This window comes from Pomacea canaliculata, linkage group LG14 (assembly GCF_003073045.1).
Source record: "Pomacea canaliculata isolate SZHN2017 linkage group LG14, ASM307304v1, whole genome shotgun sequence".
Taxonomy (NCBI): Eukaryota; Metazoa; Mollusca; class Gastropoda; order Architaenioglossa; family Ampullariidae; genus Pomacea; species Pomacea canaliculata.
In genome coordinates this window covers 10,983,698-11,055,040 of record NC_037603.1, presented here as the reverse complement: position 1 = coordinate 11,055,040, position 71,343 = coordinate 10,983,698, and the positions used below count along the sequence as shown (strand labels likewise).

The following is a 71,343-nucleotide window of genomic DNA, read 5'->3' as shown; positions in this document are numbered from 1 at the left end:
TCGGTCGCAGGTTTATGGAAGTTTAATTTTATTTCCACTTTTAAAAAATGTTTACGTAAAAAAAAACACACACACACAAATGGAAGATTTTCATTCTGAACATTACGGCTTACTTAAGCAAAACGATAGCTTATTTACCCTTGATATCTTTTGGATTCTTTTGTAACAAAGAAAACATTTGATTTAGTTAGAATAGTTGCAGACTTTTAGGCTTGGGGTTGTTGAGGTTTAGTTTTACGTTCTGCAGCAGGAACTTTGTAAAGTTGGTTAGGGTTAGTTAGAGGACAGACGTCGATGTAAAAGTGGCCACCCGAGTTCCTAAACAACCGGCGTTTGAGCCGTTCTATGGAATCTCACCTCCCTAAATAATTGGAGGACTGGGTGATTACGTTAACCATTGGTACCCGTTCTCCTCTTGTTCTAAGGCACACGCACGCAATTGGCGCAATATAACATATGCCATACGCTTCAGAATCATCACACCTCTATGTCGACCTGGGGGAAAGTGACGACGGTCTTCCAGGTCTACGTTAAAGGAAGCCGAAGTCATGGGAAGTGGAAGGAAGAATAGTGACTGACGTGAAGAAATCGACCTGCTGTTTACGGGTACGCAGACCCTCTCTTTAAGTGAGTTCACCTGTGCTAGGCTCGTACTAGTTAAGGTAGGAAAATGAAGGAATGAATGAAAGCGATTTTGATACACTATGAAACAAAGAGACTCACTGAGTTCCATGATGATTTTAGCTCTGAAAACCAAAGTCTCGTCGGTGATTCTAACAGGTAGTACACATACACCTGGTCAGGAAAAGCTCGAGGTGGCACAGGTATATCTGATAGATCCCCGTAATACACCACAGCGTCGGCAGCTGCTCTATCCACATCATAGTTTGTGGAAAAGTTGCACGCGCTGACTGGACAGTGGCCAAACACCTCAGCATACGACTTTCTATTCATCCAGCCAGGCATGTTGTACAATAAAATCAACATTTTGTTAACAGCAGAGGCTCTACTGTCAGTCCTTACGTCAGAGGAGGATATACTAAGGGGCTTCCCTTGACGATCAAGCGCCAGGTCATGATTTGCAACATCAAGTATAAATATCGAGCGGAAGTTACGTAAGTAATGCGTTGTTGATGAACTGTGGCTGTGTTGTGGCGCGATTATCATGGGCATTGGACCAAATGTCAGGATGCTTAGATTCACCATGTACAACACAATCAGGAGTACCAGAAGAACCAAACACATCTTGAGTCCCCGAGTTCTGGTGAACTGCCGAAGATTCGCCCTGTAAGCACATTTTTTAGACAAAATATGTTAATGTTTAATCAGAGATAATTGATCACACACATGAATAGCTAATTATTTTGCTATGGATAAAGTTGCGGTTCTCATCACTACTGGTATCAGCATTCATGGTTTGTGATGGTTATCCAGCTGTCGTGTCGTCTCTCTTCTATTCTTTCATCGTATTCTGCAGGTAGACTCTCAAGTCCTCCTGTATGGTAAACTGCATGTGAAACGGAACTAGGTACTTGTGTATGTATCTACCAGAGGTGATGGGCTGATATAAATGTTTTTAGCAACAACAAGCAAGTAAGTAGAGAATAATCAGTAACGGGAATATTTCTCACTGTGTTTGCCATAACAAACGCACAGGAAATCAAAGTTAACTGACATGTAATAGTAATGTTTGGTGATACCTGGATATCTACTGATACTTTTAAACTTTCACAAAGAAAAGTCGCTCGGTAAAGATGTAGTTAAGCTCCACACAATACAATCAAACAATGTTTCTATACATAATCGCTGTTGTTTGGTAAACAATTTTTTTTCAAACCCTTCGCAGATCGTGCTTGTGATGAAATCAAGTTGCTGGCGCAGACCTCTCCCTCTTTCTCCCTCTCTTGCTGCACATCGACTGATCTTTCGAGAACTTTCTGTTTCCTTTGCCTATTATTGTACCCATCTGTCGTCATTCAAGTTTTAGGCATGAGTAAAATGGCGTCGGAGGGTTCAGCTTCGTTATTGCTTGTGTACCAACAGTTACTTTGTTTGGCAAATGCTCTAATTCAACGTTTGTCCTGCGCCTAGCGACATTAGAAGTGAAGACAGTTGCACTGTTTATCAACACAGTAACTAACCAGCCGGTGACCATGTGTGGTTGTCATGGTGACAGGAATAAAGAGCGTACGGCCATCAGACGAGGAGTGGAGTAGTCTGCCTTTGATGTAAGGGAAGAGCAATTCAGAGAAACACTCAGGGCAGGAGCCTGCAAAGATATTAAACACATCTCCCGCCTCATTTTTCGTAATAAAGTTCCTAGTAGTGTGTAGGAATATAAAAGTATTTAAAAGGCCGACTTCATTCTTTCTTACTTTGATTGTTTTATTACTAGTGAACTTTTTAGCCTGTTAATTGGTGGCTGTGTGTGTGTGTGCGCGCTTTAAGCCTAACCCTAATAGTTTTTTCTTTGTTGTTGTTGTTTTGTTTTTTTTTTTGTTTTTTTTTTGTTTTTTTTTTTGTTTTAGGTTTTTTGTTTTTCTTTTTGTTTTTTTTGTTTTTTTTTTTTGTTTTTTTGGATATCGGGTAGATATAGGCGATATCAATCTAACATGTAAATTGCAGCTTCCAAAACCAATCCGTTAATAGATTATCCTTTAGCAAAGTACCCGCGATCAATGAGAGCCGCTAACAGCGTACTACGTCACGTTAAGAGTGTACTACGTCACATTGGTACACTATTCACAACATTGCCTGCCGTCAACACCAATCAGAGTGACAGTTCGCGATATTTGGACGTTGAAAGTCTGCATTTCTCATGCTCAAGTAGAGATTTGTCAGAACCACGAGAAATGCACACTGTCACCGTCCGAACAATCCCACGTGTCACTCATTTTCTCTCATTCTCTCTCTCATTCTCTCTCTCTCTGATGTTGACTGCAAGCAATGGTGTGAGTGGTGCACTAGCGTGACGTAGTACACTATTGGTAGTACACTATGAAGCACCACCCATCTTCCTGTGAAGAATGATGGTCGGTACAGGTGGGTGTGGTCGCAGTCATGTATGGGTCGGCGTGACTTCCCTTTCAGGCTTAATTGGTCCTCTTAAGTGTCATAGCATGCTATGGTTAACTAGTGTTTTAATGTCATTACTTTTATTACTGTTTGTCAGCGTAGAGTGTGCAATCTGTTTTTGATGTGAGGCTGCGCGAGGAGAATGCTCAATTACAGTAAATCAGAACTTCTCAAACTGCATCTGCAAACACAAAAACTGCTTTTTGAGTTGTTCTGTCATACAGCTTCCTCACATTGGTGACACTTCAATTTATTTTATTTTATATACTTTCTTGTCATCTTCAAGAGAAGTGTATCAATGATTCCTAATTTCGACAGCCCTAAAGCAAGTACAAGTACTTCGTTCTAACAGTTTGAGGCCACAAATGGAAATTCGTTGAAATAAACAAATAGAAAAATGGTTTCAGACCAAAAGATGTTACTAAGCGAAGTAGAAGACAATACTCGCTTCATATTCCAAGGGAAGTAAACTGGCCATTGTCACGATGAATCGTTATTTCTAGAGTTTTCTCCCTTTGAATAATGCCCACATCATTTTCCCCATGTAAAACTACACTAATGAGTGTAGTTTAAAAGAAATAGAAATAAGATCATGCGCCATCCTTTTACCAATTTTTTATTAATAGTTTAAAATGTAAAACATTTTCTGTGAAATTCGTACTTCAAAACTCTTTCACTCAAACTTTTTGACCAGGTTTAGTTAAGCCATGCATTGCATGATACAATGGGAAAAAAAGGAACAAAATTCAATAAATTTAGGTAATTACCTCTAGATCTTACTTTTAAATACTGAGATACTGATAAATTTTTTATAACATATGAACTATAAAAGAATAAACAACCGTACTAAACGAAGAATAACATCAAAAAGAGAAAACACAAAGAGGAACCAATAACAAGAACAAGAGCAGAGAGTAACTGCAAAAGGCAGTGTGTGAAAAAGGACAAAGGAGTGAAGTTTATGATGATGATGATGATGTAGTTTTATAGCGCGCCAGTATCCGCATCACAAAGATGCGCTCAATGCGCGGTGATCCCAGCAAATATATACACAAGCGTGAAAAACAGCTGGGGGAATTCTCTCGGGAGGTAAAATGGGCGAAGCGAAATTGTGAGAAGTTCAAGGTCACAAGTACACATCTTTTCACGAAGAATAACCGTTGTACAGTACCTGTTGTTGACATAGAAACACACTCCGCCGCCACGCGCCTTGCCAGTAACTGCAGCAGATCTATCAGATCTAAACGGGCCAGAGAAGCCAGCGATGTCTAGATCAGCGTCACCGTCGTGTAGCCATGTTTCCGTAAACGCCAACAAACAAGTATCCCTGTGCAATCGAAAGTTGTGTATCCACACCTCAAGCTCATCAATCTTGCCACGAATCGACTGGACATTGGAGAGCAGGATAGAAGGAAGAGGTGGAGATCTGCGTCGATCGTCCAGACAAAACTTCTTGAGTCTCCGCTTCACACCGCCTCTGCGTCCTCTCCTTCTTGATCTGCGAAGTGGAGGGAGCCATGCGATGTCGACTTGCAGCACCCGAAAACTCCGGGTAACAGAGGGAGATGAACGAAGACGGAGCAAGAGCTCGCGGGAGTAGAGAAGCCGTGGACCAGCATGAAATAAGCTGACCGCCATCTTAATAATGTCGGCTAGTGGTAACGGCCACAGCCATCCAAAATGATAAACGCATGCCTAACACAATGAACGTAAAAATCATCATCACTAGACACAGACGCAACACCCTAAGTCTATAACTTGACAACTAACCTACACAGGGTGAGACGAAAGCGATGAAAAATTGAAATAAATTTGAATCAGAAGTGAGAGCTGCAGACGTCGCACAGCTAGGAGCGGCCATCTTAGTTCTCACTGATTCTCACAGTTTACAAAGATGTGTGTTTTCATTGCACGTTTAAAGGAGAGGTACACGGAGGAAAACACAGAGGTCAAAGTCGACACGTCATACGATTTGTAATTAAGATGTATCTATGCATTATCCACACGTTTGTACGCTTGCGCGTTTACGGACCTTGCATCGAGTTTGACACAACCATAATTAACAAAATTGTGCGCTTAATTGGACCTTTGAAATTACTCTTTTTATACTCTCTCTCAATCTCTCTCTCATTCAAGTAGTTCATGGTGTAAGCAAGCAACAGAAGTTTACAACCGTATAATCTTGCACTTAACATTCACGATCATATTGTTCGCTTTGTTTTATTCCACATTTGTCGACGATAGATGCGTCACCTGTTTACTGTGATCGGGACGTCACTTGACAATCAAAAGGTCGACTTGTCCAGCTGCCTGTTGATTCTGAGCAGCCGTCTGAACAAAAAACAAAAAGAAAAATGTTCTGCCAAAATGGCACGATCATCCGTGTATGCCACGAACTGTACCAAGCTCTAGAATTCCCTTGGCGGTCGGCATGTCCCATCGTGGTACCATCCAAAGACGTCTGGATACGTCTTGGCATTGTCCCGCAGCCTGTGTAGCTTGTCACACAGATGGCACCACGAGTAGTAGTATGGGTTTTTGTAAGAGTCCAAGTCGACAAAGTGAGCGATTCGCCACAACATGTCAATGTAGGCGTCTTCGTCGTTTATCAGCTTTTTCAGATACATCCCCAGTTCTTCTGGGCTGCTAAAGTCATCAGCGTTGATAAAAATTCCTTCAGGAAAGTGGTGAGAGTAGTTCAGCCCACCGCGCGCTACAGGAACCACGTACACATCCTTCAAGAAGGCTCGTGAAAACTTCTCTGTCACGTAATCCTGGCAAAAAGAGTTCTCGAATGAAAGATAGAAAAAGTACTTGGTAAGCATGGTGTCGCATTCTGTGGCCCAGGTTGTGCAGTGCAGAGTCCCACACGCTCCATATACGTCCACAGGGAGAACTTCCTTCAGTCTCTCAACGTAACGTAGTCGTTGGGCTTGTTCGTCGCAGTTAGAAACAAACCATGCCGCAGCCTTTTCTTTGTTTCGAACTAAATCTCTGAGGAAACTAATATTTGGCAACTGCTTGGAATGTTCCAGATAAAAGTATGTCGTTCTTATATCTGCGTCATGCCTGTAGCCCCATGTCCAGTTAAAAGCCTGCAACAAATATTTTCACAAACATCTTAGCTGTACAATGATTTATAGCTCTTTAGAAAACAAAGCCAAGAAATCATCGAGGCATACACCAGGATTGTTAGAAAAGCAATGAGAATTGTTATTTTTTACTTGTTGACATAAAAAGTTGTAGTTAAATATTATCAACTTTAAAAAACTGATCATTTTGATCTCGTGAACGCACACAACCCTTCTGACGACTCGCCATTGTTGATAGCAGTACACGAAATCGTCAACTTCGAGGAGGTTCAGAGGCTCGGACGCGGGTTTATGGAAGTTTAATTTTATTTCCACTTTTAAAAAATAAAAAAAAAACAAATTAAGATTTTCATTGCTGAACATTACGGCTTACTTAAGCAAAACGATAGCTTCTTTACCTTTGATATCTTTTGGATTCTTTTGTAACAAAGAAAACATTTTTGTTAGCTACTTGTGAAGTTAGAATAGTTGCAGAGTTTTAGGCTTGGGGTTGTTGTTCTTTGTTTTTACGTTCTGCAGCAGGAACTTTTTAAAGCTGGTTAGGGTTAGAGGACAGACCTCGATGTAAAAGCGGAAACCCGAGTTCCTAAACAACCGACGTTTGAGCCGTTCTATGGAATCACGATCCCCAGTAATTGGAGGACTGGGTGATTACGTTAACCATTGGTATCCGTTCTCCTCTTGTTCTAATAGGCGCAATTGTCAGTGGGGTAGAAAAAGAAAAAATGTGAAATTTAACTAATTCTTGCATTTATGTGAAAAAACGATTGTAATAATAACGGAGAATATTATATGCCATACGCTTCAGACTCATCACACCTCTATGTCGACCTGGGGGAAAGCGACGACGGTCCTCCAGGGCTACGTTAAGGGAGACCGAAGCCGTGGGAAGGGGAAGGAAGAATAGTGACTGACGTGAAGAAGTCGACCTGCTGTCTACTGGGTGGACCTTCTTACGGGTGCGCAAAGCCTCTCCTTAGTGTGAGTTCACCTGTGCTAGGCTCGTACCAGTTACGGTAGGAAAATAAATGAAAGCGATTTTAATACACTATGAAACAAAGAGACTCACTGAGTTCCATGAAAAATTTTTTTGCTCTCCAAACCCCAGCTTCGGCGGCGGTTCTAACATGAAGAAGACGTACACCTGGTCAGGAAAAGCTCGAGGTGGCACTGGTATCTCTAATGGAGCGCCGTCAAACACCACAGCGTCGCCAGCTGCTCTATCCGCACTATAGTTTGTGGACAAGTTGCACGCGCTGACTGGACAGTGGCCAAACAACTCAGCATCCGACCTTTTCCTAATCCAGAAAGGCATGTTGTACCATACAATCAACTTATTGTTAACAACAGAGGCTCTACTGTCAGTCCTTACGTCAGAGGAGGATATACTAAGGCGGTTCCCTTGACGATCAAGTGCCAGGTCATGATTTGCAACATCAAGTATAAATATCGAGCGGAAGTGACGTAAGTAATGCGTTGTCGATGAACTGTAGCTGTGTTGTGGTGCGATTATCATGGGCATTGGACCAAATGTCAGGATGCTTAGAGTCACCATGTACAACAAAATCAGGAGTACCAGAAGAACCAAACACATCTTGATTCTCCGAGTTCTGGTGAACTTGCGAAGATTCACCCTGTGAGGAAATTATTTTTACACATGAAGTGTTAATGTTCATTAAGAGACAATTGATCACACAAGCAAGTAAACAGTATAATTAGTAACGGGAATATTTCACACTGGGTTTGCCATAACAAATGCGCGGGAAATCAAAGTTAACTGAGATGTGGTAGTATCATTTTTGTGATACCTGGATATCTGCTGATATTTTTAGACTTTCACAAAGAAATGTCACTCTGTAAAGATGTAGTTAAACTCCACACAATAAGGTAAAACAATGTTTCTATACATACATCGTTGTTGTTTGGTAAACAATTTTTTCAATCCCGTCGCAGGCGTTCTTGTGATGAAATGTTGTCCGTAAAGATGTTTCCAAGGAATTTAAACTTTAAACTATCTTTGAAAGACAGAAGCATTATGAAATACCGCAGTTGTTGTTACTGTAAAGAGAACAATAAAGTTAAAACCGATTGGTCTAAACACTAAATAGACTTTGCAAACAGCAGGATGTACTTCTAAAGAAACAATAAACCTTACATACTATAGAACCACGCTTCAAAGACGTTTGTTTTTGACATGTTTGTTTATTGAAAATTATTAATTTAGTAGAATTATCTCTAACTACTATGCACATACTCCTTTTGTTGATTATCATTATCCAACAAAAGGTTTTAATAGCAGAGTGAATACATGGTGATTGCCTAGAGCAGGGGTGGGCAATTAAGCATCAGCTTTATATATATATATCTATCTTGCTGTCCATCGACTTATCTTTCTAGAACTTTCTATTTTAATCTCTCTGCAGTTTTACTTTGTTAAAGTCAAAGTGAAATGAAGCATGAATGACGCAACTGCGAATATGACGACAATGATGACGCGCAGCGCAGAATTTTCTAGATTTGTACTAGAGAAGGAAAATAGTAGTAGAAGAGTAGAAGAAAAGAAAATACTAATATTAATACTGCAGTGAATTTATATTACGCCATATCCCGGTTTTATATACAGGCTGCAAAAAGTTCTTGCCCACAGATCAAATCCTGTAGGTTAAGCGAAAATCTACATGATGACGTAGACAATGTCTGTAGTTGTAGATCAAACAGTCGATCTTGAAACAAGGAAAGGAGTTGGAGAGATGCAGTGAAACCAGAATAATTGTCGTGTACAACAAAGACAGTCATGATTAAAATAATTACTCTCTTGAAAGGTATTCCAACGAGAAGTTAATGTGGTTTCCGTATGTACGTCAAAACTGATAAAGTAATGGCTGACACTGGCAACGCCCTGAAGAATTGTTGAAGAAGAAAACTCTACATGATTCCTAATGACGCTTACAAAAACACAGCAGAAAGTAAAACCCAGTCAATGATGAATATACAGGACAAACTGCACATAAAGTGCAGAAATAACAAAATATGTAAAGAAATAGTTGTGGAGTCATAGAGCTGTCATCCCAGTTAGGAGCAGCCTCGTTTTTCTTAAGAAAAGGAGCAGGAGAGGGACAACAGCGACAGCAACTTCACGGCTAACATACTACACCCCCAAATCTTTAATGCACATCGATACTAATCAGTACTAATCATATTAAAATGTATCGAATTCCACACCGTTCATTGGAACACGTACAAACCACAACAAACCTGACAAGTTGCTGGCGCAGATCTCTCCCTCTTTCTCTCTCTCTTGCTGCACATCCACCGATCTTTCGAGAACTTTCTGTTTCCTTTGTCCGCTTTTGTATCCATCTGTCGTCATTCACGTTTTACGTCATGAGTAAAATGGCGTCGGAGCGTTCGGCAAGCAAAGCCGTTGAACGGCCTGTACTCACGACACAACACATCGTCATCGCTTGTGTACCAACAGTTACTTTGTCTGGCGAATGCACGACTTCAACGTTTGTCCTGCGCCTAGAGACATTAGAAGTGAAGACTATGACTGTATGAGTCTGTTACGTGTATATGAATATATTGTGATATATCGAGCTTCCTTCAATTGCCGTCTGGAATAAATAGTCATTTTGTCTTATCTTTCCATATGTCGCTTAGGCTATAAGTATAATTTTTTTTAATGCTAGCAAGCATCATATGTACGTGGCAGTGACAAATGTCTAGAACAGTGGTTCTCAAAGCTTTTCGGACCGCGGACCACTTTACTTAAGTAAAAGCTATGGCGGACCACCAAGGCCTAAAAGTCAGTCTGTACTATGAATTTCAAATTTAAATTCCCGCCTTTGTTTCATTTTAATTCAAAACTAAATGTCCTTTTGTGACAGTAGCATAGTAAAAAGTTGACATAAAACTACGTTTACGTTCTTTGTAATTAAAATGTTAATACGAGGAATGCATCACTTTAAACATCACTTTGCTGACATATGACGACTGTCAGCAGCAGACCACCTGACTTATGCCCGCGGACCACACTTTGAGAACCACTGGTCTAGAACATGTCCTGTTGTTGTTACTTGTTAGTGCAATAGTCAGGTTTTGAATGTCTTTTCCCAGTGATGATTTAACAAGTCAATGTGTTGTCCAGTTAGAGAAGCACCTTCACAAGCCTATTTAGATGATCTAGCTAAGCGTCTCTCTCTCTCTATTATATATATACTGGGTGTGAATGATGCTTCATTGTGTGGTAATACTCACATCTCGGGTGGAACTGCGCGACCATCTCTATCTGTTATCGTTTGTGTGAAAAACTAAAGCCTGTTCGCTGTCCCTAGTGTCATTTGTCTGTCGCGCGTGTGTGGATATAATAAATATTAATTACAGCTCTTTATGAAATTATGATATCTTCACATTTGTACAGCTTTAACTGAAATTTCTGGCATCCTCTATGTGAATACCTTCCTTTAAACCTATAAACCCTGTCTATACGTTAATACTGTGTAACCCCAGAAAACTTTGCATTGCCAGATTTCTAGTATTCTTTAATTATGCAATAACACCAGAACCTGTATGTTTATTGGATTCATCATAAAACTTTTTTTTTATTTCTGTCGTTAACCATTATTTGAGCTATCAAATACATAAATAAAAGCAATATTATGATCTCGATCGAAATACGATGATCGACTGGAAGCCGATGCAGTACTTTATACACAGAGGGAAGAATTGTTCACAACTTCTCTATTTTCGTATAAATTGTCTATCTGGTAGAGAGAAAAAAAAAAAGAAGAAAAATTTAGGTCGGTGTGAAACAAGCTAACATCTCAAAGCACATTCAATGTCCTCGAAAATATAAAATGAGAATTAACATCACCGACAAACCAAATCTTATTGTTGTGTCGAGTTTCAGAAAAATCTTTAAAAAAAAACTTAGGAAATCATAACGAAACACGTAAGTCAAGGATTATTTGTTCAAGGTAAGAAAAGTTAAACCGCTTCAGTCCTGCCAGAAGCTGCTAAAACTTACAAACTTACAGATTGTCCGTCTGATAGGTTTGCATTTCTAAGAAACATATTTTCACTTTTAGCCAGAAAAGCAGATCGTCTGCTTAGTAATGTTTGTTAGGTTTCGTAGTTGGAGGATTCTTCTCTCTTAACTGTTTCAATCATCGCAATTGCTTTTCTTAGAATAAAAAGCCGCGAAATTAGTTTTATGGTAGCGGTCGAGGTGGATAATGGTTGTCACAGGCGTTCACCAGGTGTGTGAATACAAAGTACATCACGCATTCTGTTAATTCTTGATACCTAGGGAAATATTATGCGAAATGCACGGGAAACTATCTGCACAACACTTTCGTGTCCGTGTATTTTTCATGCTGACCAGCACTCGGACAGTGTGACACCTACGAGAATAAACATTCATAGTTTTGAATGCCAGTGTCATTTTACAATATCTGAAAACAGTTGCCCCTTTAGATTTTTGGGGTTTTGTTTTGTTTTCCTTTCTCTTAAATGCAATAATTCAAGGGAAGAAGCTATTGCATGTTTGACATTTTTAATCGCTTTTATCGTTTACTTTGTGACTGTTCTCCGCGTAGAAGTGAATTAGGGGAGATAACCCTTAGTTTTAAGTCCTAGAGAAGTAGTTGATTCTCTCCCCTAATTCGGTCGACACGTTGTCATAAAAAAATTAATGATTTAAAAGTATTTTAAATAATAATAGCACTACTTGGGGACTGCTGGAAATAATATAATTCTGAATACTGAGAGCTTAAGGACGATGGAAAGTGAGTAAAAAAAATCCACTACAAAATATGCAGACAAACAATAGCAGACTGAGATAAAAATTATAGTGTGTAAAAAATGTACACATGCTCATTTCATATTTATAATTGACGGATACTTTGTCTTCAATATTTCCAACCATCTCATAAAACTTTATTGAGAACTGATTATGAATGGTAAGTTGTATTGTAAAAAAGTGCATTTATCGTGATTTCTTTTGTTTGTTTGTTTGTTTGTTTATTTGTTTATGTTGGTTATCTTCTATTTTAACATTTAAAGTCGTTTAATAATAAATAATAATAAATGCAAAATTTGTAAAGAGTATACAAACACTCCTAAGGAGCATCCTTAGTGCCTAAGAACAAGATCGAAACATGGACAGTATACGAGAGACAGGAAAACAAGCAAATAACATATAAACTATAAAAGAATAAGCAACCGTACTAAACAAAAAATAAAATCAAATACAAAAAACACAAAGAGGAACCAAATAACAAGAACAAGAGCTGAGAGTTACAGGATATTGCAAAAGGAAGGGTGTTACAACGGACTAGAAACAACAAACGTTTTTCACCAAACAATGAATTGTTTATTTCCCTCAAATAAAGTTAGCATGCATCAAAGAAAAATACAATTTCCTTCTGCACCATATGCTCAAACAATCAACAGGAATTCACAGGCATCTAATCTTACACAAGATACTCACTATCATATTTACCCAGTCCATTTTAAAATGTATTAAGCTTCTTTATGTAAAAGCTATATGAGTCTGAAGTGGTTACAAGTAATTTCCTTCAGCAGCACGTTCCACGAATTGTTCATCGTGTTTGTCATAATCCTCTTTTTTTTCCTTCTCTCTTACTCTGTCGTACTGATTCTTTCTTTATCAAACATAAGGCTTGTCTTTACTCTTCTGTTATATCTGTGTGCAGCTTTCGTTTGATTGTTCTTGTATTTCCAAAACTGCAGTCTTGAATATAGAAAATATCACCAAACCACTAACAAACTCGAAAGGACATTAACAACGTCCGATGTGAAGACCAGTTAAGTAAAAGTAAAAATAAGGATACTAGCGACTAATTTATTAGCATTGATATCTGTTAACGATGGCATTTATGTCAGTCATCTGTTTGCTGTGGTCGAGACGTCACTTGACGATGAAAAGGTCGAGTTGTCCAGCTGACTGTTGACTCTGATCAGTTGTCTAAACGAATGAAAGAAAGAGTAGAGTCCACGTCGCTAGTTCATTCTCACATGCCACAAACTGTTCGATCATGTAAGTCTAAAATTCTTCTTGGTGGTCGGCATTTCCCACTGTTGGTACCATTCAAAGAGGTCTGGATAGGTCTGGCATTGTCCTGCAGCCTGTGTGTAGCTTGTCACACAGCTGGCACCACGAGAACTGGAAGGACATCGTAAGATTCGATGGTAAAATGAGCGATTCGCCACAACATGTCAATGTAGGCGTCTTGTCGTTTCATCAGCTTTTTCAGATAGCATCCCCAGTTCTTCTGCGTTTGCTAAAGTCATGGCTTGATAAAAATTCCTTGAGGAAGTGGTGAGAGTAGTTCAGGCCACGCGCGCGCAACAGGAACCACGTACAAACATCTCAAGAAGGCTCGAGAAAACTTCTCTGTCACGTAATCCTGGCCAAAAAGATTTCTCGAAGGAAAGATAGAAAAAGTACTTGGTAAGCATGGGTCGCATGGCCCTGGTTGTGCAGTGCAGAGTCCCACATCGTCCATATACGTCCACAGGGAGAACTTCCTTCAGTTCTCTCAACGTAGCGTTAGGTTTGGGCTGGTCCCTATCGAGTTAGAAACAAACATGCGCAGGCTTTTCTTCAACTAAATCTTTTAGGAAACTAAATTTGGCAACTGTCGAGAACGCTCCAGAAGAAGTATGTCTTCTTTTATATCGGCATCCTGCCTGTAGGTCCATGTCCAATTTTTGAAAAACCTACCACAAGAAATATTTCACAAACAATCTTAGCTGTACATACGACTTGGTTGTTCTTTAGAAAATAAAGTGTGTGTTTAATTCATCTTGCATATTTGGAATAGTAATTCAGTGTTGTGTCAACCGGCACTACGCACAGGCACACGCACAGGACACCACAGAGGTGGCACGGTCTATGGTTTTATTTTTATTTTTATTTTCAAATCTTGGTAGATGATAAAATAGCAAGCTTTCAAATGTCTTAATCTGAGGGAACAAAAAGATAAAATAACTTGTCAAAAACCTTCTTCAACTTTTGCGTGTACCCTTACCAATTTTCACCCCAGACTTTGATAGCACACTGCTGCTATCAACTCCTTGAGATTGTTGATTGTTGTGAGGAGGCACTTCGTCAGGGTTTGTAAAAAAACAAGCGTCTGGACACAGTCAAGAGTAGACCTGAACTAAGAAAAAATATCTCTTCTATTATCGGATATATCTCTCTGATTGACCTTAACAAACAACCTCGTGCGTAAGCCTTGCGGAAGGTTGGTTGTTCATTCTCACTTACCTTACGGACAGACATGAAATTATCTGTAAACATCTGTATAAATATCAAGCTTTTCCACGTTTCTCTTCAAAGAAGGAAGACAGCCTAAGCTTGGCTCTCCAGAGTTTTAGTTACACTGAAGCACTTCAGGATCGCTTCCTTCAGCGCGGACTATAAATTTCACATTTTACTTGACCCCCTGTCGTTGTTGTTTTCACCCCTTTCGCTCTCCTCCAAGTGAATGCATATCAAGAGTGTTAAATCCGCAATTGAGTCGGGCTCTGACAACTCCTCCTCAACAATTGAAAGATTGGGAAATTAATTTACCTTGGTATCCGTTCCCTCCAAATGAGGAGAGAAGAAAATGGAAGAGATAAATAAAGAAAAATGCACACAAATACGTCCCTTATGTGATTGTAAATGCTATTTCCCACATTATGAAATGAGAAAATATGCGGATACATTCCAAGACTTCGTGTTCTAGCGGAGTGAGGAGGGAGCCACTCAGTAACTTCCGCTTTGCACCACAAAGATGTGGAGAGCAGAACAGTGTTACACTAACAGACAAGCTCCCTGCCAGTGCGTGTGGGATGGACGGACAGGAGCAGGTAGGTCGCTACACCACCTCGCACGGCAAAGATGCTGGAACAAGAAGCACAGCTGAAGGAGGTGCAGACCTGTCTCCTGCACTCATCACATTTCACTACCATTGGGTGCCTCCAGGTACCTTCGCAGTACCCGTTACGGGAATGAAATGATATGATGATGAATGAAAGCGACTTAAATACACTATGAAAGAGAGACTCATGGTTCGCACGGTGTTTCGATAGGTCAGATCCAGAATCGGGTGGTTAATGAGAAAGACATAACCCTTGGTCAGGAAAATGCTCGGAGTCATATGGCTTGTGATGAGCATCGTCAAACAACAGCGTCGGAGCTGTCTATCGCACTTGTTTGTTACACTTGAGTGCATGGACATGCAAAAATCAGCATTCGACTTTTTGATCACAGGCATGTATACCAACAATCAATATGTAACGCAGAGGTATGTCAGTTTACTAGAGAAGGATAATAGGGAGGTTCCTTTGATAAGCGTCAGTGAGGGAGGTTATAACTATAAATCGATCGGAAGTGACGAGGTAATATGTTGTTGAAGAAGTTCGCGCAACACGGTTTTGAGTAGCTGTCCCATGTATAAACGTGGAGTTAGTGTAGAATGTTTTGTAGAATTTGACTGCCACTGAAGTAAGTAAAAGCTGTTTGAAACGATTGGTCTGAACTGCGTTGTCAACCAGACTGTTGAGATAGTTGACGAAACTTCAAGAGTTTGTGAGCGTAAGTCAGTAGCGTTACAACGCAGTCGAGGAGTCCATAGAAAACCGAAAAGGCATCGTGAATCCGCAATTCCGATTGAAGACTGTCGAAATTCTTCTGAAAGCAAATATTTTGAAACAATATAGTCTCATTACTTTTTCTTACGAAGTGTATAAAATGTATTTCAGAGACAATTAAGCACACACATGTACAGGATAATTATTTTGTTAAGGATGAAGGTTGTGCCGTCCTTAATGACTTCCAATATCAAGCAATCTCCTCTGTTCTACGGTGTTGATCGTTATTAGCTTATGTTCTCACAGTTTTCTTTTTGTTATATTCTGCGGGTGACTCTCACATACCTTTCTCCATTGTAAACTTCTTGTATAAATTGTCGTAGGGACTTGTCTTGCACCTGCAGAGGTGATGGCTGACGTGAAGGTTTTTGACACAAACGTTTCACAAGGATATCGCTCTGTTGTGATACGACGGCAATGTTTATATTTTACACATACATTTAACCCTGCGTTTCTTATACATACATGTTTGTTTGGTAATGTTTGGTTAGTTTCAATCCGTCACATGCCTTTTGTGTGAAATGTTGTCCGTAAAGATGTTTTCCAAGGGATTTTAACGTTTCGGGGCTTTTTGAGGAAAGGAAGTGGGGAGCCCCCAGTTTCTGCGTTCTCATGTAGGTAATCTGTTAAAGCCGAGTAAGTCTGAACGATACGCACTTCCGCAGCAGGGACGTGTTTCTATTGTAAGTAAGAATAAATCTTAATGTCGCACCATAGTCTATTACGCTCACTTTAATAGTCACAGCAAAATAATGATTATGTCTCTCTTAATCTCCATACTATCTCTTACCCAACTTTACACATACTCCATTTGCTGCGTTATCATTACCCAACACAATTTTAATTGCAACTGAAGTTACTATGTTCATTCTTCCTACAGGGTCATGTCTTTAGAGCACGGTACATGGCCTAGCACTTCCATTTCCGTCGGTGGGTTTGATTTGAGCCTCTGCTTTGCAACCACTGCATTCGCATAACCATGCAAACACCTTTCGATTACTGATGACAGTTCCAACACATGGAACAGAGGATCAGTCCTTGAACAAGTGATAATCACTGGCGGGGCACAGTGTTCATGAACGAATTATGCCGCGGGGGTAAGGAGCTTTAGTGCGGGGAAGCCATTCTTCCAAGGCTACATCTACAAGAGTCCCCCATAAAGTAACAACTACACAAGCACTGTCGAGTGACGGGAGTCATACATTCAGCTTCTGAGAGTACATCCCTCCTTTAGCTCGCAGTTTCGTACTGCTTTACGGATGTGAAACTGTGGATGTTGATTGCCAGGCGGAGATTCAAGCATCAGAGAGCAAGTGCAGAGGAGGACTGCTCCGTATCTTCGTAGCAGCAATTCAACAACGTATTTTGTTACGAAGCACGACGCTACACTCGATACGTGTAGACACCAGAACTACTGTTCAACAGTGAACTGGTCTGGTTTGGCCATTCATTCGGGAGCGACACGACTTTTGTCAATATTATTCTTCAAGTTTTCGTATGGTGTTTCAACGCATGGGTTGAGCCTCTTCAATCACATGCACTTTGTTCCAAGGACGTCTTTTACTTTTGAACCCGATTTTCTACAATAGATCTTTACCCGTGATGCATGCTTTTCGATGAGAACGTCGTTGAAGGTCGGTTATAGTGACTAGATCTCATGGACTGGTTTGAAGGAAGACAAAACAAATCTATTCATCGCTGTGCGGTCGCCCTATGGTGGGCGCTCCCGGGCATCTACTCGCAACCTCAAGCGTTCGAAGGGGGTTTGGTCGGCACGCGCTCGGGCATGACTTTATTGAGACGGTATTACAGGAGTACGTGGAAGGGACGTAGGATAGTAGGAAAGGAAAAAATTGGAGGGGACAGTATTGATGACAGATGGGTGACCACTTAAGAGGTTGCTCAGATGCGACTTCCACGGTCGTAGTTAGTACAATATACTATGGTAGCTAGGGAGGAAGTGGACGCTTAGTGACGTATGTGGGGTGGTACTACAGGTTTATGGGACAGGGTACACGGGAAAGGAGAGATGCACACCGACTGAGCTAAAGGTGACCTGCATGGATAAACAGTCTTTCACGACCACCTCCCTCCTCTTACCACCGTCAGGTCCGGGGTTACCTTGCTTTTCGCTCTGCTTTTTCTTGTCGAGTTTTCGACTGTTGAACGCTAACTACGCACTGTATGTAGCCGCAGAGTTTTTAGAATGTGGCCCCTGATTTTAACTGTTTGCACACTGAAGGTCACAGCGCGTTAACAAGCGTGTAAATAGATTGACTGTTTAGCCTTGCGTCGTACAGGGCCAATTGTGCTATGTTTTAGTCAGTTGCAGGTTTAAACATCGAGCAGTAATTTTAAAACTTTTCTTCAGAAGCCAGTTTGTACAGCTTGTTAATCTGGGTATCTTTGCTACCCGCAGTAGCGGCTAACGCTTATTGTATACGTATCCTCCGGGTAGCGGACCCAAATTCGCTTTTTTTTCACTTTTGTAGGGGCATTCAGATAGCTTTCTCCAGGTCTAGGGTGCGTATGGGGGCAGGCTTGTTGACTTGGCTCGGCAGAATTTTTAAGACCCTTACTAACTGGAAATCTAATGGCACAGAACAGCGGTGGTGATACATATTGAAAGTTATACTCAGAGCAAAAAGGTAAACACTCTTACACACGGTTTCGGCTCAATGCATTTGAGAGTGAGATACAAAATAACTAAAGTGAGAGAACCATATGCGATTGTACGTGGCTTGTTGTTGTCTTATAAGGCAAAAGTTATGTTATTTACTGTTGGTAAAATTCTGAGCATGGACTAGATATTTCTATGTTTGTATTCGACGCGGCATGTCTGTGGTAGATCATCATAAATATTTGAGAACAGATTCCTAAATTGAAGTAGGTTAAAACCGTGTAAGGATTTACATGGATTCTCTTGAAGGAGTTAAGTTGTTTGCTTTCTGTGTTTAGAAAATATAGTTTGTAATATCTGTATAGAGCTGAAGGTGGCCCGCATTTGATTCAGTGTCGGCTGTTGCTTTATTTAAAATGAATCTGAACACTGTTATGAAAGCGAGGACACGTTTTCACTGCTTTTGTTGCGAAGATTTCTGTAATCTAGAAAAAATGGTCTTCACATTTTGTGACAGAATTTTCAACTGTTTCTCGGCCGTTTGCGGCTGGCGGTTGATTGAAGTTTGATATTACCTCCACTACCCGGATGACTTACATGCTTGACACCATCGATTTGTCTGTTAGCCCTCGAGTCGCTATGGATTCCACCTCCTTTAGATTAAAATAGAATCTTCGGTTAGGAGTGGTGTTAATGTAGGCTTTTATCATTTCGATATGTTCTTACGTAGAAACATTGTAGCACAGACTTTGTGCAGGTATGTGATCGGAATCTCTCATGTTTCCGGCCGGGTCTTTGTTTTTAGGTTTTTTTTTCTTATAGTTTTGTTTTGTTTGTTCACGTTTGTTCATTTTGTGTGGTAGTTATTGTTTTGTTGCGGTGTCTTTTGTTATACTGTTTAGCTGAATCGTGACTTCTGTTTCCTTTCTTCTTCTACCGTTGGGTGTTCGTCGTTCTGGACAAGAAGATTACTTGTATACCTTATGCTCTGGTGTTGTTCACTTCAGATTTTGTGGAATTGTTGTTGGATCTTCATACCTCAGTTTCGCTTGGCAGATTATAGATTATATTATTTCATTTAGTGAAGCCAAGCGACTTTCCGTGCTGCCTCGGCGCACATCACTTACAAGAGTACACATTCTCCTTTATTCTACGTTTTTGTCTTTGTCAGTACATTTCACGCGGCTGACAGAAAAAATAATGGGGTTGCCAGGAGGATTATTCATTTTACTGCTTTACGTTGGGTTGTGCTGCTTTTTGATGTTACTGTGTGCGAGTGATGGCAGAGCTGGGGCATTGGATGTCTGGAGTAGTGTTTGGTGGACGGGGGTGTTGGTGTTAACTTTGTTGGTGTTGTTGTGTTTTTTGTGAGCTGTTTCCCTTACCTGCATCTTGGTTAAATAAAGTTTATCTCATTTCCTCTAGCAGTATGTGTGTATATTGTGTGGGTGTGTGTGTGTGTGTGTGTCTGTCCTGTGTGTGTTCGTGTGTGTGTGTGCGTGCTCTACTACATTCGCCACTTAGAACCTTTAATCACTATGCCGCCTATTCAAAGGTGGGTTTTCATTTTGTCATGTGCTCTTTTCTGATTTCAAATTTTTCAAACGGCCGGTGTATCAGATTCCTAATTCGATAGCATTACAGCAGTAAGTTTGAGGCCACAGTAGGCCAATTCATTGAAATAAAAACTGAACAATGGTTTCTAGCAAATTATGTGACTAAGGCATAGAAGCATACTCGCTCATATTACAGGGGAGTAAATGCGCGGTTGTCCGATGAGTATTTCTTGGTTTTTTCCTTTGTCTGGGGAATCTTTTTTTCCCTATTTCAATTTCGTTATGAGTGGTTGTAAGGAGATCTTGAGCCTCTTTTGCCTTGGTCTTCTTTATACTGTGAATGTCGGTATCAGCTGCCTTCCTTCGAGCAGGCGTCTAACGAAAAAAAGACAAAGGTTCTGCAAAAATGGCACCGTCACATGACTTGGATGAGTTGTCCAGCTCTAGATTCTTGGCAGGTCCCATCGTGTCACCAAATCCAAAGAAGATCGATAGTCTGGAACTACTGTACTAACTTCTTGCATTGTCTGGCAGCCTGTGTAGTCTCGTCCAAGCTGCACCCGAGTGTGTGTGAGGTTTTTTCGGCCAAGTTGACAAAGTGAGCGGATTCGCACAAATGTTCATGTTAGGCGTCTTCGTTCGTTTATCAGGTTGTTCGATCCAATCCCTGTTTTCTGTGCTGGCTAGTCCATCGGCGTTGATTAATTCCTTCAGAAAGTGGTGAGAGTCGTTCAGCCCACGCGGCCCAGGACACGTTACACATCCTTTCAGGCTCGAGAACTTTCTGTACGTATCTGGCAAAGGAGCTCGAATGAAAGATAGATAAAAGTACTTGGGTATAAGGAGCATGGTGTCCAATTCTTGGCCAACAAGAGGTTGTGCAGCGTGTCACTGCAAGAGTCCACCAATCTCCGTCGAGATCCTATCTTCACAGGGAAACTGTTGCTCTTTCAGTTCTTCTCAACGTAACGTAGTCGTTGGGCTTGGTCTATCGCGTTAGAAACAAACCATGCCGCAGCCGTTTTTCTTCCTTCGATACTATAAATCTTTTAGGAAACTAATTATTTTGGGCAACTGTCGAGAACGCTCCAGAAGGAGTATGTTTCTTTAATCTGCATCCTGCCTGTAGGTCATGTCCCAATTGAAACCTACAAGAAATATTTTCACCAAACATCTTAGCTGTACATACGACTTGGTTGTTCTTTAGAAACTAAAGTTGTGTTTATTCATCTTGTATATTTTGAGATAGTAATTCAGGTTGTGTGACGGACACGTACACGCACAGGCACACGCACAGCAGGTGGCAGGTCTATGGGGTTTTTATTTTTTATTTTTATTTTCAAATCTTGTACGATGATAAATATAGCAAGGCTTTCAAATGTCTTAATCTTGGGGAACAAGAAGAGATAAAATAACTTGTCAAAAACCTTCTTCAACTTTCTGCTATACCCTTACCAATTTTCACCCAGACTTTGATAGCACACTGCTGCTATCAACTCCTTGAGATTGTTGCATTGTTGTGACTAGGCACTTCGTCAGGGGTTTGTAAAAAAACAAGCGTCTGGACACAGTCAAGAGTAGACCTGAACTAGAAAATATTTCTTCTGTTATCGGATATATCTCTCTGATTGACCTTAAACAACCAACCTCGTGCGTAAGCCTTGCGGAAGTTTGGAGTTTCATTCTCACTACCTTACGGACAGGCATTGAATATATCTGTAAACATCTGTATAAATATCAAGCTTTTCCACGTTTCTCTTCAAAGAAGGAAGACAGCCTTAAGCTTGACTCTCCACAGTTTTAGTTACACTGAACCACTCAGGATCGCTGTCCTCAGCGCGGACTATAAATTTACATTTTACTTCGCCCCTGTTGTTGTTTTTTCCACCCCTTCCTGCTCTCCTCCAAGTGATTGCACTATCAGAGTGTTTAAATCACCTGCAATTGAGTCGGGCTTCTGACAAATTCCTCCTTAACAATTGAAAGATTGGGAAATTAAATTTACCTTGGTATCCGTTCCCTCAAATGAGGAGAAGAAGAAATGGAAGAGATAAAAAATGCACAAATACGTCCCTTATGTGATTGTAAAGCTTTTCCACATTATGAAACTGAAGAAAATCATGCGCGATCATTCCAAGACTTCGGGTCTAGCGGGGTGAGGAGGGAGGCCACTCAGTAACTTCCGCTTTGCCAACCACAAAGATGATGGGGAGAGCAGTAACAGTGTTACACTAACAGACAAGCTCCCTGCCAGTGCGTGTGGGATGGACGGACAGGAGCAGGTCCGGTCTACACCACTCGCAAGGCAAAGATGTGGAACAAGAAGCACAGCTAAGGAGGTTCAGACCTATCTCCTGCACTCATCACATATCTTAACTACCATTGGTGCCTCCAGTACCTTCGAGTACCCGTTACGGGATGAAATGAATGAATGATTGAATGAAAGCGACTTATATGAAACAGAGAGACTCACTGAGTTCCACGGTGTGTTTCGATACGCAGATCCAGCAATCGGCGGTGGTTCTAACATGTGGAAGACGTACACCTGGTCAGGAAAAGCTCGAGGTGGCACTGGTATATCTAATAGAGCGCCGTGAAACACCACAGCGTCGCCAGCTGCTCTATCCGCACCATAGTTTGTGGACAAGTTGCACGTGCTGACTGGACAGTGGCCAAACACCTCAGCATACGACCTTTTCTCAATCCAGTAAGGCATGTTGTACCATACAATCAACTTATTGTTAACAGCAGAGGCTCTACTCTCAGTCCTTACGTCAGAGGAGGATATACTAAGGGGCTTCTCTTGACGATCAAGTGCCAGGTCATGATTTGCAACATCAAGTATAAATATCGAGCGGAAGTTGACGTAAGTAATGCGTTGTTGAATAACTGTGACTGTGTTGTGGCGCGATTATCATGGGCATTGAACCAAATGTCAGGATGCTTAGAGTCACCACGCACAACGCAATCAGGAGTACCAGAAAAACCAAACACATCTTGAGTCTCTGAGTTCTGGTGAACTTGCGAAGATTCGCCCTGTAAGCACATTTTTTGACAAAATATGTTAATGTTTAATCAGAGATAATTGATCACACACATGAATAGCTAATTATTTTGTTATGGATACAGTTGTGGTTCTCATCATTCCTGGTATCAGCAGGTCATCGCATTCATGGTTTCTGATGGTTATCCATAACAACGCACGGGAAATCAAAGTTACTGAGATGTGGTAGAATATTTGGTGGATACCTGGATATCTACTGATATTTTTAACTTTTTACAAAGGATGTCGCTCCGTAGATATGTAGTTATACTCCACACAATACACTAAAACACTATTTTTTATACATACATCGTTGTTGTTAGGTAAACAATTTTTTTCAATCCCGTCGCAGGCCGTGCTTGTGATGAAATGTTGTCCGTAAAGATGTTTCCAAGGAATGTAAACTTTAAACTATCTTTGAAAGACAGAAGCATTATTAAATCCAGCAGTTGTTGTTACTGTAAAGAGAACAATATCGTTAAAACTGATTGGTCTAAACACTAACTAGACTTCGCAAACAGCAGGATGTACTTAAGAAACATTAAACCTTACATACTATAGAACCACGCTTCAAAGACGTTTGTTTTTGACTTGTTCTGTTTATTAAAAATTATTAATTTAGTATTATTATCTCTAACTACTATAAACATACTCCTTTTGTTGATTATCATTATCCAACAAAAGGTTTTAATAGCAGAGTGAATACATGGTGATTGCCTAGTGCAGGGGTGGGCAATTAATTTTCAAAAGGGGCCGCATGAGAAACTGGGATGGTTTTAGAGGGCCGGACTAATATAGTTAACTCAGTTTTACCCAATACTGTATATATACTGACGGGCGGGCCAGCGGGCGGGCCGATCAGAGACAGGAGGCGGGCCGGATGCGGCCCAAGGGCCGCCCCTTGTCCAGGTCTGGCCTAGAGGGTCAAGATATTTACTCTTTAAATAAATTTATCTCTCCATTCACCAATACACTGATCATCCAGTGTGGGTGTCTGTCCTCATCTCCAGGTCTTGAGCTAAAAGGCTTCCTGCAAATGCTTCACAATTTGTTCACTGTTGTTACCAGACCACTGTACAACAATGTGAACAAACTGGATTCAGACCAGATAGGATGCCGGTTACTCAGATCTTTAAATGTTGCATCCTGATAGATAAGAATCTTCAGCATCAGCTTCATATATATATATCTTGCTGTCCATCGACTTATCTTTCTAGAACTTTCTGTTTTAATTCTTCTGCAGTTTTACTTTCAGTTAAAGTCAAAGCGAAATGAAATATGAATGACGCAACTGCGAATATGACGACAATGATGACGCGCAGTGCAGAATTTTCTAGATTTGTACTAGAGAAGGAAAATAATGTCTACGGGACACCTAAGTCAAACACAGCTTAAGGATCCGTATTCAATTTCTCCTAACTATAATCTAGTAGAGAGAAGCAAACAAGAGGAGGAAAAGAAGAAAGAAGGATAAGATCAGCAGGGGAATGTGAGTGGAATGCGAGGTGGGTGAGAGTTAGCATCTCCACCAGGCCGTCCTCTTTTTTTAGAAAGACCGGGCTGTGCCATGATTACCTGAAAGAGGTAGAGTTGAGAGACGAGAGTAGAAGAAAAGAAAATACTAATATTAATACTGCAGTGAATTTATATTACGCCATATCCCGGTTTTATGGACAGGCTGCAAAAAGTTCTTGCCCACAGATCAAGTCCTGTAGGTTAAGCGAAAATCTACATGATGACGTAGACAATGTCTGCAGTTGTAGATCACACAATCAATCTTGAAACAAGGAATGGAGTTGGAGAGATGCAGTGAAACCAGAATAATTGTTGTGTACAACAAAGTCAGTCATGATTAAAATAATTACTCTCTTGAAAGATATTCCAACGAGAAGTTAATGTGGTTTCCGTATGTACGTTAAAACTGATAAAGTAATGGCTGACACTGGACACGCGCTGAAGAATTGTTGAAGAAGAAAACTCTACATGATTCCTAATGACGCTTACAAAAACACAGCAGAAAGTAAAACCCAGTCAATGATGAACATACAGGACAAACTGCATATCAAGTGCAGAAATAATCAAATATGTAAAGAAATAGTTGTGGAGCCATAGAGCTGCCATCCGACTTAGGTGCAGCCTCGTTTTCGTTCTTAATAAAAGGAGCAGGAGAAGGACAACACCGACAGCAACTTCACGGCTAACATACAACACCCCCAAATACTTTAATGCACATCGATACTAATCAGTACTAATCATATTAAAATGTATCGAATTCCACACCGTTCATTGGAACACGTACAAACCACAACAAACCTGACAAGTTGCTGGCGCAGATCTCTCCCTCTTTCTCCCTCTCTTGCTGCACATCCACCGATCTTTCGAGAACTTTCTGTTTCCTTTGTCCGTCATTGTACCCATATGTCGTCATTCAAGTTTTACGTCATGAGTAAAATGGCGTCGGAGCGTTCAGCAAGCAAAGCCGTTAAGCGGCCTGTACTCACGACACAACACATCGTCATCGCTTGTGTACCAACAGTTACTTTGTCTGGCGAATGCACGACTTCAACGTTTGTCCTGTGCCTAGCGACATTAGAAGTGGAGACCATGATCTCGCTAAGCGTCTCTCTCTCTCTATTATATATATACCGGGTGTGAATGATGCTTCATTATGTAGTAATATTCACATCTCGGGTGGGACTGCGCGACCATCTCCATCTGTTATCGTTTGTGTGAAAACCCAAAGACTGTTCCCTGTCCCTAGTGTCATTTGTCTGTCGCGCGTGTCTGGACCCAATCAATGTGTGAAAGAAACTTCCTTTAAACCTATAAACCATGTCTATACGTTTATTATGTAACCCCTGAAAACTTTGTATTGCCAGATTTCTGGTATTCTTTAATAATGCAATAACACCAGAACCTGTATGTTTATTGGATGCATCATGAAACTCTTTTTATTTCTGTCGTGAACCATTATTTGAGCTATCAAACACATAAATAAAAGCAATATTAGATCTCGATCCAAATACGATGATCGACTGGAAGCCGATGCAGTACTTTATACACGTAGGAAAGAATTGTTCACAACTTCTCTATTTTCGTATAGATTGTCTATCTGGTAGAAAAACAAAAGAAGAAAAATTTAGGTCGGTGTGAAACAAGGTAATATCTTGAAGCATATTCAAGGTCCTCGAAAAAATAGAATGAGAATTAATATCACCGACAAACCACAATCTTATTGTTGTGTCGAGTTTCAGAAAAATATTTTTAAAAAACTTAGGAAATTATAACTAAACACGTAAGTCAAGGATTATTTGTTCAAGGTAAGAAAAGTTAAACCGCTTCAGTCCTGCGAGAAGCTGCTAAAATTACAGATTATCCGTCTGATAGGTTTGCATGTCACATGGTGTGTGAATACAAAGTACCGCACACAACACGTGTGTCTGTACCTACAAAGTTGTTATCGCCACAGAGAGGCTATAACTTCTTGGGTGGCCAACATCTCCCCTCGTGGTACCACTCAAAGAGGTCTGGATAGGTCTTGGCATTGTCCTGCAGCCTGTGTAGCTTGTCACACAGCTGGCACCACGAGTAGGTGTAACTGTCATGGTAGGTGGCGGTAGTAAAGTGAGCGATCCGCCACAGCATATCAATGTAGGTCCCTTCATCGTTCATGAGCTCTTTCAGGTACTTGCCGAGGTCCTCGGGGCTTCTATAATCGTCGGCGTTGATGAATGTTCCTTCTGGAATATGTTGAGAGTATTCTAGCCCACCCCTCACAATAGGAACCACATGGACACCCTGGAAAAATGCTCGAGAAAACTTCTCAGTCACGTAATCCTGGCAATAAGAGTTCTCGAAGGAAAGATAGAAGAAGTACTTGGTGGTGAGCATGTCGTCACATTCTTTGGCCATTCGAGGGCATTGCATGGTCCCACATCGACCATACACATGCACTGTCAGAATTTTCTGTAGTCTGTTGACGTAGGCTAGTCGTTGAGTTTGGTCCAACTGGCAGTTAGTAACAAACCAAGCTACAGGCGTGTCCTTCCTTTGTACAACTTCGCGGATGACGTTAAGACATGGCAACTGCTTGGAACGTTCCAGAAAGAAATAGGGCACCCAGATATCGGCGTCCTGAGTGTAGGTCCATGTCCAGTTGAAAGCCTGAAAAATGATTTGCAGAAGGAAATCCAACGTGTAGAGCTTTACCTGTATTTACGAATTTTTCAGAATATTTCATATCTTTCTTTGTGGAGAGGGGAGGTTAGTAAAGGCATATTACATAACTGAGATAACATTGCATGTACTTGTTACAATTACTGTGGGGGATCGTGGTTTCACCTCTGAGGACGGATACATGCACATTTATTCTTTCTCTTCGTTTCTCTGTGTGTGTAAGGCAAAAAAAGAGAACAAGAAAAATAACACAAAATTGTCCAAAATTTGTTTTGTCATTGCTGCTCAATTGAGACATAGCAACGAGGCTTACCGAGTTCCATGACGTGTTTTGATAACCGGACCCAGCAATCGGTGGCGGTTCTATCATGTGGAACACATACACCTGGTCAGGGAAAGCTCGAGGTGGCACTGGCTTGTGTGATGGAGCGTCGTGAAACACCACAGCGTCGGCAGCTGCTCTATCCGCATCATAGTTTGTGGACAAGTTGCATGTGCTGACTGGACAGTGGCCAAACAACTCAGCATCCGACCCTCTCTCAATCCACTCAGGCATGTTGTACATTACAATCAACTTATTCTTAACAGCAGAGGATCTACTGTCAGTCCTTACTTCAGAGGATATCTTAGAGGGGTTCCCTTGATGATCAATCGTCAGTTGATGGGTGGCAGGGTCAACTATAAATATAGATCGGAAGTGACGTAGGTAATATGTTGTTGAAGGATGTGCTGCTTGGGAACACGGTCTTTGAGTAGCTGTCCCATTGTACTTAACCGTGGAGTTAGTGCTAGAATGTTTTAGTGTAGAATTTGACTGCCACGGAAGTAAGTAGTAAGCTGTTGAACGGTTTTGTGCTGAACTGTGTTGTGACCAGATGTTTGCTGAGCTGTAAGTCAGTAGGTACAACACAGTCAGGAGTCCCACAAGAGCCAAAAGTACCTTGAGTCGCCAATTTCTTAACTGCAAAAGATTCCTCCTGAAAGCAAATATTTTGATATAAAATATTGCATGAATTTGTTTTCTGTGTGGTAATGTTCATTCAGAGATAATTAAACATACACATGGAAAGATTATTCTGTTAAGAATAAAGTTTTTGTCCTCGTCACTCCTGAAATCAGCAGGTCAAATCATTTATGGTTCTAGATCAGGGGTGGGCAATTAATTTTCCCAAGGGGCCGGATGAGAAACTGGGATGGTTCTAGAGGGCCGGACTAATATAGTTAACTCAGTTTTATCCAATACTGTATATATATAGTATATTTACTGGTGGGCGGCCAGCGGGCGGGCCGGTCAGAGACAGGAGGCGGGCCGGCGTTTGCCCAGGTCTGTTCTAGATGGTTATTAAGTTGTCGTATCTTCTGTCCAGCTTTCTTTCATCGTATTCTGCAGGTAGACTCTCAAGTCCTCCTTCATGGTAAACTGCATGTGAAACGGTACTAGGTACCTGTGTATGTATCTACCAGAGGTGATGGGCTGTCATGATTGGTTGTTTTTAGCAACAACAAGCAAGTAAGCACAGTATAATCAGTAACGGAAATATTTCACACTGGGTTTTTCCCATAACAAACGCACGGGAAATCAAAGTTAACTGAGATGTGGTAGTGATATTTGGTGATACCTGGATATCTGCTGATATTTTTAAACTTTCACAAAGAAATGTCGCTTTGTAAAGATGTAGTTATACTCCACACCAGGGATGCCCAACCTACGGCCCGCGGGCCATATCCGGCCCGCGACGCGGTGCCATCCGGCCCGCGAAACTTCTGCCCACAGTGCAGGAAATCGGCATGTTAGTAATAATAATAATAATTTTAAAAAACAGAAAAAAACGAAAAAAAAGGAAGAAGAAGTATTTATCCCCACGAAGGGGCGTCTCTCAATCTTTTTTTCGATGGACGAACATTTTATTCAGTTCTCCAACTTGGTGTCTCTAAGATGAGGCCGGACATTCAGAAGTTGGTTTCGGGTAAACAACTTCAAATATCCCACTAATTAGTACATAATTAACGGCAAGTACAACTTGTTTCTAATAAAAAAAAATGGTATCTGCTCTATTTTTTTTTTCTTTTTTATATTTTTGCGGTGAAGTGGCCCGCGACACGGCTGTCTGAAATGGATATGGCCCGCAGGCCGAAAAAGGTTGGGCATCACTGCTCCACACAATACACTAATACACTACTTTTTATACATACATCGTTGTTGTTAGGTAAACAATTTTGTTCAATCCCGTCGCAGGCCGTGCTTGTGATGAAATGTTGTCCGTAAAGATGTATCCAAGGAATTTAAACCTTAAACTATCTTTGAAGGAGATAAGCCATATAAAATCCCGCAGTTGTTGTTACTGTAAAGAGAACAATATCGTTAAAACCGATTGGTCTAAACACTAACGAGACTTCGCAAACAGAAGGATGCACTTCTAAAGAAACAATAAACCTTACTTACTATAGAACCATTGTTCAAAGACCTTTATTTTGGGACATGTTATGTTTATTAAAAATTATTAATTTATTCTAATATCTACTGTACACATACTCCCATTGTTGATTATCATTATCCAACAAAATGTTTTAATAGCAGAGTGAATACATGGTGATTGCCTAGAGGGTCAAAATATTTATTCTGTAAATAAATTTCTTTCTCCATTCACCAATACACTGATCATCCAGTGTGGGTGTCTGTCCTCATCTTCTCCAGGTCTTGAGCTAAAAGGCTTCCTGCAAATGCTTCACAATTTGTTCACAGTTTTTACCAGACCACTGTACAACAATGTGAACAGACTGGATTCAGACCAGACAGGATGCCGGTTACTCAGATCTTGCAATATTGCATCCTGATAGATAAGAATCTTCAGCATCAGCTTTATATATATATTTATATATCTTGCTGTCCATCGACTTATCTTTCTAGAACTGAAAGTAAAACTGCAGAGAGATTGAAACAGAAAGTTAAAGTCAAAGCGAAATGAAATATGAATGACGCAACTGCGAATATGACGACAATGATGACGCGCAGCGCAGAATTTTCTAGATTTGTACTAAAGAAGCAAAATAGTAGTTGTAGATCAAACAGTCGATTTTGAAACAAGGAAAGGAGTTGGAGAGATGAAGTGAAACCAGAATAATTGTTGTGTACAACAAAGACAGTCATGATTAAAATAATTACTCTCTTGAAAGATATTCCAACGAGAAGTTAATGTGGTTTCCGTATGTACGTCAAAACTGATAAAGTAATGGCTGACACTGGACACGCGCTGAAGAATTGTTGAAGAAGAAAACTCTACATGATTCCTAATGACGCTTACAAAAACACAGCAGAAAGTAAAACTCAGTCAATGATGAACATACAGGACAAACTGCATATCAAGTGCAGTAATAACCAAATAAATAAAGAAATAGTTGTGGAGCCGTAGAGCTGTCATCCCAGTTAGGTGCAGCCTCGTTTTCGTTCTTAAGAAAAGGAGCAGGAGAAGGACAACACCGACAGCAACTTCACGGCTAACATGCTAACCCCCAAATCTTTAATGCACATCGATACTAATCAGTACTAATCATATTAAAATGTATCGAATTCCACACCGTTCATTGGAACACGTACAAACCACAACAAACCTGACAAGTTGCTGGCGCAGATCTCTCCATCTTTCTCCCTCTCTTGCTGCACATCCACCGATCTTTCAAGAACTTTCTGTTTCCTTTGTCCGTTATTGTACCCATATGTCGTCAGTCACGTTTTACGTCATGAGTAAAATGGCGTCGGAGCGTTCAGCAAGCAAAGCCGTTGAGCCGCCTGTACTCACGACACAATACATCGTCATCGCTTGTGTACCAACAGTTACTTTGTCTGGCGAATGCACGACTTCAACGTTTGTCCTGTCTTATCTCCTGTCCAGCTTTCTTTCCTCGTATTCTGTTGGTAAACTCCCAAGTCCTCCTTCATGGTAAACTGTGTATGAACCTGGTGTAGGGACACATACGCACCTGCCAAAGGTGATGAGCTGAAGTGAAGGCTCTTACAACAGCATGCAAGTAAGCAGAAAATAATTAATTCTTGGAATCTTTCACGTTGGTATTTTCATATAAAAGCAAAGGAAATCAAAGTTAACTGAGATATTGTAGCAACAAATTGGTCTTACTTGGATACTGAATGATATCTTGAAACTTTCACAACGGGATGTCGCTAGGTGTGACAATGAAGATGTAGCTATACTCAAAATACAATGTAATACAGAGATGCTTCTATACATACATAATCGTCGGTTGGTAAAGATTATTTTCAAATCCGTTCTTGTGATGAAAAGTTGTCCGTAAAGATGTTTCCAAGGGATTTAAGCTTTCAGTCGTCTTTGAAGGAGAGAAGATGTAAGCCCGCAGTTGTCGTTCTTTCTATAAGGATGTAAGCAGAACAATATCGTGAAAACAGACTGGTCAAAACACTAAAGAGACTTTGCGAACAACAGGTTATTATCACCCAACAAAATTTTCGATTATAAAATGATAACATCATAACCAGTTCTACCTGGAGTTTCAGGATGACTCATTAATATCCCATAAAAGTATTGGGCGGTCAAGAGTGTGTTGCTGCAATCTAGCAAATCATGGCGAAAAAGATAATAAGTTTGTTCTTCACGCTCGAAGGTGGCCTATACATGCAGAGCAAGTGCATCTAACATTTTGGAGACAAAAAAAGAGATGTACAAATTTAAAAGATGTAGATGAGAAAGACAAATCAGACTTAAAAAAAAAACAAAAACACGTACTTATCAAATGATCCTTAGATGAATACGATGGCGCCCCCAGGTAAATGATGGGAGAAAAGATTCCAAGCAGCAGCCCACTGGAGTCAGACCGACAAACACACTGTCATCACTTTGGCAAGTCTCACAGAGGAGGAAATTTAGGTGGCAGTCAGAGACAAACTTTACAGTTTCAATTTGCTTCGGTGACTGGAGTACCAACTAGACAGACTGAACATTAAAAAGACAATCTTCAAATGACACGTGACCAAAACATGTCTTGTCCTGCGAACTCGAGTGGTTTTGGTGTTATTGAATATGAGAGGGGAAAATCTTCCACTTCACGTGGATTTGAAGTGTCCCTTCTCTAACTTGTTTCTATTAGGAGGGACAAATGCAAAGTTGCAATTTTTCTCTGATTCATTAACACTAAGTACTACAAAGCTACTTTTCCTCTTTAGTGTTGACATATTTAAACATATTGATACTAAGTTGATCCAGAATACTCAATAACAGTATTTTACAGCAACAACTGTCACATGACTACTTCTCTGATCATTAAAAATCAGTATCTAAAATGAAATAGACTGCTAAGTTCAATGCTTTAAGGTCATTCCTGAGCAAGATTATGTTCAACCGTCATTTGCTTCATTTGATCGCTATGAAAAAATATGAAAACTTATTCCTAAACTGAAGCACTTAAACAAAGTAAGGCATACTAGACAGAAATTATCCAAAGAGGTGGTGTGGGTGTTAGTCTTCTGTCTTTTAGAAGTACAATGAGTTTGTCATCCTATCAGAAGCTACAAGGCGGTCCGCCATTTTGAAGCAGTCTGCATGTTGCTATTATTTAAAAAGTTAAAATCTAGACAAACTTTACAAATAATTAAATTACTGAAGATCATTCGTCTTGTAGCTTGGAAAAATAGTCTTAAAAGTATCGAATTTTTAACAGAAATGTTTCATGTCTAATGCGTGAAAAAATTGCTTTACCTTTGAGCCCGTGTGTTCAGCCTTGAATGCTAGACACAAAGTGAACAGGTCATCATGTCCTGTAAGCTACAGACCCTCCGACATCTCCTTCCCTTCCCCTTGCCCCAGGTGAAAATATAATCTTCGAATAGGCTTGCTCGGTTCTATATTGTGTCTTACAATCTACTGGTCGTTTGCAACATTAAAAATGTAATCACCAACAACAATCTCTTTGTGTAAAGATTTTCTACAGGCAGAAAAATGATGATGATGATGACAACAGATTTTGTGCAAAGTCGATTTATAGCCTCGATAACTGTTAATGGCCAGTTTGTCTCTTTTGAAGCTTTTTTATCTGAATATTTTCGGTTTTTGCTGTTTTGTATGCTTTGTATTTCATGCTGATTTTGTTTGTTTGTTGGTTGGTTTGTTGTTCTATGCTGTTATACTTATTAGCTGAAATACTTTGATTTCTGTTTCCTATCCCTTAAATCAGTGATGCCCAACCTTTTTTCGGCCTGGGGGCCAGATCCATTACCGACACGCGTGTCACGGGCCGCTTCACCGCAAAAATACAAAAAAAAACAAAAATAGAACAGACACCATTTTTATTAGAAACATGTTGTACTTACCATTAATTATGTAGTAATTAGTGGGATATTTGAAGTTGTTTTTCCGAAACCAACTTCTGAATGTCCGGCTGCATCGTAGAAGCACCAAGCCGGAGCACAGAATCGAAATGTTCGTCCGCGAGGCGATGACGTAAGAAAACGTTTGTTCACACACATAAGTACTTGTAGACATCGTGATCATCCTTAACGCTTGTTTTCGGAGATTTGGGCAAGTTTCTGCAGGCAACTCGGCGTAGAAAGCAATTGTCTGCATCGCTCGAAATTTGTCAAGTAGGGATGTCTGGCTTTGCAAGTCAATCAGTTCCAGTTGCAGGTCTGTCGGGGCACTTGACACATCTGCCGCAAAGAGACGTATTTCATCCTTCAAATCATGAAAATCCTTAAATCTTTCATTGAAATTATCCTTCAAGAGCCCCAGAAGTTGTATCATTCTTGCTTTGGGGAAAGACCTATGTAGCTGCTGATCCTGACATAGAGCTGTACACGTTGGGAAGTGGACAAGCTGCACCCTTCCCGCCTGCTGAATGAAGAGTAGTAATTTCTCTTGGAATGCTGTTATGTCCCCATACACATGCGAAATCAACTTGTCTTTCCCTTGTAGTTTGGTGTTGAGTTCATTCAGATGTGACGTGATGTCGCATAAAATCGCCAAATCCCACAACCAGGGGTCGTTCAGCTGAGGCACTTGCTTTGATTTCTCCGTCATAAAAATTTCAATCTCATGTCATGCAAGCACTTTTTTACGCATTCATCGTCGGAAAATGGCTTCACTTCTCTGCTCAAAATGTGAGCAACTCGGTAGCTTGCCCTTACCATCGCCTCATTTTCTTGTCTTTTCTTGGTAAATAGTCTCGTCAAGCCTCCAATTTCTTGAAGTAACTTAGCAATCTTTTCTGCGCGGCTCGAACCAAGGATGCCGCCATACTTGTTCTTGTGCTTTGCTTCACAGTGCCGTTGTTCCATAAAATCAGCCACACTTTCTTTGCAAATCAAACACGTTGGCTTGTAACCATGTTGCATGAAAAAATTAAAGATCTGTCAACTTTTCTAGGAAGTTTCTGCACTCTTCGTTTCTTCGACTCTCCATTTCACCAGCGCGCAACTGTGAGCCGCCAGACGACATGACGACATTTTCCTACTAGAGGCCCCGACAGGTGTTGAGGGTCAATTTTGTGCCGTTTGACTTTTCTTTAAAAATGGATTCCTTGGTTATTGAACTAACAGAAAAATACACTTCTGTGTTAAAATAAAAGTTAGAAATTGTCTTAAAATACATTTTAATCGAGGTACCCCATGTCGATCTGTCCTGATTTCCACAGGAAAATGACGAAATTCAAACGTTGTTTCGGTATTGCTTCCCTGTCAGAACCCCATTGTCTTATACCTTGCTAGAAAGCCCGGAGTCTGTATTTTCAATCTCTTTAACGACTGATTCAAATATTAACCAATCAAAAGATCACTGATCCCCTGTAGAATGCGGCGTCTCTCGTTCTCAAACACTGGTTTCCTCCCAAGACGAAAATCAAGAATGAAATCCATCGAAAGATTGAGAGACGCCCCTACGTAGGGATAAATACTTCTTCTTCTTCCCTTTTTTTTCGGGTTTTTTTTTCGTTTTTTTTTTTTTATTACTAACATGCCGATTTCCTGTACTGTGGGCAGAAGCTTCTAGTGCCGGATATGGTTGGGCATCCCTGCCTTAAATCATTCCATTTTGGTATCGTTTCTGACTAATGATGATAATTGCAGGTCTATGTGTTAAAAAGTCTTAAAAAGGAAGAATGTTGTTTACTCGGATTTTGGGAATGGCTACAATCTGCAGACCTTCGCCCAGTAATTTCACATTACCATGGAAACGAACGAACTCCATTATTGGCCGTTCAAACAAGTGTGCAGCCAAGCACACCAGTATGGATCCAGGGTAAAACCTGATCTGCAGGGTCTGGACACCGGAAACACATCTACACAAGAACTTTTGTGAAGGAGAAATAAGAATGACGAATAATATGTAATGAATAAATAGTCCATAATATTACATTCTTTGTTCCCTTCTATCTCTTAATTTTTTTTTTTGTTTTTGTCGATTGACACTTAAGATTGTCTTAAGTTCGGATTTAAATGTGGTAAGTGTCGAAGGCTGACGGGTAATCTGTCCCATAATAATAAAGTAGAGGAAGGTATAGCCTTTGAGAAAGCTTTAAACCTACTGCCTGCTCAGCAACATCACATAGGAGAGTCAGCAGCAAGTCCTCTGTTATCATACACAGTGTTGGCAATCTTCCGATGGACAGATGTACTGGATGTACTAGACCGATGGACAGATGTACTAGAATAAAGTTTCCACTCCTTAGGGCTGAAGTCAAGTCTGATTGAGTGTACGACAGTGTTGGTTAGTCGTTTAACACACAAACTTCAACATTTCGGCAAGTACAAATTACTTGTTTACTCTTTCTGTTCTTTTTGTTGACGCCATTGTTACCAGTAAGGACTTTTCTTATCATGTGATGTTTCAAATCCATCGTAAATTCTTCCTAAGGAGACCACAAGGAGAGGTTTTGGTCTCCATTCATTTGCTAAAAGTTCCTGCGTGCATTACAGTCGCAGACCTGTCCTACAACGAGTTCATTCGAAACACGTGATTCGATCTCACCCAACAGGATGATGGCTCCCTAAACCTATTGAAGTACAATAAGTAAAACATTTTAATTCTTGAATTGGAGAAAGATAACAATTGTCATCAGATCTTTGTTTTGAAGATCAAGGACACAAAAGTATCTTGTGGACTATACAAGAAATGATGTCCCAGAAATATGAAGAAAACATGTTATCTCGCTGTTATGTCCCCATTTGACAATCCTCAGGCTACAGTCATGTGGCACTAAAGATAACAACATGTGAAGAGTAAAAAACCGCGTGTACGTTGTTGTGAAGGGGATAGAATTGATATTGAATTGAGACAGAAGCTCTTCGATGGAGTAATGCAGTGTCACAAACCATGTATGCCTCATTGCAGCAGGGTCAAGAGTTCAGGGGTCACCAGTAACGAGAAACGCTTCGTACGCATCTCGTGATAAGAACGAGTGTAGTGGGAGCTGGTGGTAGGAGGAGCGTGTATGGAGGGCGTATGGGTGATGACAAATGCAGTAAACAATGCTGAGTTGCAGGGTCAACTGCAGGTCATCCACCGATTTAAACGACATTGTACACTATTGTGAAGCTATCTCCCAGTACTACATGGAGTTTGGGTCCAAAGTCCTCACTGGACGGTAGAATCTGGTTATTGTTAACAGAAAACATCACGATCCCTGAGATGAATGAACACTGGAGAGGAAACCACTCAACTGGCGGATGGTGTGAAGTCTGTTAGCCAAGTCGTTAGTAAGACTTCATCTTCAGAACAATCTGTGGTATTCTGAAATTTAACTGGCGTTCACTAAGCCATGGCTTGTGGAGGTAAGTTCGTGCGTATCCTGGACAACTTGGAAGGAATGAAAGAGAAATATAAAAAAAACAGAAGGAAGAAAGATAAAAATACAGGATGATCTGGGAAGGGATTGTAAAGATAGAAAGCGATATTTTCGACTTTTTCTAGAAAAGCTATGGCATTCTTGCTATTTGGGAAATTAATATTAACTACTAGTACACTCGATGTCAGTATCATGCCCTACATCAAAATAATTAACTATACAAAAAATAAACATTGGTTTGGAATACATGCGAACAGACACGCACACAGACAAGAAGAGGATACGAAAGATATTTTCCACTAGAATTTAAACACAGACTAAGCTAATGTTTGTAGCCATGTGTCTAGCTAATGTAAGGTCATAGGTCAGTGACAACCCGCCTGGAAGTTAGACATTACATCACAGGCACAGAGATTCATTACCAAACAAGACGAGGCAAGAAATTTTATTAAGCTTTTTAAATGCTTACCTGAGTGCTCAGCAAAACTCTCTGGAAATATAAAGTATCACAAAAAAGGTTTTTTTATAAAATCCCGGTGGTATTTTATGACGAAGAGGCACAGGAACTATATTATTTTTTCTGGATTTCTCAACAAAACGGGAAGAGACGAAAGGGCAGTATTTCTAAAGAATAGCATCGTCTTCATGAGCTGAATTCGAGTAGGAAAGATTAAATCCTCTATGAATAATAATCAATCCTTACTTTCCATCACTTTTAGACGCGATCTTTTGTTATTCTAATTAGCAGTCGTTTCGACAGTCGGATTACAGAAGTACAACAGATGTTAAAATCGAGTGGCATGCCAGAAATAAGTTTATTTGTTGACAGCAACATTTTCCCTTTTCATCATGTGTGCACGGGAATCACAACACGTTGCAGAGCTCTAAACGTGTTGGCCACGTAATAAAACGTGACAACTTTTCACCTTTCCGACTCAGCCCTCGTTGCTGGATGTGTGCATTGTTGTCAGCACGTGATGGGAGCAGGTTACCTTGTCCCGATGAAGGACTTTTGACGAGCGAGTGATGACAATAGAAAAGTTCACAACAAGCTGACCTGCCCTGCACTTTAGTGACGCTAGCGACACCTATGTAGAGTATTTTTATATACGTCCCTGCTATTCATATTTCAGTGAGAAAAAACTGTTACAAACGCATTTCAGATGACAGACAAACTAGATTTTGTTCCTTATTTTAATTTCGGTGGGTTTTTTTTTTTATTTCTTTTATCGTTCTTATATCGCTGCTGTTGACAAATACATTATGTATATTTTACTTGAGTTTGTTAATTCAGAAATATATTAAAAAGGAAATTTTACTGACTTTTATAGGATGAGAAAACATTTCATTCTTACTGCTCTTTATTTGTTTTTTCATGAAGCACTTGATATCACAAATAAATTTTCATTTAAAGTATTTTATTTATTTCTTCCGACTCTTGCCGATTCGGTCACAGTCCACAGTCGACTTGACCACAACCCTTAAGTCAACTCGACCACTGCCTCTAGTCGAGTCGACCACCTCATTGTTCAAGCGTCGGGCCATGAAATGAGTGAATGTTGGTCTCTTGTCTCGTTGTTGGTTGATAGGCGAACTTTGACCTTAGTCTTTCATCGTCTTTGTGTGTGTATATATACGATAGGCTTGTGCCTAATAGAGGGTCAGCATGATACTTCACAGTGTGTGATGTCTTTAGTTAGCATGCTCACCATCTTACTCTCACTCATTCGTGTATACACAAGGAACAAACAGGGATGAATCAAGTCATTTGACACCATTCAATTCTTCATATGCACAGGTACAAATATCGATATATTCATCAAACCATTAGTCTCCAAACATCATGTAATCAATGTAGGTAAACTAACTTTGTGTGTGCAGAGAAAGGAGGGGGCAGGTTTGTTCTAGTATTTAAAAAAAAGTGTGGCTTCCCTTTGCATGTAGCTCGATATAATGTTGTTTTTTTTTAAAGGGAATGGTTGGTGGTCTTTCTTTCCCACCTGGCGGCTGACCCACATCTCACGCGACTAATCTGTATTGAAAAAAAGTTTTTTGAGTACCGCATGAACTATGTACTTTTGTGCTTGGTGGTTGAATCGACCTAAGACCCTGGTCTGAATCAACTCAAAGCTGATGTTGATGAGATGCTAGGTTTTAAACGAATCGATTAAGGGCCGAGGTCGAATCGACCTGTTTGTGGTTGTATCGACCTGTGACCCTTTGTTTAGTTGTTTATTTGTAACTATCGACTGCCAGCTGCAACAATCATTTCTCTCTTAAATTTATTTAGTTAAAGCAGTTCTATAATTGCGATGCTCAACATAATTTTTAACTTTTTAAAAAGTCAACCAAGACTTCCGCTCCCATCATCATATTGAAGTGTAAAGATGGAGGCTCGCTGGTAATGAAAGGAAGGCTTGTGATACACAGTGGGATCAGAGTTGCTGAGTGGGTTGTTTACTCGTCAAATTCAATACTTGCATAACAAATAAAGTTGCATGCGTAGCTGATGTGTCAAGCATCAAAGTGATATGACTGCAGCAGAAAGTAAACATGTTGCCAAACGACTTGACAAGCCAACTCGACCACTTACTAAGGGACGACCACCACGATGAGACGAGCCGACCTACCCAGAGAGAAAGTCTTGTGCAAAAATGCCACGGTAATATAATCGAGTACATTATTTGCTAAATTATACTCTGCAAATGAATAGTTTAGAACAAGGCTTTTGAACAACTTTCTTCTAGATGTAATGGATGTAAGTCATGGATCTGTCAAACAGAATGGAGAGAAGGTCGGTTCGGGTACGGAGTCGGATGTATGTCGTTAGTGAACTGTCTTAAATATTTCCCTTGCAAGGGATATTTTAGTTTTTTGTTTGTTTTGGTTTTTGATTTGTTTGTCGATTTTTATTTTTATTTTTTTTTTTTTTTTTTTTTTTTGGTCATCGGGTAATGTAAGAGTTTGGTTTCAGTTAGTCGAATCAGACACGTTATATGGAGGTTGAGCATTTAAAACTTCTCTACAATTTATTTTTCTTGCCTCGCGGACTTTCTGGGGCCAGCAGCACAACATATTTGTGATCAAGTCACACTTCTGTATTAAAACTGTTTCGCTAACATTTTATAGAAAATGCCTAAACGAGGTACACAACATAGTTTGATAACGTTTCTAACAATATTTGTTTTTATATGTGATTGCCATGGAAAGCAGAGAACATTTGTCATACAGAGGAGGAGCTAGGCTAATGAATGGATGTTTTTTACCCGTAAAATTCAAGACTGGTGTGACAAATAGCATGGCAAATAAAGTTATCTGCGTGATCGATCTCAGCCCAGTCACGTGATGTTTCTCCGATACTGGTTTTTATTGCAGTAGTTTTTTGTTGTTGTTGTTGTTGTTGTTGTTGTTGTTTGTTAGGGTTTTTTATTTAGGTTGGGGTTTTATGTGTTTATTTTTAAAGTGTGGTGGGGGTGGTTGAGGATCATACAAAATCGTCTTTGGAGAGAGAATGTTGTGCAGTGAACAAAGAAATAAATTGTTTACGTGGTGTGTTTCCTCTGGAAGGATTTATTTTGGATTAAAGTGCTATAAGATCATTTATTGTTACCATTATGTGGGTTTCTGAAGTATTTCAAGAGTGTTTATCTGAGTGCTCAGTGACTAAGAGTAGTCAGGATCAAATAGTGGGATCTGTATGAGGAAGGTGCTGATAACATGAAAATTCATGTTGTGGGTCATATTGAGTGATGACCGGAGAAGTCATTTGCATAGATTTGCTATGTACTTTTGTAACAGATGATCGACAGTTGTTACCGAATTTTTTCATTATTTGAAGGTTATGTATCAGGTACGATCCCACTGAACACAGGGGAGTAGAGGTGAGCAAACTGAAGATAGGGGAGTGGGGCGTGGACTTGTGTGTCAGTCATAAACTGCCTTAAATAAACCGGGTGATGGGGATATCTTAGCTCTTTTATCAGTTAAAATGGAACCTGAGGCTTGTTAAGTCACATGATGAAATTTTAACTCGGTTCAGTTTTGCTGGCCTCCTCAAATCAAATTTTTGTCTGTTGCTAAATGACTTCAGGCATGTAAATGAATTAGTAGCGATTTTTGAAATTTATTTTTTATGAAGTTTTAAGTTTTAAAAACATATATTGTGCAACTGGCCTCAAAAATCCTTGTAAAGGTAAGTTAAAGGTTTACCGCAACATTCCTTATTTGTTTTTGAAGATCGTGTGCTTGTGACGGGTGCATCCGGGTACTCGGCTGCTCATGTGGTGAAGCTGCTGCAGGAGAAGGGTTACCAGGTGCGAGGGACAGTCCGCAGACTGCAGGATGAAAGGAAGGTGGCTCACCTGTACAGCCTGTGCTCGGGTGCACGACACCCGCTGGAGCTCGTGGAGGCGGACCTCACTGTCGACGATTCATGGCTCCCGTGAGTAGTGATCATTCGTTGTCATCAGGCCCGGTTCTACCTATTAGGCGAACTAGGCAATCGCCTAGGGCGCAGCGACCGAGGGGGGCGGAAAAAATGGCCTGCTTTTTTTTTTTTTAATGAATAATTTTAGGGAAAAATGTCATTTTCACAAAATGATATTAGCAGGACACCTTTCCTCTGCTTGTAGACTGACCACCACGCTAGTTTCTCAGTACATGTATATGTATGACAGGAAAACCCCAGTATCGCATTATCCCAGGGCGCACCTGCAGTGACCACAGCCAACCGGCAGGCAAGTAGAGGGCGGCAGAGGGCGGCGTTGGTGGAAGGCACCTTTTCCTCTGCTTGTAGGTTGACTTCACCACCGAGTGTCTCAGTTCATGTAGTGATGTAGTACAGGAAAACCCATTATTACAGGGCGCACTTGAAGTGACCAGCTAACCAGCGGGGAAGAAGAGGGCGGAGAATAGACAGCGGAGGGCCGGGTTGGTGGATGGGGCCTGGTCAGTGCAGACCCCTACGATGGAGTGGACCGCATTCCACTAATACCAAGCTCACCTTTCTTTCCTCTATCTTACTATTGAAGAGGTTTCACACTTATGCATTGAAAACACTGCAGCTGATATCAGGGACAACAACACTGACTTGAGTTTGCTATGCAAGTTTCTCTGTGGTTATGACAACTGTTTTATGCTCAATATTGTTTACACTTACGAACTTTCAACCCGAAGGAACTTAGCTAATGTCACCAACGCGTTCTTAGTTAATAAGAGTATTAAAGTCTTTCGCAGACAAACATCAAGGTAGAGCCATTTGAAGTTTATAGCATGTCTATTTACTGACACTGATGACCTATAGTCTTGTACTTACTGTTGTGACTCATGGTCGTGAATATTTAACTTTCTTATTAATTATTAAATTTCTGTTCGTTTGGTGTATTACGCTTAATTTAGTTGTCAAATTGTAATGTTTTTTTTATTATCTAAGAGTGCATCTGTTGTCTACAGTTTGAACGGCTAGCTTGTTGTTATGCTCCATTGACAGAATATTTGAAATTGGTTATTAAGAGATAATGCGTACTAAGACCTACAGTCTATATACTTCTCTTGTTTTCACCAAACCCTATGCTGGACACCACGCAGTGTTGATCACTGGACTGTGTTTGGGGAGCTGACACCATGATTTACAACTTTGCATTGTTAGTGTCCAGAAGACTCTCTCTTGACAGACCTTGCTCCCCGCCCACCTGAGGTGTGACTGTGGTGTGACTTTGGATGGAAACAAAGTAGCTGCTATCAGGGTGGTCTAGAGGCTGGAAGCTGTGATAGCTTGAGTTTTAGACCACACAGCAAAATAAGACCTGAGCAAGGTGCTACACATTTCTTGTCTCCATCAGTGTGCACTCCATAAAACCTTTTACAGGAGTGTTTGAAATCCCCTACTCATAAGTGTAGGTCTGATGTGGGAGGCATGCAAGCATCCATGTGTGTATGATGCTAGCCTGCAATTGAAAAACAGACGTACCTTTTCTTGACAAAAAGTAGTTCTTACTTATAAGTTATTAATCAAATCTGACAGCAAATTCTCGAAAAAGATTTAATTTTAGTAAGCCATTCTTTGACACTTCTGGGTTCTAATGCCTCTGGTCGTAATGAGTTCTTGCAGAAAACCACTTTTCTACTATTTTTAAGCAGCAAACATGTAGACCAGGGGTGTCAAACACACGGCCCGCGGGCCACATCCGGCCCGCCATGAAATTTTACCTGGCCCGCGAAAGAATTTTAGTTAATCATTGTTAATGGCCCGGCGACAATTAGAAGGCAAACAACAGAAAAGTTCACGTCGAGCACAGCAAGCGATGGGATGAGTTTAGTGAAGTTTGTGCAGACCACCAACAGTGCACTGGTCAAGTTACCACCGCTCCTATTGATGACCTGAAGGGATGGTCAAGGCGGGGCCCATAAATCTGACCTTTGACACGGGACACGATGGCCTGAACACGGGCCGCGGGTCGAAGATTTTTTAGTACCTGTTAACTTCCCTGAATCGGCCCGACATCAAAGGGTGACTAGGTTACCCATATGTGTGATGAGGCAGCTCAGCCTCAGACTAATAGAAACTCATCACTTTCTGAATGCGGGCTGGCGAGCGGAAGTCGTCTCGATGAGACGTTTAAGTTGTGAGAAGCAAACTTGTGTAGATCAAGTTGGTGGGAGGATAGCTTCTCCAAGGACAGTTCCATGCATGAGACAACGACAGGAAAAGACATTTTTGACAACGTATGTCAAAGTATAACTGACATGAACCTGCCCTGGAACAAACTTGTTGCACTTACAACAGATGGAGCCCCAGCGATGTGCGGCCCAAAGAGTGGGCTAGTTGCAAGGATGCGGTCACATATCCAAGAAAATTGTAGTTAGGAGTTGATAGCATATCACTGCATAATACACCAAGAATCGTTGTGTGCTAAAGTCCTCAACATGGAGCATGTAATGAGCACTGTAACACAAACCGTCAACTTCATCAGAGCCAAAGGGTTTCAATTCCCGCCTGTTTCCGTCCTTTGTGCAGTAAACAGATTCACAGTGGGGCGACAGGCCGTATCACACAGACGTGAGGTGGACAAGTCGGGGCAAAGTTCTCACTCGAGTTTTTCAGCTGATTGGGGAAATCTGTCAGTTCATGGACAGCAGAGGAAAAGACTCAACTGTCTTGCAGGATGAAAAGTGGAAATGTGAGTTGGCATTTCTGTGTGAGACATAACCACTCATCTCAACGCCTTCAACCTGCAGCATCAGGGACGGGGTCACTTGATCACTGACCTGCACGATGCAGTGAAGGCATTTCAAGTGAAGTTGTTCTTATGGGAAACACAAATGAACCAATGCAACTTGTTTCATTTTCCTTGCTGCAAAACAGTGATGGACGCCAAGGTGTTCCCAAATGCAAATTTTGCTGAAAAGCTGAACTCACTTCATGCTGAGTTTAAACGCCGTTTCAGTGACTTTGAGGTGCAGAAAAACAATTTCCAAACTCTTTCACAACCCATTTGCCATCGACGTGGAAACTGCACCTATGCATTTGCTCATAGAACTGCAGTGTAATGAGTCACTGAAGGCAAAGTACGACTCTGTGGGCCTGCACAATTCACTCATTCCCTCCCACAAACGATGCCCCAGCTTCGTCTACATTCGGCTCGAATCTTGAGCATGTTTGGCAGCACATATCTGTGTGAGCAACTTTTGTCTGTGATGAAGATCAACAAAACATCACACAGGAGTCGTCTTACTGATGCACACTTGCAGTCCATCCTGAGAATCTCCACAACACAGAAACTTACTCTAAACATAAACGAACTTGTTGCAAAGAAAAGATGTCAAACGTCCACTTCTGACAAAATAAATTAAGAAGAACTTTAATTTTGCTTTAATGTATGATTTTGTTTACACAAAAATTAATAACAAAACGTTTAGTTTTCTACTGTTCAATAAAAAGTTATCGCACTTAAATAATAACCTTCGGCCCGCCACCTTGTGTACGATGTGAGATTTGGCCCCCTGTGTAATTGAGTTTGACACCCCTGATGTAGACAGTTCGGTTTTACTTGTTAGTTTGTCTGTGAGGTGAGAAAGAAGAGAACCATTGAAAGCACTTGCCGATGGAGGTGCTATAGGTGGACAGGCCCACAGGTAGCGATAAATCTGTCACAGTTAATGACCAGTCCGATCAGGCTAGAAGACTGGACAAAGGTGGTGCGATGTTACTTGATAGTTGTCCGTTAGAGAAGAAAGAGAGATGAGAGAAAGATTGAAAGGACCTCAGTGGGGTGGTGGAGAAGGGTAGAGATAAATCTCTACCACTTTAAAGAAAGTCAGATCACATTACCAGGGCTGGACAGCCAGAGACTGGGGAAGAGGTAGTTGTAACTTTGAACTTAAAACCCACAGGACGATGTCAAAACCTTTTCTGAGCGGCTGCAGACATCTCGTGCTGCTGTTTGAATTGACTTTGTAATCGTCTGTTCGGGTGCTTGGAGCTATCATCCTTCCACAGCTGAGTCAGTAAAGGTTGCGAACTGCATTTAGCCTGCCAGACTGAACAGTGCTGCTGTCCTACAGCCACTTCATGAGAGTTTGTAAAGATAAGTTCGCATGAATTTTATACACTGTGACATAACTGTATATATTTTATTAACACGATTTATGTCTTTCTTTACATTAATTTCATTTCCTTATTTCTTATAGTGCTTATTTTGATTGTGTGGATGCAACGGGTTGCGATAGCGGTGGTGTAACTTAAACTGTTCATTGCACAAACGGGTCCGTGACAGTTTTGTGGTCTTTAGCACATCACAGTCGCGTTGAGTTCTGAGACAGACCGCCGCAATCATTACTGGTGATATTTCAGCCTAGCTTTCTTGTTTGAACTGCGTCCATTGAAGACAGATTTAAACAGATTCAGGAGCACAGTGCATTGTTTGGATTTCTTTATGATATCCAAAGGATTTCTGAAAAACCAAGGAAGGACATTCTACTATCTTGCGAGGTCTTGGCAAAGGCACTAATGCACAGAGACAGCAAAGACATTGAAGTGGAGGAACTCTGTTCTGAATTTCAGGTTGTGGCTAGAAGACTTCCCAAACCTAAAATGAACCCCAAAGAAGTCTTAATATTCATAATCCAACATAAGCTATTTGATATTGTGCCGAATGTTGTAGTGTCTCTCATAATTTTATTGACCCTTCCAATTTCTGTTGCCAGTGCAGAACGGAGTTTCCCAAAATTAAAATTAATTAAAAACTATATGAGATCAACAATGTTGCAAGAGAGACTGGGCTGGCCACCATATCTATTGAGCATGACTTGGCAAATGCACTCAATCTGAAGGAACTGATAACTCGTTTTGCACAACAAAAAACAAGAAAAGTGAGGTTTTAAGCATCAATTTCATGACCAGGACTAAATAAATTGCAAAACAAATGATATAACATGGTTCACTTTTTGTGAGGTGGGGGGGGGGGGGGGCGCAGAATTTTCTTTCGCCTAGGGCGCAACACAGCCTAGCGCCGGCCCTGGTTGTCATGGATACTAGTGTGGTGGCGGTGTACAACATACATAGTCACTCGTTCGTCCTGTCCAAAAGCACAGAACAATTGCAGAAAAGAGATGTCTGGATTCGTTTTTGTTGCTGAACCTTAACAAATAACACATACATGTACTCCACCCAGCCCTCGGGCTCACGGCCGCCTACAAAGCACACAGCGAAAATGCATGAGCACGTGACCACCTTGGCTATGGAACGCACATAGGGTACAATAAATTAAAAAAAAATAATTATACACAGAGGATGGGCCAGATTTACACAGATGTCCCTTCGACGGACTAAAAGGGTAATTGAATTTTATCTGAATCCTACCAAGCTCTTGCACAAGAATGAAATCGGTCAGCGCTAGGCCTGATTGTCCATACATCAATTACTCACCTTCATGACGTTTCTGATGGAGTTTAGGATCGAACATCAGCGTCCCTCATATATTACAGGTATCCACTAAGATGCTCAAAGGTATCCACTGAGGTCGTTTAACATTCAGGTCGGGGCAGATGAGAGTGAAAGCTGCACACAGATGCTTGGATGAAGGCGGAAAACTCACAGTCGCCTGATGGTGATGAGGACAAAGAGAGAAGTGCACACAGCTCAGCAGGTTGGCTGAAGCCAGGATCCACTCAGCTATGGTGATGGGGAGAGTGAAGCAGCCCGAACTTTGTTGACTTTCCCTCTTTCTTTTTTTTTTTTTTTTTTTTTCGTTTTTACCTTCCCAATCCGGTCTTTAGCCTATCTTCATTGCATAAATGATCTCTTCGTTTACAGAGCACTACATTCACACTTGCTCTTCTCATTCCTGTCGTTCTCTTGGTGTTACTTTCAGTCCCATGTCCCAGCACACACCTCCGTGACATGAGTCTATAGCTCTCTCTATCACCTTTAATCGTCTTCGAAGAAGACATATACTATACTTGTTAACCCTTGTCAACGAATTTTGCAAATTTTAAATATATTTTTCGTGCGCTTCGGTTGTTTCTTATTTGTTTTGGTGGAAAACTATTTCTGCCTTCTGGTTGCAGGGCGGTCAAGGACATGGATTATGTCATTCACATGGCCGGCCCCTTCCCGTCCGTGGAACCTGAGGACGAGGCCGAGGTTTTGAACCCTACCGTCCAGGGGACGCTGAGCGTGCTTCGCGCATGCGCACAAGCTAGAACCGTGAAGCGCGTGGTTCTCACCAGTTCCGTCTTTGCCGTGAATGGTAAAGAGTTCGATTCCTCACCGAGACTCAAGAATTCGCCCAGGTGGCAGTGACTTAGGGGTAGAACTAGCATCAATAATGGCAATCAAGATTTATTTACTGGTAGTAGCGAAAAGTTTATATATATATAGCACCTGTTGTAATTTAGACAGGAGTGTGTGAGGCAAATGTAGGGGAGAAGGTTGCAATGACAAATATACAGTCTGCTTCATGATTACTTATGACACTGTTCAAGACCTCAAACATATTCTTATATTTTTATCCAGAGTGCACGAAATCATCCGATGTTGCTTTCACTGAGGATCACTGGACGGATGTCGCTAAAGCCGGAGTTGTTGCCAAAAGCAAAACTCTGGCAGAACAGGCTGCCTGGGACTTTGTCAGAAAATTGCCAGAAGGTTGTATGATTTATCCCACTATCAAGAGATTGTCGAGTGTGTCCTTGTCAAAGAAAAGTAAAGTTGATTGATAACTGGGACCAGGACGATGGGTTATGAAATGTCTGTTTTGTGTCTGGTATCTCCAATTTAACAACTCCCATTCTCAGTGTGTCCTATGCACATCCGTCTTGTGAATGACTGGGACATATTTCCACAATTCAAAGTACCAGACCAAAACGATATACGTAACAAAATGGATTTGCAAGGCATGAAGGATGATGATGATGAGTTGAACTTGTGTCAAAAGTGCTATCACCTCGAGGTCTACGCGGTTTTAAAACTTTTTCTTCTTTCTTAACAGACAAAAAGTTTGAACTAGTGGTGATCAATCCTGCTCTTGTGCTGGGTCCTCCACTCCATGGTTCACTTTGTACCGGCATTGAGGTAACCAACTCGCAAGCCTTAGCAACGAAACCCTTTTGTTCTCATTTTTGTTTGCGTAATAGTGTGTTTGTTTGTGTTTGAGAGAGACAGAGGGTCGGCTTTTGAAGTGCACGCAGCTCACTGACCAGATAATTTTTTCTTCTGGGCATATAATTTGAGAATAAGGAGATACGGTCTTGCAGCATAATTTTCGTAAAGATAACTTCATCTTTTTAGTTACACAAGCATGTGTAGCAATAAGCAACCATATCAACATTTTCTGTCACTTCTGGCGTAGACCTTCATTTTAATGGAATAAAGGTTGTTAACAGTGTGCTTCTACCAGTTGGCCTAGTTTCTAATTTTTTAAATACTTCAAACAATTGAATTTTAGTTACACCAAACGGCTCCGATAGCAGGGACCTTATAGCAAAGATCATCTATTATGGAAAGTCTTTGCTTGTAGTGTGGCTTATGAATGTATCAGTTTTTTACACATTAATTATAAAATATATATTAAAGCAAACAAAATGCATGTACATCACATTTTAATCAGTTGCATGTTCCTTGGGATTTTTAATCTTTTTCTTTTTTTAATTTGTAACTCTGTGTAGAAATAGGCGCTAGTCCTAGATGTAGGAAGAGCTTGCAGTCAGACCAAGTGAGGTCAAAGGGAGAGAATTTATCGAGGAAAGTCTTGAACGTTGTTGTTGTTGTTGTTGTTGTTGTTGTTGTTGTTGTTGATGTTGTTGTTGTTGTTGTTGTTGTTGTTGTTGTTGTTGTTGTTGTTGTTGTTGTTGTCTTCTTGTTTACTTCGCCCCAACGCACGACCAGGGGCCGGTATATTTACGCTATAAGAGTCAGCTAAAAGCTGATAAAATAGTCGTGAGTCCATACATGATGTTGTCTCAATACGGGTATAACGACTGATTCAGACCACGTGATGTAATGTGTGTCCCGCCAAGTACCCGGTCTTCATTGTTGGACACGATGAATACTTGTTGTTATGAATCCACCTACCTTTACTATGTTACAGATATTGCAGCGCCTCATGGAGCGACGAATACCCATGATCGTTAAACTGTATTTTGTGATTGCTGACGTCAGAGATGTGGCCCTTGCTCACGTGACAGCTCTGACGTCATCGGAGGCGTGCGGTAGAATTTGGCGCTCTTTCTGTCTTCCTCTCACCCTGCTTGACGAAAACACTACTTTTTCTGAAAGTTTTTATGTGAAAGAATTGACTTTGTTTTCCACTAAATTTATGCTGATGTTCCTTAGATTGTAATTTTCATTCTGATCGCTATGGAAGCTCACAGAAAATAATTCCAACAAATATTTTAAAATCTTGTCTGCACTTTTGTGATGGAATGTTAAGCTGCTTACTGATAAACTCTTCTAGACTAATATTTTCTTAATTTGTGATTAAGTTCTGGAAAACAGAGCGTCTGAGCTCGAAATAACTTAAGACTCGGTAGCTCAGGTGAAGATTTCACCTGCGGTTTCTTAGGTCGCCGTCACATCTGCTGTAATGGCGGGATGTGGATGTCAGAAATGGCGCACCTGCTAAAGCTGGTTTTCGAATCCCAAGGTAATCAAGTTCACAGTTGTGCTGATTTGTCTTCATTTACTCTACTTTTCTTTACTATCACTCAGAATTTCACTCATTTTGATGATATTTTGATAGTGTACATGTTGGTACACATATATGTGTATGCATCATGCCATGAACATACAATGAGTTATGTATTGGGAAAGGTGATTTATCTTAAAGAAATAGTAATGTCTGTTTTATGTTTATTTAATCCTTATAAATTTTTTTTTCGTTTATCTTTCATTAAATATAACACACACAGAGAGCTGAGTAAGTGTGTATTGTGTATCTATACATGTGTGATTCATTGTGAAAAGAGTTTGAGTATGAAAATTATCAAAATTTTTTTAAGTTTCTTGTCATCTATCATCTTCTCTCCGTTCTTTCTTCCTTCTTGCAAGTCTCATTTTTCTTTTCTTACGGCTGCTATTACAGGCTACAACATACCCTCGATGATAATGCCACGATACCTGCTGCACGCTGCCAGTGTCTTTGACAGTGCCTTCGTCCGCTCTTGCCTCAAGTCGGGGTGTTTTACAAGTTTGATAATAATCGGGTAAGAGAACAAACAAAAATATTATCCAAAAGATACAAAAGTCTCACCACAGGGGAATGTCCATCCCGTGTAAGGCCTGCGAAATAATTTAGTCTGGCCCAGGACAGCAACAGTCAAACCTCGAAATTCAGTAAATGAATGAGGGTTGTGTCATAGCAAACATAAACATATATGAAGTGAATCACAGTAATAAAGTAGCTGTTGAATGACTCTCATGAAACGTCTATTACAGGGTAGACAGTACACTCGGGTACATGACGGGACAGATATATGACTTGTGGTGACTCAAAGGAGAGTCGCTTCCAAGCAGGCTGGGAGTGTACATTGTAAAATTGTTAACACACTGAGTGACTGAACCAAATATAGCAAGCAAAATTTTCAGTTGATAGTTTCAAGTATACATTTAGGAGCTGCTTACTATGTATTTTACAAGGATTTTTCACCTTAAAGTTAGCACATATTGTTTTATCATTTTTTTATGAATAAAGAAAAAAGTATGGTTTTCGTAGAAAAAGTGTTAACTTTAATATTTTGTTGAAGGTATAAAACTAAGCACAGTAAAGTGCCACCAAAGTAATCATCTGCTCTGCAATCTGTTCCCGGAGTCTAGATGGTGGAGGTTCTGAAAGTAGCTCCAAGAAATGTCCGAGACACGGTGATCGACATGGCCTACGCCCTGGTGGAGTCGGGCTTCGTGAAGAAAACCAGCAAATACAGAGGTCCCAGAGGGGCAATGGAGAGGGAAGCTTACCTCAACGTCCCACTGTAGGCTGGTTTCTTTCATAGACCTCACACATCCACTGGAACTGAGAGTCGAATACAGACAAAATACTATTTGTGGAAAAACGTTCATGTACTCAAAGCCATTTTTTCTTTCTCTTTATTTTTTCAGTCTTTCTTTAATTCTACGTCTGGTTTTTGTTCACTCCTTTATCTTGACTATCGGTTCCTTTTCTTCTGATGGCTTTTCTGCACTGAGAAGGAAATATTACTTGGACGTTTTTGGTAATGCAGGAGTGTGAAGGAGTATCTTGCACATTTTTTACCGTTGAAATAAATATTTATTGCCGCCTTGCGATCTTGAGTGCCTTATTTTCTTTTTGTTCGTTCGTTCGTTCATAATTCTTATTCATGGAGAACTATACACAATGGTTAAGAGAGAAAAGAAAAGGAAACCCCGAAGCAGCTACCAAACGCAAAGAAGTAAATTGTGATATCAAGAAAGGAATGAGGGCACAGGAAGAACTGGATCGAGAGCCAATGGTGGGATGAAGAGGATGGAATGACACGAGATGACAGTAGAAAGACCTACCAACTTCAACTGTCCCATTCTTACAGAACGAAAGTTTCATCCCAAATATCTACATCAGGATCGCGACAGCAACAGCGGCAGTCGCTGGACTAGATAGGATACATTAGATGGCCATAAGATTCACTATCCCTGGGGAGTATGATTGGTATCAAATATGTAGCTGACACACACTGCAAATGTCGGTGACATACTATGGGATAAATAATTCAGTTATGTCTCCTGCCGTTAATGTGCAGTCCTTCCCTCATTTTATTACCTCAAAATGTCATATCGACCCAAAAGACATCTCATTATTTTCAGCCGTGGACCCAAGGCGGTCTCCTTTTTTTTACTATTCAACTGTGTTAAAATGTGAGAGAGTTGTAAAGAAGAATGGGGAAAGCATGGTCTTTTTTTAATGTTTGCATGTACATGCGTGCGCGTTTTAATGAAAAATAATGGATAATAAAACTTTACGATCGAAATCTGCCACAGGATTATGACTGCTATTGTTAGTGATGCGGTAACATTTCTGAAAGTTGAGCAATAGTCAGACACATTACCTGTCACCCTCAGATATCCAGAAAGGTTTGTCATATTTATTTTAAAATCAGTGTCATCGCTTTTAATTTATTCTTGTAAAACTCAAATTGCTAGCATCTACGCACTGCCTTTAAGTCCGTTGAAAAATTGAAATGTGATCATTCATTCAGGGGAAGTTATCGTAAAATGTCAGTACAAAGCCCTGTAGCTATGTCCCCTTAATTGCGGGTACACTACTAGGAACAAACTTAAAAGAGACCATCGTGGGCAGTCATTATTCAAATATTTTTTCTTCCTATATTTAGGGCAAATATTCAAGTATTAAAGTCTTTCTCTCTCTCTGTGAGCTGTGATATATACCTAAAAGATAATAAAAAAATAAGCAACTGCATTGGCTATAATCTAAACGTACGGGGTTCTTGCAATTTTATTCATTTGTTATATTAGTTTTCTTTGAGTCCTAAGCACTTAAGAATTTTTACTAACTTTGGTGGCTTAAGTCCTAGTAATAATATTAAGTAGGAAATAGTAAGAAGCATTTCAAAGTAACGATAATTATTCAAATCTAAAACAAAATGTCTACGATGTGTGCTTGTCGCGTTGCTTCATTCAGTTTGTCTATACTCCCAAAAGCCAAATAATATTCGGAAAAAAAAACCACGTACTACGAGTAATAAATTCTGATTTTATTTTTTGTTTTTTGTTTTTTTAATTTTTTTTTTTTTAAAGCAGACCGACCGTGTATGTGAGAAGCTGCTGATCTGCGCGTAGTTTGTATCAATGGCCGGGACGTTTGGGGGCATATCCGGTCGGCGCACACTCCGCGGCAGTTTGCGGGTCACCGCTTGCTCGCTGAACACACGCAGATTTTTTTTTTAACAACGCGGTCCCGCTGCTCGAGCGAGTCACGGCACAGCAAGTGTCAGCTGGCAGTTGACAACTTACTTCAACGTGTCTTTTGTCTCCAGTGTTGTCTCCACCCGACACTGTGCGGCCTCACGGGGTGTGTGTGAATAGCAGCAGTGGGAAAAGTTTCCATAGGGCAAAGGACGAAGATGAAGATTTCAGCGCGTGCGGTTCTGTGTCTGTCACTTTGCATTCTGTCATCGCCTGTCGCCGACTGCCAGGTAAGGGTCAAGGTGAACACACGTCTCAGTCCAGACACGCATGTGACACACTTTCTGACTGATCTTGTGATTTGTAGACAGGTGTGCTGTATGGATTGGTCTCGCACTTTGACCTCCATATTTAAACAAGACGCTTGTAAGAATTCTAATTCGCCTCAATTAAACTATTTAATTGTAATCAGCGTATACTATTTTAAAGACAGTTAAAATGTTGATGTTTGCTTATTTTTGCAATAACCTTGTTTATTATGGAATAAGAAATAATTGCTCTATCCATTAATCCTTAATCTCGTTAAGCAGGCAAGCTTGACACAATGATAATCTTTTAGACAAACTGATAAACGAGGTTGTTCTTTATCAATGTGTTAACTAACCTCCACACCCAAGACCTGACATTCAAACTTTATTGAAATAATTTATTACATGAATAAAGAAGAAATGTGGGACGGCTATTCACAGCGGTGGAGTAATGAAACCTCAAGTGCGGCCTCTTATTTTCAAGTATTTGAATGTCAACGTTTGGTTCCGGTTGTATCTCAAACATCATCTTGTCACAACACTTGACGATGAGGCTGTGGGCTTATAATTAAAATCTTCACTCGTGTGTCAATCATGTTCGTAGTATGTGTGTCATGTCTGTGTCTAAATGAAGTATATGACGAATACGTACACAAGAAACATGTACATAATGTATATATCTAAAATACGCCTGTTGGTAATATACATAGATTGAATAATATGTTTAAATGTTGATATGGAGTCTTGTATGGCTGTTCTGACCCTAAAGAAAGTTACTCTTCCCTTCTTCACTCCCCACTTCCTCTGCCCTCTCTCCCTCCCAGCGCGCCCGGTGGGTCAAAGGTTGATGCTTATCACCAGCAGACTGAGAATAACTGTCCTGGATTCAGATCTCGTTAGGAGCGCTGTTCTTTTTCTGTTTATGCAACTGTCTGTGACCTAGTCGTTGGGTTTCCCCATTTCTCTCCATTTGTTTCCCCACCGACTTCATTCCTTGTCACAGCACGTGCACTGTATACAGATAAAACATGTATTTGTTAAGTGAATATTCTTCTGTTTACGAGTAGTACAAGTTTAAGCAAGTACTGAACACACGAGTTTGTAATAAAGATGACGACCTGCGTGGGAGATGGTTCAAACACAGGATTCCATGTCCCTAATGGTCTCCAGGTCCATCCCAAGATTGCCTGAAGGTCATGGGATTTCTAACGGAACGGCGGTTAATTTGCAGTGGATCCCTCTGTAGACATCACTCCACAATATAGTTGTTCCTCCCTCAGACCTTGACACAAATATACTTTAGTTCGTCCTCCCTACACACGTGGCAGTCACAAGTGCTTTGTTGTAGCCCTTCACCAGTGGATGTGTGGGTGGGTGTGTGTTGTGGGGGGGATGCTGGTTGTGTACTCCATGATACCGCAGTCCCACATCCCTGCGGACATGCGCTCTGTACGTGATATCCCCATTACGTTTTGTAATCCCCACCAGGTTCCACGCTCACAACAAAGTGCAGTGTGTAATGGGAAAGCTGGGGATGTGACTCTCCGAGCTCATGTTGCTGGGTAATTGGTCCGCAGCCAGCCTCAGTCTCGCTGTACTTGCAGACGTGAAACTCTGACATTTGTCTGATTACGTCTGCCGTCTCTGTCTCTCGGCATGACCGACTTACAGGACTAGTGCGCCGGAATTGTCTTCTTTATAATTTGGAAAAATTTCATACTGTTTGTTACATACTGTGTAAAATACTATCTCCCCAAATCTGTATGAGTGAAATCGTTTTCCAGAAAAACATCATGCACACAGAGGTCAAAATCGTGACGTCACAGTTGTACTCAGATACGTCTGATTAACATTTGGTCCGAACTCTCTGATTGGTATGGGGATATAGTGTCTTCCACTGAGCTTTACCCAGTGATTGGAAGCAATTTTGCGCACTGTAGTCTTAAGTGCTAATAAATGTTTTGGAGCTGATGTCCACGGAGGAGAAGAAGAAGAGCTTGAAAAAGCGTTTGTTATCTACAGTCTTTAAAAACGTAAACCAGATGGTTGACTATAAAAAGAGAAGACCATTGCACGAGTAACAAAGTGTATCAGAACACTGGGTTCTGTGTCTAAAGTTCTGGGCCTGTTGTGAAGGGGTTTGGCATCCTGGGTTTTCCTGTGCCTGTTGTGATGGACCTGACCCCGGACAGACATTTAATAGTCTGCTGAAATGTGAGATCTGTGTCCGTCTGCACCTAATCGTTCACTTTTTCCTTTTCTTTTTTATACAATATTCTTCCTGAGACCTGTGTTGTTTTACAAAATTCCCATACATAAATCGTTTCCATAAACTATAGACATTGTGTGCATAAAATATTTCCCAGGAAGTATGCACACTAATTATAGCTTTTTCTTTTCTATTCTTGTGTGCATGTGTATGCGCTGGTGTGAGAGAGAGAGGGAAATATAAAGCTGATTTATTTACTCAATGTGTGTCTTGTCTGTGAGGGGTGCATCCACATCATAATGATGATGATGTCGACCACGACGTAGAAGGTGATGATGATGGTGCTGATTTTTTTTTTCTACTACTATAAGGAAGAGAAAGAACAAAAATTAATAGCAGCCATTTTGTAGCAGTTCGCTCTCAATGATCTGCTGACCCATCCTGTCACAAGTCCTGTGTAGGTTTGTGTACCCGGGTACATCAGGCGTGAGTGACTCACCCATACAGGTGCGCAACATCGATCGCCCTCTTTCTGATTCTCGCACCTGGCGACGCAGAAGGCAGTTACCTTGTTTCTTCTTCTTGCCATTGCGTGGGACGGAGTTGGGGGCAGGCAGGACACCCTAATATATCACATTAATTCTCGCGAGATGACGTTTCCATGAGTGGTGCTACTGTTGTCAACTGGCCGGGAGAAAGAGTTCGGGAGAAGGGAGTTGGGAGTAAGGGCGGGGGCGAGGATGGATGAGGACAATACAAATTTTCTGATAAGGCTCGCGTGTCATTTTTTTTTCCACCCGTATGAGGAGTCATAAACATGCCTTGCCTCGGACGAAAGATAATGTTGCTTAGAGACTGTTAAGACTGGGCAAAATGGCTTGATCCCAGCTTAACAAGCCCACGAGAGGACTTTTTAAATTCCCGGCGTTAGGGACATAACTCCTATTGTTCTTGCCCCCAGAAGTTGTTGCCCCATTAGAGCCTTCAAGGCTTTACGCCGAGTGCAGAGCTATTTTCAAATTCTTTTCGACTCATTAAAATAAGCTAAATTTCAAGTATAATTTTTTTAACTCTTTCTTTCGTGAAGCCTTTGAATAAGACAGTTTTTCCCATTGGTTTGGAGTTAGCTTAGGCTCGTGGTACTCGTGACGTCACAAAAGTATGCTCGCCGAGTAGGCGATGTTTATTAACACAAACTCGAAGTTGGCTGCGGTCTTCGTGTGGTCTTTCGGTAGAATCACGAACTTGTACAACTGGACTGCTGGCAGAGGATTTTTTTTCCATTTAACTACTAAAACGAGGCAGGCTACTACAAAGCTTCCGGTTTAGTCACATTCTTTGTTTAGGCTCGCCGAGACTAACAGCGGAGAACTTCGCAAGAGCCTAAGCGTTGGTCTTGGCAGACAGGCAGCAGTCCACCTATACATGTCCATGGGTAGAATCAGTTCAACCCAAAAATTATGAAGTCGCACACTTTATTTTCATAAAGTAACTGACGAGAGTATAATGCTATCTTAATGAGTCACCTAATTTGAGCTTTTATTTCATATTTCAGTTGGTTTAACATTAAAACGGAGTTCATTTTATATATATATCATATTTGACTCTTCACGTGTTTTAGACTAAAAAATACGTTTTGTCCATGAATATTGCTTTAGAATGTTGTAAGTCATAAATAATATATTTAACACACAAAGTAACAACTGTTAAAAAATTTTGTCGACTTTCATTCATCAAAATTCACCATAACTTCTTATCAAGATTGTAGCAAAAATGTATTTCTGAAGACAAAATGGGATCCAGTGACGACGAAATTATATTACAAGAGAGTTTTATGATGGGACTTGTTCGACTGAAAGTCTACCCCGGGTATTATAAAGAGAAGGTGTGTCAGTGTTGGCTCTGTCGTAAACACTTGGTATATGACTCTGTTTTAAGTGCCCTAGAGGTGCTAACAAATTACTGAGTGCCTGGGAATGAGGTTAGGATGAATGTAGAAAGGAGAGCGAGAAATTTGGAACGAGTTACTCATGAGTTCGTTTGTCACAACGGGCGTTGTTGTGTTCTTTGAATTAGTTTCATTTAAATTAATGTTATTTAGGCCGGTGTAAATCGTGTTCATCAGTCGGTCACAGTTAACAGTATTTTTTCCACAGCACACACACTCTCTCTATCTCACTGTTATTGGCATGCACTCACACACTCTCACTTCTCTCACAAACTTTCTTTTATTTTTTTTACACCCATCTGATTGATTAACTGGACAATTATCTGTTTTGTACTTGCAGGGGAATAATACTTGTCCTGACCCCAGCAAGACCATTGAGAGCATCACCCACCTGAGGGTGGGCGTCCTTCTGGTGAGATGCTCACAAAATAGTGGTCATTGTAGTGAGATCGTGCTGAGTATACTATTGTTTATTACTGTAACCCTTGCTGTGATTTTTCTAAACATTAAATGGATACAAGATGTAGATGCATTCATACAACTGACGACTATAATATTGCATGGTTTGTGTGCGTGTGTTTGTATGCGAATGTTTATTTGTCCAATAGGACCCTCCTTATGTACAACGATCGCCCAACACAGTCAACCACTACGAAGGAGTATTTATAGACGTACTAAATGAACTCTGCCAACGGGTGGGCATGACCTTCACGATCACCGGCAATGAAGACCTCTACGGCTATCAACAAGATGATGGAAACTGGACAGGTCTCATTGGGTCGCTGGCCAGAAATGTAAGTCAGTGGTCTACGTCTGGACAGATGGATGTCTAGCAGTTCTTGTGTGTGTGTGTGTCAGGGAGGGAGGAGGATAGCTACATAACAAACAAAACAAAAATATGTGCCGGAGACGAGATTTGAACCAGCAACCAGATACTCCGTTTTCGTAAATATCCCAAAATTCTATATCCCCACTCCGCGCGCACGCAGGCACGCACACACTTTTCTCACTTGGTCGGCTGAGGTCGTATGATGTGAACTAGTACCTATAAAAAATTCACCTTGATAAATGGTGAGTGTGAGTGTGCAGTTATGCATGGATGCGCCTAGTATTGCCTGTCACTGAAGCTTTTATTTATCAACCTTTGTTATTTTTCTGGCTTTAGGAGACTGACCTGGCCGTTGCACCTTTGACGATAACATCTGGGAGAGAAAAAACCATAGACTTCACACATCCTGTCTTATACGCTGGGCTTCGAATTCTGTATAAGGTAAACAGCGGGGGATAAGAACGGGTCTGATGGTAATAATCGTGGAAGCTGGTCTCAAGCACACCATTGCGTGTCCAGGCAACATAGCTACTCGTGTTGAGAAGACGGTGAAGGTCCTCAGCATGCGGTCTGCAGCCTCCCATTGCATGCAATCTTCGATAAGTCAATTAAGTTCTGATTCAGAAAGCAGCCGATGGTTATTATGACGGTTATATGGGAGCTCAACTCACAATGTTTGTGGCCTAACTTCCGCAGACAGAAATATGGTTTCAAACATTTTTATTGTTTTCAAAAAAATTATTTTTAGGACATCACCCTAACGGTTATTGTAAGCGCAGCTTTCTGGAGATTCCCCATGTCAGCCATATCAGACCTGCTTGTTTATTTGTCCTTAGAATGAAATTCATTTTGAGATGAATTTGATAATCATATTTACATGTCTGTCTTTTTTATTGTTCAAGTCTGTAAATAATAAACAAATAACGAAGAAACACACTACTGTCTCCAGATTCCCAGCTCATGGACGGAGGGGGAGCCGTTTGCACTCATGTTGACGCCGTTCACGGTGGGGCTGTGGATCATGGTCCTCTTGATGTTTATCGCCGTCTCCGTCCTCTTCTACGTCATCGGCCGCTTCAGCCCGTACGAGGACCACGCCTTTGTGGGCAAGGCCGCCACTTACGAGGGCCTGACCCTGGTCAACAGCTTCCTTTATGTCTTCAGCTCTCTCAGTTCCAAGGTTGGTTTGGTGCCGACTGTGAGGGCCTTGGACACCATCACTAACACGAGCGCATCACACTCTTCTTTTCCTGTACACAATCTAAGCAGCTTCAGAAGTTTTAAGAATTTCGTTAATTTTAATCCTTTCATACAGTTTTCCACTCCTATCACACTTTTATATGTGGATGAAGGTATGCAGAATTTTTACTGAATATTGTCGTTGGTTTTCAGATTTTGTTAGTTAAATTTTTCTATGAAACTAATATAATTCCTGATTCGATTTTGTTGAGATGTGCTTACGAAGAAAGTTTATCTCAAGTATCATTTCATAAATTTTAAACTGGAAAAACTGGTAGACTATTTATGCATGTAGCTGACTGGCCTTGCTGTTTGCTGGCCTTACCACTTATCGCACGGCTGTCACGTGACTTGTTGCGCTGCTGACTTGAACATCGTTGTGTGCAGGCTACACGGCGGCTCCACGGTCCATGTCAGGGCGAGTGTTGGCGGCTTTCTGGTGGATGTTCACCATGCTGGTCATCGCCGCCTACACGGCCAGCCTCGCTGCTATTTTTCTGGCCATGAAGCCCAGCGTCAAGACTCTGCCCTTTGCCACCTTTGATGAGCTGTCCAAGCAGAACGAGGTACGTCTGCTGTCCCTCCCTTTCCCATTCTTTTTCACGGTTTTATTTTTTTTTTTTTTCAAGTGCTGATCTGCTGGAACAGCGTCCATTGTATGTGTTTGTGTGTGTAATTTTTTTCAATGCCCCACTGCCGTTCACAATAAACCCAACTTTTACTAATACCCATTTAAATCTGAATTGCCCTCTGGGATAAATAAATTGTTATCTTAAACAGGTAGCATATGGAATCGTGAAGAATGGATCCACTATGCGGTACCTGCAGAAGTCCAACAGACCATTGCAGAAAAGACTCTGGGGCACCATTAATGCCAACCTTAATAAAGTTGCTACCGCGAGTATCAACGAGGGGGTCAAACGTGTGATCGAGGGCGATGGCAAATACGCTTTCATCATGGAAGGTGGGTAGTACCTCCCCACAGTCGGTGAGCCTGTCTTTCAGCGAGAGATCCACTGTCTTTCCTTTTCTTCCTTAATGAAATGTGGTTTTTAGTGATAGAGGATCGTTTTGGCGTTTAAATGTTTAGATGATTTGCAGGTCCGATGGCGGAGCACTTAGCGCAGCAAGCCGCCATGTTCTCTGATGGCCATTGGCGAGCCCTCAACGAGCATGCCTTCGGCTTCGCTTGCCGCTCACAGACCGATGTGTGCACTAAACTCAACCATGCAATTTTGGAGCTTCACGAGGAAGACTTCATCTACGAGTATGTCAGGGAGCTGGGGGAGCCTCCAGCTTGGATTTCCTCCCTTGAAACATGTCTTCCAAGCAGATCTTTTCTCATCTTCCTTTGGCCTTTTCTCTTCCCTCCTTCTTGCCCCTCCCATTCTTTTTCCTCCTCCCTTACTCCTCCTCCTCTTCATCATCATCATCATCATTTCTTATAACAATTAATCGTTTGGTGAGTAGGGGTAGGGTGGGGAAAGAAGCACTGTACTAAATCTCGTCTTTTCTCACCTCGCATTGTCTCATCTCTCAGCTTTTCGTCTGCTTGTAATGGTTGTCAGTCGTTCATGTTAATGTTTGATAATAAAAGTGTGGGTGGCTATCGTCTAGGAGTATTATTTGTTTTATTGACTTTACAATATTGTTGTCCACCGCTCAGCCGACGTTACCTGGCGCTTGTCTCTCACCTGTAGGTCGCAGCAGAAGTGGATGAGCGAAGGCTGTCTGTCCAAAGACCAAGCAGAGTATGTCTTCCACGGTCTGCCCTTCTTCGACAGCTTCGGCGGCACTCCGGACTTCTTTGCCTTCGGACGGTCACATTACGACGGTTCAGCATCGGCTTCCTGCTCATCTTCATCGGCATCTGCGTCAGTGCCTTCGTCCTCGTCGCGGAATCTTTATCGCTAAGCGACGTGGAACAGCGGTGAGGTTTTTTTTTCTTCTTTTTAATTTTGTTCTTTGCTTTTCTTTTTGTTTGTGCAAACATTTAAATCGTGTATACTGTGTAGTAATGATCATGATCATAATCATGATACTTTCATGTTTATTCGTCTCATTAGAGAAAGGCAGCATTTACCGTCTTCAGCAGTTAAGATTGTTGTATTGTTCCACAGGTACCTCAACGGTTACCACGTGGCCGAGATGACCAGCAGCCGATTGAGGGGGACTTTCGAGACGAGGTGTAGCTGTGAACTGACTTTACCCACGTGACCTGCGCTTATGCAGCCTAAACTACCACATTCTTAGCTTTTTTTTAACTTTGGAAGTTCAATTTTAAATCGTCAGTGCATATTGTTTTAGCTGAGGTTTGTATTTTACGGGAGTGTCTGGTGTGTGTACCCTCGTGCAAATCTTGATAGATGAGACAAGACTTTACCTCCCTTTGCATGTGATGGGCTGCTTCCCTTTGTTGGCAGACTGGCAGATGAAACCCGACCAAATAATCCTTGCGTGGGAAGGTTATTAAATGTATTGTATTTAATACAGTTGTGTAAAGATGTGCTTTCTTACCATTGTTGTTATCCAGCATTTTCGGGACAAGAACCCTTGGATACCACAGGTGTCTTTGCGCTTCATTGACTAAGTGTGGTGTGGGTTCAGGGTTCAGTGGCTGAAATGACGAGCGATTGGTACAAGCTGCTTGATGTTCAGAATAGCATGAACTGTTTGCATGGTGGTCCAAATGTGGTTGTCAATCTTCTGGTGACAGTCTTCATTTCAGTGTGTAACACATCCGTATGAAAGCTGATCACGTGGTTCACTGTCTTAAATTTTTTTTCCATTCTCTTCTCTATGCCCCCGAGTCACTTCCTCTTCACCCTTTCGTAGTAGGAAATTATCACTACTTCCAACCGCGTTTCAAATAAATGTACAAACCTGTTTAACCAGCAAGACTGGTGGTACCCAAATCAGCATGGGAACTCAACAAGGAACGCAAGTTCACACAAATGCCATATTTTGCGCAAAGGGGATTATCAAGCCCAAACAAACGCCCTCTTTACGCAGAGAGAAGCTTTATCAAGCCTAGACAAACATCCTGACAACACAAAAAAGATAGTTTAACAACCCTAGACAAAGAAACCCCGGCGCTTGTGTAGTTTTCTCAACTCAGGACAAACATCATCTTTGCGAGCATCCACGGGCTTTAGTAACCATACGACCACGTGAATGTTTGAAAGATTTGTGTGAATCATTTTTTTTCCTTTAAGATGGGATATATTTGTTGCTTCGAGCTTATTTAGTAAAGTTTACTGTTTCCATTGCTTTATTCAATCAGAAAATACTTGTCAATGACATTCTGTCCAATGTGTGAACATTTCCAAAACCATTTCATGCGGTCACTTCCAGTCCAGTATTATCAATATTCCATGGGTACATATTTTTCATCCCAAAGCTTATCGTTTTCGTTTTTATTTCTTGACTCTTTTTTTTTTTACATGATTTGAGAAGGAGTCTTTGGGTCTTTTTTCATGTGGTTTTAGAAATAATCTTATTTTTAATTGATTTTAGACGTCAGGTGACATTTTTGTAATAATTGTCAAGATTTGTCTTGTGATTGCTGATGGAAAATTGAAAAATAATACAAGGTTATGATCATTAGGTTAATATTTATAGCCATTACTCTTTGTAAAACACTTTCAAAATAGTTATTTCTACTACATCAGTTTATAACATCCCGGTGCTGCAAAAACAGAAAAGAAATTCTTAAATTCTATCTGTCAGTGCGATGCTGCTTTACTACTGTTTCACACATACTTGTTACATTTATCCAAGAATTGTCATTTATTGCTAAGCTAGAATACTTGGTTGCATAAGCTTTATGGTGTTTTCTGAGTGTGGTTTTGGAGGGTTTTTGGTCACAGCTGCTAACCTGTACTGCTCACGAACACACAAAGGGAGAGAGAGAACAAGAGATTGGGATTGTTGCGACAGTGGTGAATTATTTGATAATTGCTGTACAGCCTTCAGTTTTGTGCTTTGCTTAGATACATCTTGACTAAAGGTAGTTGAGACTTAGTTATTGCAGGTGCTAATTCGGTGAATAACTTCCGAATCCATTGGCATCTTTTGCTATTTTTCCTCACATTATGACTGAATATTTATAGACATAATTTGATTGACATATTATGCATAATATATTCTAATGAACTATTAAATGTACGTTTATTAATTAAATAAATCGCTTTTCGATAGTCTCTTGTCGGTATAGTTGTTGGATGCGGGGTTAAACCAGATAATGTATAGTGTAACCACAACATGTAGTTAACACTCGCGCACAATAATAGTCAATTCACAATTTTTGTCTTAGAAAGTCTCCCTATTTCTGAGCATGCTCACCCAAAACTACATTTACATGGAATCTTTCACAATTAAAAACATGTTTGTCCACATAAAAGATAAAGGGAAAAAGGTTCACTTTTTAAAGCGATTAGTAAAGCATGACTACTTATGGGTACCGGTCTCGGGTGGGAGTCTCACCTCCCTTACATTGTACATGCCATGGCTTATGGTAGGGAATTATCCGTTACTTAGAAAAAAATATCTTGAAGACAGACCTGGAACACATTGCATTCTGATTATCGGCAGAAACGGCATTTCCGAATATTGTTCAGGTAAACTCAGGTGCCAACAGTTCCTGAAGCACGCCTGTAGAACTGAAAAATGAAGGATTGTCCTGTACTTATTGAAGTGAAATTCCAATATCAATTAACTGATAAGCCTACGACTTGGGACTTAAAGTAATGTAAGGGGTAGTACGGTCAGATCTTGTCGACATTGCATAACATGGACAGAACCTTCAATAATGTCCTCACATATCACAACGATAATAAGATTTCCTCACCTTGCGAATGAAGCAATAAAGACAATTTCGAGGATATCGTGGCATGAAAACACCTACATTCTATTACCCACCTAGCTATGGTCGAAGTTTAGTTATTTATTACGAGCACAGGTCCCTGACACTCATTTTTCTGAACATTGTGTCCAATTTATCAGGAGAAGACCTCTGGAAACCACCGGCGGGACGTCCCCGGTTTTCGAGCAGAGAAAAAAAATCTTAATTATTTTCTCGATATTTGTGTTTCTTCTGTTCGAAGCAGGAACAAGAAAGTTGAAATGTGTCTTTTATTTGTATGGTGTGTCACCATTCGGTAAGAAAGGCATCGAGAAATAGTATTTTTACTAATTTTGTTAGTCAGGCGGGATTGATGCAGATGCTTGCAAGTCTGTCCGATGTGCAAATGTTGCAGTAATATAATTAGTAAAGATAAACATGTAAACTCTCGCCTCTGCAGTCACACTTGAAATCATAAAGCTTATAAAACAGGACAAGACATGGAAATTATAATAAGCTGTGTTTATTGTCAATACCAAGCATGAAACCTACTTTTATTGAGTGTCTTATCTTCTCATTGACAAAGTATAGTACTTTCGGTTATGAACTAATATAAGTTTTAGAGGAAAATTGACACAGGTATGACCACGCAGTTTGCGTTTGTCTCCCTTTCAAATCATTTCAACCATTAATTCACTCACACATTATGTCATTCGTAGTTTTATGATTAATTTATTATATGTGACTCAGAGGGTTGTAGTATAGTAATTCAGTAATTTGTAAGTAACAGAGCCTAAACGTGGTCTCTCTTTCAATCGACAAGGTTACATCAACGCGGTCCTGCAGGTGAGGAAGATCATCAGATCATCTAAGGCAGAGCATTCTGGGCCAGGTAGATAGAAGGGGTGGAGGAGTGTTGACGACCTTCTGCTGAGCGGCCTGATTGGCCAGGTAGACGTTGATTGGGGGTGGGGCTACCACGGGGGACTTGGCCTGCTGTTGTTGTCTGTAGATGTTGACCGGGGGAGGGGCAACCGCTTGCTGGGCTCTGTACACGCTGACCGGAGGGGCACGTTGACCCCATTGATGGTGGAGGGCGAGTTGATAGCTGGTCGAGGCTGGAGGGCAGGAGGGTTCAGTCTGGGCCAGAAAACCTTTGCTCCCTGACACAAAGCTTCCACGAAGGGGCCCACTCTGGACGGGAAGCTGACCATGTCAGAATCAGGAAACTGTAGACAAACAGGATTGTCTTTTACAATCATGCACCTTTAAAGTTACATTGAGGAACATAAAAGGGACTACGGGGGTGGCAGGGTTTTACGCCGAGCCAACAACTAAGACTACATCACAGCAAAGCAGCCAACTCTGTAAACAAATGTCACAACAGCGTGCCTGAAACGAGATTCGAACCCTGGATACCCAATCCCCACTATACAGAGAATAAGAGACTACAGACCAAAGAGGGAGACAAACTATGTACATAGAAAGAAAGTAGTTGCCCCCTGCTACCCTTAGTGGCATACGTACGAAAGTGCTCATGATCTGAGCTCTCTCCTGGCCACTCAGGTAGAAGTCGGTGTCCAGGTCAACGATGAAGCAGGCCTCTTGGTAGACGTCCTTCAGCACACTCAGTTTCTGTTGAAGCAAGACCAGGTTTGAACATACACCACATACACCACAAACTACCATGACAACCCTTACTTATCTTGTTAATGTAAAAGAGATAACTTGTTCGTATCTGGCACCCTTTCCCCCTTAAGGGCAAAGTTTAAACAGACGCGAGGAGAGGGATATGTGCCAATCATGTCTTTAATTCCCTCTGAGTGCTAAAAGGTTTTGTTTTGGGATAAACTCCATTGTAAGCATTTTAATATCAGTTTCTCCTCCTTATTTGCGATATTTATCTCGTGCGTTTTATGCAAGCTAGAAGCAAGAATATTTTGTGATGTGAGGCATGATGCTTATCAAGCTGTTCTTCATTCTGTCGGAGGTGAACTGATCAACGTCAGGTGACAGGTGGAGCGTGAATATAGCAATAGTGGAATAATCAAGGTACATCGTTTTCACAAATTTGTAAACTGGACATTCCGAGGTTTATAGATAATGTTTCATTGTTTCAATAAAGATTGTTTAATTGTCAGGCTAAAAACGGCATAATTATGTATAGATTATTAGGAGAAAAAATAATTCAGAGTATTTAAATTATCACAAAGTACATTTTCCATTTACATATTGTGCAAGGACAATTGGTCTTCATTATAACTTATATATGTTAATCGAGTCAAAACACGTGTATAACTTGTGTTGACATATGCAGAATGATGACCTTTTCTACCAATATTTCTAACATTTAAATTAAACAAAAATGTGGGGTTATTTTTTTTACAAAAATGCTTTCAGTTCTGCTAATACTTGGCAAAATAATCGCGGGTATTCCAACAGTACAGGTAGTTTTGTTGCGTACCTTGCTTTTACAATTAAAATATATTTTCCTTTTCTGATTTAAAATCGCTGGCTCCTCTGTTTATACTGTAAACAATAAAAATATCACTAAAGTTTTAGTAAACGAGAAATGTTGTTTACTCACATTTTTCCAGTCGTGGTAGATGGCATTGCGCTCGACGTTTCTCAGGGTTGAGATGAAGAGGTCATCAGGTGCGTTTGGTGCTTGTGCAATCTCTATCACAGATTCTCTCTGAGGAAATACAGGTGGAAATACTGACAATTCGATTGATGTGTGGCAAATTTAATGCATAATAAGTAACTGAGGTACTCTTTCTCATTACGAAAAAAAAAATGCGATTCACGATTATAGAAACACTGGGGTCATCTCGTACTCGGCTATATTTTCTATATCGAGAAAGAAAAACAAATAGAAAATGTTAAATAAAATTATCTAAAATGAATACAAGCAGACAGGTGCAAGTGTGCAAAATAAAAGAAATGAGGCTTTGAACATAATGAAAGATGTAGTTTAAACGCTTCTCACCACTAAGGTAAGGTAATTATTGAATCTGTCTTCTGCAAAGTTTTTGAATTAACCGAAGACTGCTGACAAAGATGATAGCAGCTTCTCCTAAAGCAATGTATCAACAACAACAGCAGCACCAACAACAGCAACAACAAAAATTCTCTTACGTTTTCAGCAGGCAGCGAATGTGCACATCCTAAGAGAACGACCAGAGCCAGAAGAGAGAACGTCGATGTCATCGTTAGTGTCATTGATGGTGACAATGATGGGCAGCTTACAGCAGGTTTCACCGTCTGTGAGTGGTTCAGGAGACCAGTGCAGACGTCAGGGTGCGTTGTGAAGATCTTGGTCCTCCCTCTCCTCCTTTATATACGTTGTCTGTCCCCTTCATGTTCACTAACCGGATGCTGGCGAGTTGTGTCACGAGGACTGTTCCTATCGGTTTGTTCACGGTGTCTGCTGAGTTGTTTCATAGTTACAGCCAAGTAATTCTAATCCCTTTTTATTTTTAAATTGTTTTCTTGGAATGATAGCTTGTTTATGTCTTTATGTAGATGATTACAATCTGAATTATTGCCAAGTGAATCCTCGCATAAGAACCAACATTTTGACTACAACATCACCCAAGGTGTGTTCAAGTGACATATCTTGAGGCCAAAGGACTGACAACTTTGGGCTAGTCCCACCTTGATTAAAGTGAATTTCATTACCAGCGGAGGTCGATGGTTGTTTGTCAGACCTTAGAGGGGTAGTTAATAAAACGTGTAGCCTGGATGGATTAGCTCTTGCGGGTACTTCATAATGAGAAAAGCCGTTTCAATCAGGTCCACCCACTTAATATCTTTGGCTGTTGTCACGACGATAATATGCCTATTTTTCACGACCACGTAGAGGTGGGGAGAGAAAAGGAGACAAATCTGAAGTTCATGCTTGGCATGCTGTTTTATTTCTTAAAAATAAATTTATTTGCTTCTTGTTCTACCTTACAAAAGAATGGCTGTCATCAGCCTTTGAATCATCCTCATCGTGGTCGTCGTCATTGTCGTCAGTCCGTGAGGTCTGATTGGTAGCTGAGTTATTTGAGGATATTAACAGCTCTGGCAAACTTTCTCGGTTCCCTTGCGTGAGCGAAATTCAGTTGCTAGTCCACACAGGACTGTTGCCTACACATTACTTTTTCTGTCTGCCTCATCTTCAAAGTCCCAGTATTCACAGCCTTCAGTATTCATGCTCTATGAGGCCATAAAGGTTATTTACTAAACACAAACTAAAGTAACATGAATGTTTTGCTTAGATGAAATCGTCTGTCTTGTGATAATGCATTCAATTACCTGAGTAATAGCGATTAGGGATAGAAAGTTATCTACCTGGTCAATTAGTCATCTTTTGTTCAGTCAGTCATTCATCCCTTTACCGGGGGTGATCACATGTTCCAAGTAAAAGCATATTAATTAAAAGAAATGTTAAAAACAAAATAAAGCACAATATATAGCAATCTGTATTTACTAGGCCAGAAAACCTTAACTCCATGACAAAGAACATCAATGAAGGGACTCTGGCTGAGAAGCTGACCATAGCATCAGGAGCTGATAACACAGAAGACATAAAAAACCACAATGGGAGGCACTGGTCAGACACTTGAAAAAATAATAAGTTATACCATATATAAGAAAAATAATAAGCTATACTTGGTTGGACATGCTCGCCACCCTCAAGATAGGTTTAAGGTATAAACCTTGTCAGGTGGGGAGCCTATCCAGTTCCTCTTCCCCAGTAGCGGTGCTGGGGACCAGGATGACCGTTTGTCAACTGGTACTACTTTAAAGAGCGGCCCTGTGCTCCTCAAGGAGTGACAAGGACTAAACTAAGTACTTTAAAGATGAATAAAAAATGAACTACTAAATTTGAGAAAAGGGTAAACTCCTCTCAAATTAAATTCAATTTTACAGCAGTTATGAGAGAGTCAAACACATTTTTACTGAAGACAAAATTACACAGCAATGGCTACCTTATAATCAACTTGTTACATAGGTATAAATACTGAATTATATATATATATGAATGACTTTATGATTACATTCAAATTTCCTGATATTAGGTACACTGTTATTGTCATGCTGTTAGGTAGAATGTGTGTGGTTTTGCGGTTGGTAGAGTTGGGTCTAGTGCAACATCTGTCTCGGGTTTATTGCAGTCCAAATCAAGAAATCCAAGGTGCCTGCTGTGATTTCTGTGCTTGAGTTGTGTGAGAACACTAGCATCTGTATCAGACAGGGGGAGAGAGAGATGTCAAAGGAACACATACCTGTTTAAGAGTATTTGTTGTGTAAGGTTTGTCATTTTCAAATATAATGCTTGACTGCAAGTGACAGAGGAAAGATTTAATGAAATTCTGTTTCACTATTTACATAAAAAGAGGATGACAGGTCACATGACCTTGGGTAAAATGTTTGTGTTGGAGGGTATTGGGAGCAGTTTTCGACAAAAGAAGATAAGAACAAGTGTGGATGAAATAGTTCAGATAACTCTGTGACTGGAACAAGAACTGATAAGAGATTGAGTATACATTGTTTTGGACAAAACATTGTTTGCCTAGCTGATGGATGTACTCTTAAATTACTGATACCTCATGTGCATATGTTGTTTGTTTTATATTTTTGAATATTGTATTTTATATTATGTATCTGTACAACAGAATAATAAAAAAAAACAGATAAAACAAATGATCAGCTTTATTAATCCTGTGGGCAATTATTAAGGAAGTGTGCTTAGTCAAAGTAAATTCAGAACAAGTACAAGTTATTATTACACAAGGACTAGGCAAATGGTGCATCATGGACAAACATAAAAACAATCTTACATCTAAAATTATTAAGTTAACCATAGTAAAAATGTAAACAACGAGAGACAGACACATTTACAACATCATATCATGCGCACAGACAACCAACAGTTTAGCAACTACACTGCAGACGACACTCAACGGATACTGTTGTCACATACTTACATAGATGACCATGGTGTGTCTCTTTCCTCAAATTTAGAAGTCATGGTCAAGGTCTACGATACAGCAGGCCTTGAGGTTTTCATCCCTTAGCAGTGAGATTCTGTAGAACAAGACCAGTTGCTAGACCTGCATACATGAACTCATACATCCTCGCTTGTTGTTCTTGAATATCGTAAATTAGTATTATTGTGTTTATCTACTACCGAAAGCTCGATATAACAAGTGACTTTAAAAGCTCCTAGATTTCCTGAGTTTCGATCCCGTCTGTGACTAACTTGGTCGAACTAGGCCAAATGGTATCGGTGTTCCCCACCCCTGCCAGGGTTTGTCTTTATGTCTGATACACTGTAGGAACATTTCTTATGTCTCAGATATCGTTTTCTCTTTGAAGACAAAGTATGTGAAAGTAAATGGGTTCGACTGTTTAATTTATTTTAGTTCGGCATCACCCTACTGCCAATGGTACGACCTACGTTTACTTTACGTCGAAATAACGTTTAACGCCTCATTTTTTCCAGCACCTTGTTAGTTGTATTTCTTTCTTCTACCTTTAAATAATAATCAACAGACTGCCAAAACATAATCTGT

At 40.6% G+C, this 71,343-nt stretch overlaps 5 protein-coding genes, 1 long non-coding RNA gene and 1 pseudogene across 8 annotated transcripts in view; 2 read left to right on the top strand and 5 right to left on the bottom strand.

Moving 5' to 3' along the window:
* Positions 1–1,942, bottom strand: part of LOC112555608 (alpha-(1,3)-fucosyltransferase C-like) — a 37,218-nt gene extending 35,276 nt beyond the window's left edge. The window contains exon 1 of the mRNA XM_025224037.1: positions 1,838–1,942. The gene's annotated coding sequence lies outside the window, so the exon portion shown is untranslated. The remainder of the gene's footprint in view (positions 1–1,837) is intronic.
* A 2,204-nt stretch (positions 1,943–4,146) lies between these two features.
* On the bottom strand, positions 4,147–8,109 carry LOC112555026 (alpha-(1,3)-fucosyltransferase C-like). The gene is made up of 3 exons (XM_025223150.1): positions 8,079–8,109; positions 7,237–7,801; positions 4,147–6,170 (listed from the first exon to the last, which is right to left on the bottom strand). Coding segments are annotated over exons 1-3 (1,254 nt in total). The 5' UTR covers positions 8,081–8,109; the 3' UTR covers positions 4,147–5,483.
* Positions 8,110–25,977: 17,868 nt separating this feature from the next.
* LOC112555027 (alpha-(1,3)-fucosyltransferase C-like) lies at positions 25,978–29,561 on the bottom strand. Its single transcript, XM_025223151.1, has 3 exons — positions 29,419–29,561; positions 27,539–28,202; positions 25,978–27,213 (listed from the first exon to the last, which is right to left on the bottom strand). Coding segments are annotated over exons 1-3 (1,356 nt in total). The 5' UTR covers positions 29,421–29,561; the 3' UTR covers positions 25,978–26,523.
* A 510-nt stretch (positions 29,562–30,071) lies between these two features.
* Positions 30,072–32,092, bottom strand: LOC112555029. The gene is made up of 3 exons (XR_003097393.1): positions 31,983–32,092; positions 31,472–31,608; positions 30,072–31,203 (listed from the first exon to the last, which is right to left on the bottom strand). It is a non-coding gene; the product is annotated as an uncharacterized LOC112555029 (long non-coding RNA).
* Positions 32,093–36,790: 4,698 nt separating this feature from the next.
* LOC112555553 (dihydroflavonol 4-reductase-like) lies at positions 36,791–51,806 on the top strand. 3 transcript variants are annotated; one of them, XM_025223987.1, is made up of 9 exons: positions 36,791–37,015; positions 41,266–41,470; positions 47,596–47,777; positions 48,044–48,175; positions 48,519–48,601; positions 49,617–49,737; positions 50,091–50,171; positions 50,610–50,730; positions 51,341–51,806. In XM_025223987.1, exons 1-9 carry the CDS (start codon positions 37,003–37,005, stop codon positions 51,354–51,356), a joined length of 954 nt encoding a protein of 317 aa, XP_025079772.1. In that variant the 5' UTR covers positions 36,791–37,002; the 3' UTR covers positions 51,357–51,806. The 3 variants fall into 3 exon arrangements, with proteins under 3 accessions (XP_025079772.1, XP_025079771.1, XP_025079773.1); XM_025223986.1 differs by lacking the exon at positions 36,791–37,015 and adding an exon at positions 39,571–39,691; XM_025223988.1 differs by lacking the exon at positions 36,791–37,015 and adding an exon at positions 40,501–41,119.
* A 1,525-nt stretch (positions 51,807–53,331) lies between these two features.
* On the top strand, positions 53,332–64,133 carry LOC112555607 (annotated as a pseudogene).
* A 1,147-nt stretch (positions 64,134–65,280) lies between these two features.
* Positions 65,281–68,100, bottom strand: LOC112555049. Its single transcript, XM_025223195.1, has 4 exons — positions 67,916–68,100; positions 67,365–67,472; positions 66,305–66,412; positions 65,281–66,006 (listed from the first exon to the last, which is right to left on the bottom strand). Exons 1-4 carry the CDS (start codon positions 67,997–67,999, stop codon positions 65,752–65,754), a joined length of 555 nt encoding a protein of 184 aa, XP_025078980.1. The 5' UTR covers positions 68,000–68,100; the 3' UTR covers positions 65,281–65,751.
* Between the last annotated feature and the right edge of the window lie 3,243 nt (positions 68,101–71,343).

Excerpts from the sequence above, each read along its gene's own strand:
- LOC112555027 (XM_025223151.1), bottom strand. Across the intron at positions 27,214-27,538 it reads AAAACACGTCATGGAACTCG|GCTTTCAACTGGACATGGAC; the intron begins GTAAGCCTCGTT and ends ATCATTTTTCAG.
- LOC112555026 (XM_025223150.1), bottom strand. Across the intron at positions 6,171-7,236 it reads AAAATTTTTCATGGAACTCA|GCTTTTAACTGGACATGGGG; the intron begins GTGAGTCTCTTT and ends TATTTGTTGCAG.
- LOC112555049 (XM_025223195.1), bottom strand. The coding sequence starts at position 67,999 with ATGACACTAACGATGACATCGACGTTCTCTCTTCTGGCTCTGGTCGTT. Across the intron at positions 66,413-67,364 it reads TCTACCACGACTGGAAAAAT|AAACTGAGTGTGCTGAAGGA; the intron begins GTGAGTAAACAA and ends TTGCTTCAACAG. Across the intron at positions 66,007-66,304 it reads CTCAGATCATGAGCACTTTC|TTTCCTGATTCTGACATGGT; the intron begins GTACGTATGCCA and ends GTTTGTCTACAG.
- LOC112555553 (XM_025223986.1), top strand. The coding sequence starts at position 39,583 with ATGTTGCCAAACGACTTGACAAGCCAACTCGACCACTTACTAAGGGAC. Across the intron at positions 47,778-48,043 it reads TTCCGTCTTTGCCGTGAATG|AGTGCACGAAATCATCCGAT; the intron begins GTAAAGAGTTCG and ends ATTTTTATCCAG. Across the intron at positions 48,602-49,616 it reads CACTTTGTACCGGCATTGAG|ATATTGCAGCGCCTCATGGA; the intron begins GTAACCAACTCG and ends ACTATGTTACAG.